The sequence below is a fragment of the Coregonus clupeaformis genome, chromosome 28, assembly GCF_020615455.1.
Source record: "Coregonus clupeaformis isolate EN_2021a chromosome 28, ASM2061545v1, whole genome shotgun sequence".
Classification (NCBI taxonomy): Eukaryota; Metazoa; Chordata; class Actinopteri; order Salmoniformes; family Salmonidae; genus Coregonus; species Coregonus clupeaformis.
Genome location: NC_059219.1, coordinates 1,077,340 through 1,138,743, shown reverse-complemented (window position 1 = coordinate 1,138,743; position 61,404 = coordinate 1,077,340). Strand labels below are relative to the sequence as shown.

Sequence of the window (61,404 nt, the reverse complement as noted above, 5' to 3'; positions counted from 1 at the left end):
CACACACACACAAAAATCCCCTCTCTTAGGCTGAACATTTGAAGACAGAGAACCCGACTCAGAGCCAATGCAACAGTGACAGTAGCCTGCAGGGGACCTCGCCCAACTCATCAGGACCAATCAGAAGATCAGAACTACTAGATTGAACCTACTTCATTTATTGCATAAAATGTCTGCACACAATGTTTCGGGGCTCTCTTCAGATAATAATAATAATAATAATAATAATAATAATAATAATATGCCATTTAGCAGACGCTTTTATCCAAAGCGACTTACAGTCATGCGTGCATACATTTTTGTGTATGGGTGGTCCCGGGGATCGAACCCACTACCTTGGCGTTACAAGCACCATGCTCTACCAGCTGAGCTACAGAAAGTGGATACTCATGGATGCGCATTGCAATTGTAAAATGTCAACACAATTGGAGACACCACGTCATTTTTGGAGACATGTTATTGACAGTAAACTATTGTAGATGCGACTGCTAACTAACTAAAACATTTTAGCTGGCTAGCTAATCATCTTAGCTAAATGTGGGGCAAACAATTCAGTTATTTACCGTTAATTTGAGGGATTGGGGTGAAAGAAATCGAGTTACATAGTGATACTTTACGATATACTGTATTGACAATATCGCAATATTTTAGCGCTAGTTGGCTGTACCTGCACCAAAACACCATTATTGTTCCTTCATAGCTTGTTCTCAATCTTTTCACATTGGGAGCCAATTTGTTTTCAGCACTTTTATTTCCATGACTGATCAAAACTCGTTCTCATGGCTTTCTGATCCCTCTGCAACAGACATATGGTGCGCAATAAAATCACAGTATCGAATCGCAATACGTATAGAATCATGAGACTCGCAATGCTGATGCATATATCTTATCGTGAGGTTCCTGGCAATTCCCAGCCCAAGTTCATTTGCCACAACAAATCTCTTCGCTAGCAAACGCGATGTCTTCTCCAAAACGGCAATGTGTCTCCAGCAATGTTTACTTTTTTGACGTTCTATGGCATCTCCACTTTCCAAGCATATATGACCACATGTAATATTTTGGTAAGTGATGCAAATAGTGAACTATGTAGGGCCAGGATGTAAAATATATGTAGCTGCAGCAATTTCTCTTATCTGATATGGTAAGTAATGGGGCTTAATTTATAGCTCCCTAAGAGTTTGACGAACGGGTCCGTGAACGCGATTCCAGATATATTTACCTCTGAATAAACTGCCTTTATTACACCATATCCACATCCAGTAAACTTGTGATTATCAACACTAACCTCATCGTTGTGGCGGCGGACAGCTAGCCTGTATCCCTCGTCATCCAGTTGAGTGAGTGGCAATGTCTTTTTTCGTTCGTACCAATTTTTTGGAAAATCCTCGGGTGTAGGACTTTCCGCCTTTAGTAGAAACCTGTTGAATTATTAAATTTGGTCTGGGAGGTCCTAATTGTTTCGTTGCCAATTTATCTTCATTTGTTCGCCGACAAAAAGGAACTTCTTTCAAACAATCCACTCTTTTCTCAGTTACGTTCATGGTTACGTAACGTATGACGAAAGCGCGTAAGTGCAAGCCCACAGACACCCATTGAGATTGTATTGAAGGCTCTGAAATTTGAAAAAAATAGATTTTACATGGGAGTCTATGACAGAAGTTCTGGGCGATTTTCAATCTGACTGAAATCGCCCCAAAAGGGGGTGGAGCCATTTGAAGCACGACTTTAGCCTGATTCGACATTTAGTGGCAGTGTGGCACTGTGGCAGATCAGACGTATAGATTACAACACTGATAACTACTGTTGCCGTGATATAATTGATTAGAAAAAAAATCCCTTCCTTTTCCCGTTTGGCAGTGCGTCGCCCATATCGCCCTATTGAACAGGCCGTCCCTGCTAGTACTTGTGGTGATTACAACATCCTGTGCTGTAACTCAAGGTAAGATAGTCACTGTTATAACTGCAATGAAATATGTAGATAGTGAAACTTATTTTGTTTTGCGGTTTTGTGTTTGCTCACTACTATTTAAACTTTTGCTAGAGTGCACAATTTGCACCTGTTTGTTTTTCCAAGTCGAATGAAATGTAAGCTGAAAAATGCAGATAGTGTTTACTGCTTGAAAATAAAGCGTCCAACATTGAAAAGAACAAGAAATCATTCCATTACAGAACACAACATGTTGTTGTTTCCTGTTTCAGGATCAGGATTCGCTCAGCGGGCGTTTCAACCAGCAGCAGTATTTTTGTTGGCCTGCTGACAGACGTCCACCTGTGGGACTACATGCTGTATCCCTGTGAGATCCAGAGGTGCACCAACCAGATGAACTTCACCCCCAGAGACATGATCAACTGGAAGGCCTTGGACTTCCAGACTACAGGCAGAACAGGCAGTCAGACTGTAAACATTATCACTCAAACAAATAATAATCAAGTATCTATTATGCTATCTGGTAACTTTCCATAATTGTGTAAATTGAAAAGGCCATATCACTAGATGTACTTCAGTTGTGCTGACAGTATACCATAAGAAAATGACAATGTAAATAAATGGTGAGCTTACAATACGTACTGTGTCAGTTGCATGATTTAGCTGTCAGTGCATGGTTCTATCATGGCAGGATAAATATAACCTTGTTACGGATGTCAGGGCTGCACTAAGGTGTGAAATTAAACATTAGTGCAAAAGCAGGATGTAAGCCAGTGTGTTTCACAGTGTTACTGGTGTTGTTACAACTTAATACCGTCCTGAAGATATGCACTAATATCTCATTTTGTAGATCAGCGTTCACCCATGCCCTACACACACACACACACACACACAAACTGCTGCACCCTGCAGCAAAAAATAACAATCTAAAATTAACACCAGCAATCTGATAATATGAGAATAACATGTGCACACACACACACACACACACACACACACACACACACACACACACACACACACACACACACACATGCGATATGGTAATATTTACATTTACATTTTAGTCATTTAGCAGACGCTCTTATCCAGAGCGACTTACAGGAGCAATTAGGGTTAAGTGCCTTGCTCAAGGGCACATTTACGTCATTTAGCAGACGCTCTTAAACAGAGCGACTCACAAATTGGTGCATTCACCCTATAGGCAGTGGGATAACCACTTTACAAATTTTTTTTTTTGGGGGGGTAGAAGGATTACTTTATCCTATCCCAGGTATTCCTTAAAGAGGTGGGGTTTCAAATGTCTCCGGAAGGTGGTGAGTGACTCCGCTGTCCTGGCGTCGTGAGGGAGCTTGTTCCACCATTGGGGTGCCAGAGCAGCGAACAGTTTTGACTGGGCTGAGCGGGAACTATGCTTCCGCAGAGGAAGGGGAGCCAGCAGGCCAGAGGTGGATGAACGCAATGCCCTCGTTTGGGTGTAGGGACTGATCAAAGCCCGAAGGTACAGAGGTGCCGTTCCCCTCACTGCTCCATAGGCAAGCACCATGGTCTTGTAGCGGATGCGAGCTTCAACTGGAAGCCAGTGGAGTGTGTGGAGGAGGGGGGTGACGTGAGAAAACTTGGGAAGGTTGAACACCAGACGGGCTGCGGCATTCTGGATGAGTTGTAGGGGTTTAATGGCACAGGCAGGGAGGCCAGCCAACAGCGAGTTGCAGTAGTCCAGACGGGGAGATGACAAGTGCCTGGATTAGGACCTGTGCCGCTTCCTGTGTAAGGCAGGGTCGTACTCTCCGAATGTTGTAGAGCATGAACCTGCAGGAGCGGGTCACCGCCTTGATGTTAGCGGAGAACGACAGGGTGTTGTCCAGGGTCACGCCAAGGCTCTTCGCACTCTGGGAGGAGGACACAACGGAGTTGTCAACCGTGATGGCGAGATCATGGAACGGGCAGTCCTTCCCCGGGAGGAAGAGCAGCTCCGTCTTGCCAGGGTTCAGCTTTAGGTGGTGATCCGTCATCCATACTGATATGTCTGCCAGACATGCAGAGATGCGATTCGCCACCTGGTTATCAGAAGGGGGAAAGGAGAAGATTAGTTGTGTATCGTCAGCGTAGCAATGATAGGAGAGGCCATGTGAGGATATGACAGAGCCAAGTGACTTGGTGTATAGGGAGAAAAGGAGAGGGCCTAGAACTGAGCCCTGGGGGACACCAGTGGTGAGAGCACGTGGTGCGGAGACAGCTTCTCGCCACGCCACTTGGTAGGAGCGACCGGTCAGGTAGGACGCAATCCAGGAGTGAGCCGCGCCGGAGATGCCCAGCTCGGAGAGGGTGGAGAGGAGGATCTGATGGTTCACAGTATCAAAGGCAGCAGACAGGTCTAGAAGGACAAGAGCAGAGGAGAGAGAGTTAGCTTTAGCAGTGCGGAGAGCCTAAAACAAGAAACATTGAGAGTAATGTGAAAACTGTGGCCCAAAGCAGAATGTTTTACAGGAAGCATCCTATTATCCAGCATCTAACAGCATCTGCAATCTCAAATAACGTATTTGTGTGTGTGTGTGTGTGTGTGTGTGTGTGTGTGTGTATGTGTGTGTGTGTGTGTGTGTGTGTATGTGCGTGTGTGTGGATAGGATTGGTTTTCAACATCTGGGACCATACTAAGATAATGTTTGTTGCCAAACATTCTTATCTGAGAAGAAGCCATGTAAACCGTAGCTATAACTAATCGTTTGTTAGGAAGGTATCGTATCTGAAGATTATGCCTTTGTTAAATGTTTTTCATGACGAAATGGAATGTTGGTTATGTTAGTATCAAAAGGCAATATTTAGTATAAGGTAACATATACAGTGGGGAAAAAAAGTATTTAGTCAGCCACCAATTGTGCAAGTTCTCCCACTTAAAAAGACGAGAGAGGCCTGTAATTTTCATCATAGGTACACGTCAACTATGACAGACATATTGAGAAGAAAATTCCAGAAAATCACATTGTAGGATTTTTAATGAATTTATTTGCAAATTATGGTGGAAAATAAGTATTTGGTCAATAACAAAAGTTTCTCAATACTTTGTTATATACCCTTTGTTGGCAATGACACAGGTCAAACGTTTTCTGTAAGTCTTCACAGGGTTTTCACACACTGTTGCTGGTATTTTGGCCCATTCCTCCATGCAGATCTCCTCTAGAGCAGTGATGTTTTGGGGCTGTCGCTGGGCAACACGGACTTTCAACTCCCCTCTAAAGATTTTCTATGGGGTTGAGATCTGGAGACTGGCTAGGCCACTCCAGGACCTTGAAATGCTTCTTACGAAGCCACTCCTTCGTTGCCCGGGCGGTGTGTTTGGGATCATTGTCATGCTGAAAGACCCAGCCACATTTAATCTTCAATGCCCTTGCTGATGGAAGGAGGTTTTCACTCAAAATCTCACGATACATGGCCCCATTCATTCTTTCCTTTACACGGATCAGTCGTCCTGGTCCCTTTGCAGAAAAACAGCCCCAAAGCATGATGTTTCCACCCCCATGCTTCACAGTAGGTATGGTGTTCTTTGGATGCAACTCAGCATTCTTTGTCCTCCAAACACGACGAGTTGAGTTTTTACCATAAAGTTTCATCTGACCATATGACATTCTCCCAATCCTCTTCTGGATCATCCAAATGCACTCTAGCAAACTTCAGATGGGCCTGGACATGTACTGGCTTAAGCAGGGGGACACGTCTGGCACTGCAGGATTTGGGTCCCTGGTGGCGTAGTGTGTTACTGATGGTAGGCTTTGTTACTTTGGTCCCAGCTCTCTGCAGGTCATTCACTAGGTCCCCCCGTGTGGTTCTGGGATTTTTGCTCACCGTTCTTGTGATCATTTTGACCCCACGGGGTGAGATCTTGCGTGGTGCCCCAGATCGAGGGGAGATTATCAGTGGTCTTGTATGTCTTCCATTTCCTAATAATTGCTCCCACAGTTGATTTCTTTAAACCAAGCTGCTTACCTATTGCAGATTCAGTCTTCCCAGCCTGGTGCAGGTCTACAATTTTGTTTCTGGTGTCCTTTGACAGCTCTTTGGTCTTGGCCATAGTGGAGTTTGGAGTGTGACTGTTTGAGGTTGTGGACAGGTGTCTTTTATACTGATATCAAGTTCAAACAGGTGCCATTAATACAGGTAACGAGTGGAGGACAGAGGAGCCTCTTAAAGAAGAAGTTACAGGTCTGTGAGAGCCAGAAATCTTGCTTGTTTGTAGGTGACCAAATACTTATTTTCCACCATAATTTGCAAATAAATTAATTTAAAATCCTACAATGTAATTTTCTGGATTTTTTTTCCTCAATTTGTCTGTCATAGTTGACGTGTACCTATGATGAAAATTACAGGCCTCTCTCATCTTTTTAAGTGGGAGAACTTGCACAATTGGTGGCTGACTAAATACTTTTTTTCCCCACTGTAATAGACAGGAAGTGTATTGTAAACTGGCCAGCAGAGGGAGCCCATCTTGTTGCATTGGTTATAAATAGGGGTACACGAAGAAGATAGGACAGAGCAGACATTAGAATTGGACGACACTGCTCTCCGGACCACGCGTGTCTGTAAACTCATGCTGAAGCTTGTGGTCTGAATAAACCTTATGATCAATGTTCAGTATGAGCCGACTCCTTTTGTTGACAGCAATAATTGCCACCATTCATCATATACGACAGAATGGCGAGCTTGCCAGGAGGGATGATGCAATCCTTCTTTGCTGCATTTGGAGTCATCAAGCTAACTCAAGCTGACTTTGGTCTGGAGTCATGACCCGACTAGACACAGCTAAGTTGTTGGTTTTGTTACTGCTTATGTACACTGGAGGAATGTACCCTTACGACCGTGTTTCGGGTGGCGTTATGGCTGTTAACTGGGAGTCTGAACGAAAATATTTTAAATTTGGTTGATGGGTAACGGGAATAATAGCATGTTTAGGACAATGGATTGGTAGAGAATAAAGGTTGGAAGATATCTGCATAGTTAGGGCACCGTGAATACGGAAAAGACCTCGAAACGGGGCGACTCGTAATAATTCTTATTATTATTATTGAGTGGGCTACAAATCCTGGACTTAGTTAGGTTGGGTCAGGTTGATTCCTTAAGCGGGAATTATGAAGTGAATGGTTGTATTTATGTTATACTCCTCCTCTGGCCGACGGGAAATTGGTTGGGGATAACCGCTTGATATGAGATTCATCTTTCAAGGCAACAAAAAGTTAGACGGGGAGATAATTGTGATGATGATGATTTGGCCACGGTGCGGGGTGTTCATTTGTATAGCTAGTAGGCTGCAGTTAGCTGGAGGTTGGTGTTAATGCTGGATTGTTTCAGCCACGTGGTGCCTCGTGGTTAAATGCTTGATTGTATGGTTCGGGCCACGTGGTACATCGTGGCTAAATGCTAATGCTAATGCTTAAGGCTAAAGGCTAATTTTTGTAAGGCTAAAGTGTGAATCATGCTACATCATGGTGGCTGAGGTGGATGCTAGTGCTAATTGTGTTTAGTGTCACGGTGTACCTTAGGCTAAGCTAAATGCTAAGGTTGAATGCTAATTGTGTTGCATGCTACATGCTAACGGATATCCTTAGAGATTCCATTGCGATGGATTAAAGTCTCTTAAACTTGTCACTGTCTGTAAGTCAGGTTGTATGTTTTGTGAGCGCTGTTAAATGTTGTTTGACTAGGAGGGAGCGAAAGGTACAGCTGGACTGGTATCCGTTTCGTGGAGGTGAAAATGTGGTTTTGATTGGATGTGCGCATGCGTGTGATTTTACAGGGCGAGAGTTACGACATGCGGTCGTGCTGAGTCGACGGAACAAAATGGTGGCGTAAGGTCATATGATTGTTTGGGGTTTCTTTTAGGGGTTTAAGAGCTATCGAGAAGAGAGGTGAACACGACTCTTTTAAAATCGTTAAAGTAACTGTTATGTGAACGTTAAACTATTTGGCGAGATGTAGTACATTTATAGATCAAATATATGTTGACGGAGTATAATTAATTAAAATAAGACGATTAAAATTAAATGAATGTGACACTCTGGCTCCACGGACCTTGATATTTGAGCCAGGGTTGTTTAGTTTTATTGTTTGGGTGTATTTCTATGTTGGGGATTTCTGGTTGTGCATTTTCTATGTTTGGTTAATTGTTCTTGATTAGTCGTATGACTCCCAATCGGAGGTAACGAGTGTCAGCTGTCGGCTCGTTATCTCTGATTGGGAGCCATATTTATACTGTGTGAGTTCACTTTGTGTTGTGGGTTATTGTTTCTTTGTTGCTGTTAGTAGTATTCAGTATAGAACTTCACGGATCGTCATTTGTTGTTTTCTTCGTGGTTGCTTTAAGTTAATAAAGTCATCATGTTCACTGCGCAACGCTGCGCATTGGTCTCCTCCTTCAGACGATCGTGACAGAATAACCCACCAAAAAGGACCAAGCAGCGCGTCCAGGAGCAAGGGGTCTGGACACAGGAGTTATGGATGCCTCCTAAGGACTTTTGGACATGGGAGGAGATTCGGGCTGGAAAGGGTCCTTGGGCACAACCGGAGGAACATCATCGCCCTCGTGAAGAGCTGGAGGCAGCTGCAGCCGAGAGGAGGTGGTCTGAGGAGGGAATATCACCGCCCTCGTGAAGAGCTGGAGGCAGCTGCAGCCGAGAGGAGGTGGTATGAAGAGGAAGCGCGGAGTCGAGGCTGGAAGCCCGTGGTTACTCCCCAAAAAATTTTTGGGGGGCACATGGCTTGGCGCCTGGGCAGCAGGAGGCTGCCACAGGGAGAAAAGGAGAAGGCTATCGGATTACGGGGAGCCATTGGCGAGTAGAGGGAGGGAAGTTGTTGTGGCACGGCATGAGAGACTGAAGTGTGTTCCCAGTCTGGTCCGGTCCGTTCTTGATCCCCAGTTAAGGCCAGTGGTGGGTGTTCCCGGTGCAGTCCGGCCTGTTCCTACTCCACGCACCAGGTCCACGATGTCGCGTCGCCAGCCGGCCTGAACTGGCCGTCTGCCCAACGGCGCCTGAACTGCCCGTCTGCCCAACGCCGTCTGAACTGCCCGTCTGCCCAACGCCCGTCTGAACTGCCCGTCTGCCCAACGGCGTCTGAACTGCCCGGCTGCCCAACGCCGTCTGAACTGCCCGTCTGCCCAACGCCGTCTGAACTGCCCGTCTGCCCTTACGCCGTCTGAACTGTCCGTCTGCCCAACGCCCGTCTGAACTGCCCGTCTGTACTGAGCCTGCAAAGCCGCCCGTCTGCCATGAGCCTTCAGAGCCGTCCGCCAGACCGGAGCCGCTAGAGCTCTCCGCCAGACAGGATCAGCCAGAGCCTTCCGCCAGACAGGATCAGCCAGAGCCTTCCGCCAGACAGGATCAGCCAGAGCCTTCCGCCAGACAGGAGCAGCCAGAGCCTTCCGCCAGACAGGAGCAGCCAGAGCCTTCCGCCAGACAGGAGCAGCCAGAGCCTTCCGTCGGGACCGGATCAGCCAGAGCCTTCCGCCAGCCAGGAGCAGCCAGACCCGTCAGCCAGCCATGAGCAGCCAGATCCGTCAGCCAGCTATGAGCAGCCAGATCCGTCAGCCAGCCATGAGCAGCCAGATCCGTCAGCCAGCCATGAGCAGCCAGATCCGTCAGCCAGCCGCGAGCAGCCAGATCCGTCAGCCAGCCACGAGCAACCAGATCCGTCAGCCAGCCATGAGCAGCCAGACCCGTCAGCCAGCCATGAGCAGCCAGATCCGTCAGCCAGCCGCGAGCAGCCAGATCCGTCAGCCAGCCACGAGCAGCCAGATCCGTCAGCCCGCCAGGATCCGCCAGATCCGTCAGCCAGCCAGGATCCGCCAGAGCCGTCCTGCCAGGATCCGCCAGAGCCGTCCAGCCAGGATCCGCCAGAGCTGTCCAGCCAGGATCCGCCAGAACCGTCTAGCCAGGATCCGCCAGAGCCGTCCAGCCAGGATCCGCCAGAGCCGTCCAGCAAGGATCCGCCAGAGCCGTCCAGCCAGGATCCGCCAGAGCCGTCCAGCCAGGATCCGCCAGAGCCGTCCAGCCAGGATCCGCCAGAGCCGTCCAGCCAGGATCCGCCAGAGCCGTCCAGCCTGGATCCGCCAGAGCCGTCCCGCCAGGATCCGCCAGAGCCGTCCCGCCAGGATCCGCCAGAGCCGTCCCGCCAGGATCCGCCAGAGCCAGCCAGCCAGGATCCGCCATCTAGTTCGGTACTGCCCCGTAGTCCGGTGCCGCCCCTTAATCCAGTGGGGTTTAGTTGGGGGGTGGTCATGAGGAAGGGAATACGGAAGCGGATAGTGACTAAGGTGGGGTGGGGACCACGACCTGGGCCAGAGCCGCCACCAGGGACAGACGCCCACCCAGACCCTCCCGAGACTGTATGCTGGTGCGCCCGGAGGTCGCACCTTTAGGGGGGGGTAATGTGACACTCTGGCTCCACGGACCTTGATATTTGAGCCAGGGTTGTTTAGTTTTATTGTTTGGGTGTATTTCTATGTTGGGGATTTCTGGTTGTGCATTTTCTATGTTTGGTTAATTGTTCTTGATTAGTCGTATGACTCCCAATCGGAGGTAACGAGTGTCAGCTGTCGGCTCGTTATCTCTGATTGGGCCATATTTATACTGTGTGAGTTCACTTTGTGTTGTGGGTTATTGTTTCTTTGTTGCTGTTAGTAGTATTCAGTATAGAACTTCACGGATCGTCATTTGTTGTTTTCTTCGTGGTTGCTTTAAGTTAATAAAGTCATCATGTTCACTGCACTAGCGCTGCGCATTGGTCTCCTCCTTCAGACGATCGTGACAATGAAATGGTTTGGAGCGATCTATGTAGTAAATGTATGGGGATGCGTTTAATTTTAAAATGATATTTGCGCATGCGTGGAATTCTGTAAAACAACACATTGGTTAAACTGCAGGGGAGACAGAGGAACACAGACGACGGAACAAATACGCATAAAGAGATTTTAACACGATGATTCTAGTTTAAACTGCGATTGGTTAAAGATGAAACTTGTTTTGTAGCCTATTGAATTTATAAATTAAATATAGGATAATGGATTATAATAGATTGAATTAAATAATTAAATGACGGATTAAAAGCAAAATGTTTTTGGGCGATCTATAATTAGTCCTGAGTTTAGTCTTAGAGTGAATAATGTAGAACGAATGAATTTTGAATGGTTGGAAATACTCAGTGATGGCATGAACTACTAAAAGCTGTTCTTGTGTCTTTGTCCCTTGTCATGAGAGACAGGAGAGAGGGGGAGCGAGGAGATACAGGAAGTGATCACGTCACGTGGCAGAGGATCAAGTCAAAAAGGTTTTGGTACTGATTATGGTTACAAAATCTTTCCCTAACAGGATATGTGATGTTAGGACGATTTTACATAGACTTGGCAAATACTATTTCATTAAAAATTGCATTTTGGAGGCTATGTGCATCACTGGGGTTTAATTACAGATGTGTTGGGAATCCAGGATGGATTGAGGAGTCTTCTGTAAATTTATGATAATTAGAGCTAATAGAGCAAGGGGGTTATGGGAATTGGAGTATTGAAGGGTTGTAAGGTTAGAAGGCTTTGTTTATGGGTATTTTAGTCTGAAGATGACTAACTTGCATTTACTTGCATTTGATGGGTTGTGGTAATATACTCAACACTAATGGATAAATTGGTGACATAGGAATAAAATTGGGTTTAATTATTCAGGATGGTTAATGGATTTGTTTAGGTTATATTAAGAATTACAGGGGGAAGCCTATATAACTTATATAGTCTAAAATAGGATAGTTCACAATAAAGGAATTTAAAAGGGGCTTGATATAGGGGAAAATTGATTAAAATAGTCATTTTTTAATCAAAGTAATCAAAGTAGGGTTAGAGTAGTGTTAGGAGAGACTAATGGCAGAAGTTAGTACACCTTTCTCACATACGGATTCAGCAGAAAGACATCATCCAGCAGGGTGATTATGGCATCAGAGATGAAGACGAATACGAGCAGAAACAACGATGAAGATGAATTCAGAAGACGGAAGGAAAACCGGGATGTCTGGGAACTTAAGGAGATGAGGAGGATGAAGAGGAGAGTGATTGATGAGAGGCCATGGGTGGAGGTGACTCTGTGATCAGAAGGAAGTGGCAAGAGAGGAAAGAAGGATACTGGAGACTTGATCTCTGATGAAAGTTGAACGAAGAAGGAGACAAGAGATTCGAGTTCTGATGAAGAAAGTGATGAAGATTTGGAGATGAAAGGTGTTGTATGTTCAAGAGGATTTTATCCTACAATGACTGGCAGAGAAGAAATAGGAGATATAGACCGAGGCGTATCAGGCCTGGAGGAAGAGACGACTTTGGGAGAGGTAAGGGAGCTAGAGGAACAGCTCGAGACGCTGAAGATACAGAAGAGACAAGGAGAAAACCTGCGGAGAACATTTTTTAATCCCAAGAATTGGAGGAGAAGAAGAATACATTGAGGCAAAGATGCTGAAGAAAAGTAAGAAGATGATGGAAGACGATATTTCGAGGACAGAACTTGAAATATAAGCTTTTGAAGAATCCTGATATGTCAACAACAAAGAACAGGACGAAGAAACTCTGAGAAGTCAATCATACAACTGGTGGAGAAGAGAAGCTTGTGTGATGAAGAATCAGGGTGAACCAAATCAACAATCACTGTTACAGCTTCAACGGAACAATATCAAAGGCAATTATACCAGCCAAGGGGGGACCAGATGCTCCATATCGACCGCCAGTTTCTGGACAGACACAGAATTGGAGAGGGAGAAGAACAAAGAAGAAGGAGGAATATTTCAGCTACACTTTCAGCAACTTTCAGAAGACTGGTATAATTATGGACAGATTGGGTACTTTACCTGTTCATGCAACAAGTTAGGAGGAAGAACAGAGAACCTTTTTAAGGAAGATACAGGGGCAATTCAAGATCACCTGTTAGTGTCTAGAATATCCGGAAGGGGGGTATCAGCTGAGAGCATCGATTAGAGAAGAAGAGAAAATAGCCAACAATTGAAGTAAAAACAACTGACCATTAGAAGTGATAGTGAATAGGGGAAAACTTATCTGGGTTTAGGCCTAAAGAGGTTAAACATATCACTAATTGATAACGAATTAGGATAGGGATTTGAGGTAGTAAAACAGTTAATCAAAATAGACATACTAATATTAGAAGATACTGTTATTGCAGTGTTGGGAAGAGAATTGAATTGTACAATAAGATGTACACTAGACTGTCTAAGACAATCTGTCTGAAAAGTTAAAAGGGGTGATTATTATTCTGGGTTACATTCTTACATTAAGGGATTTCAGGCTAGGCTAGGCTAAAAGGGGGTTAGTCGTTTTGCCAAGTCTGTGTGTAATGAGTCAGAAGCAGGTGGGGAACTTTCCCAATCACATATTCTAAAAATTTGGTGGTAAGAGATTTTGTCAATAAATCAGGGGAAAAGGTTTTAAATGTTATGAGAGAAAAGATTAGATTAAAATAAGTTAGGAGAACTAGGGGTGAAGGAACTCTGAGACAGTAAGCTAAGTTTCAAAGTTAGTAGTAAGACAGAGAGAGAACAGTGAGGAAGGACATTTTAAAGTTTAGTGGGAAGATATGGTAGGAGTTTAAATCGATTAGGAGCAGATGCATTGAGAAAGTATGTGTTGCTGAATGATTTGAGGGTGATTGAGTATCTATATTTACAGTTTCCAGCAGGGAGATCAAGGTCATTATAGGTGTACTTTGTGTAATCAAAAGTTTGAAAGTCAGGGATTTAGAGATAGGACTGAGATTTGGGGAAAAAGTGACACTAGTGGTGATGGATGGAAGTACAAGGAAAGAGTTCAAAGTTTTAGGGGAAAACTGGGGGGAAACTAGGAGTAAATAAGGACATTAACACTTCAGTCTATTAGAACAACAGAGAGAAGCAATTTAACTCTTTCAACATTGATAGGTATTAAAGTCATAAATATATCGCATTTGATTATAAGGGAACCAATACAGCACCAATTTTAGGGGGAAAACACTTATTAGGGTTTAGGATGGGGACGTTTCTCTCATATGGAGAGATAATTATGGAGAATAAGTGTTGTTATTAGGACCAGGAGTAAAAGGAGGTATAGTTTAGAAGAGGGTTAGGAGTGACTGTTCACTTATTTTGCGTAAGGTTACAGATAAAGATCAGGGAGAATATGTGTACTTATCTAGTGAAAGCATAGAAATTTGTTCCGGTTAAGAATTATTGGTTAAAGGGCTATGTAATTTGTAAGGTGATGCTTATAATGGAAGATTTGAAGTCTGTAAAACTTTCCACAGTCACAGAGGGAGTTAAGGATAAGTTTATTACAGTAGTCACTCCAACAGGGAATAATCGAATAGGATGTTGGTAGTTTCCCACTAGAGGGAATTAAGGGTTTTAATTCATCAACTAAATCAACAACGTTAATGGTAACTTTGGGAAGGGATTAATGATATGATGGTAATAGCAAATGTAGGAAGGATGACAACAACTTTTCTGAAATTAAAGGAGGCAGCAAGAGAGACTCAGGGGTTTAGGTTACTACGAATAGGGTTAAAAAGTAGAGCAGATAGTAGTAGAGAGCAATATAGATTAATCTGAAATGGAGAAGAGAGATTCATCATGGAAGCTGCAGGATGGGGTCTTTTGATTTTGATGACAGAGGGGGCATCTGATCAGTGCTGCTCGTTCCTCTGTTGTGAAAATTAGAGATAGATTAACTCATTCGGTAAGAATCAGTGAGGAATCTTGAGGGTTGATGTCTGTTGGGGATGCCAGCCCAAGACGTGTTAGACGGTCGCGCGGCCTCTGGCAGGTGTGGGTCAGGGTTATGCTTTGTCATGACTGTGGTATCGGCAACAGTCATTGACCGATAAAATAATGTCATTGTCAGAACAGTGGTTTAAGCCTAGGGTTTAGGTGTTCTTGGGTAAATGGATTACCCTATGGGAATTGTTAGATGGAAAGTAAAGTCAGGTAACAGTGGAAACCTGAAGTATTCAGGTGAACCAGTGAAGATAAAAGTTGTTGTTGTTCTAATAAAACATATGAGGTAAGGGGTATGTTTATGGGAATATCAGAGTGTGATGAGTATAGGATAACCGTGGATAAGTATGACCGTAAGGGTAGTAATGACAAATAATAGGTTACTTTTTATATATCAGGTAGTAAGAAGAGCAGGACTTTGATGGTTAAAAGATTAGCTTTTGACTGACAATGTGACTATGGGAATTTTAGAGATATTTGGTGGGTTTGTGATGATAGAGTATATTCTTACCCTATGGGGGATAGGATGTTGTTACAGGTCAACGTTTAAGCTTCCATATGAGGTTTTTACCATTAAAAGAGGAGTGGTACCAACACAGAAATCTGAAGCTAGGGTTGAAAATGGGGTGAAAAGAGACATGGCTACATGTCATAGTCTTCAAGCCTATCATTGAAGGGTAAGTCTAAGGGAGAAGGGGGACTTCATTCATGGTATGGTGTAACATTTGGGAAGATAATATTGATAAATATTAGTTATACTTTGAGTCCAGATAGTTCAGATAATATCACTGGGGTTATAGATGCATTATAAGGGATGTGTTTGGGAGATCTGAGAGGATGCAAGATCAATTAGGCCAGTAGGGGCAGTGATGGGTCAGATTTTAGTTTCAGCTTTGATAACACTGTGTGATGTTTGTAATTTGTTACTGACCTTTGAGAAAGCTATGATATTGAGATAGGTTGGAGAGTGATTCCTGGAGACAACACTCAGATGCCGGTGTTGACTGTTTCTGATCTGGATAAAGATGGATGGACTACTGATGGATAAATATCATTTTTTTATGAGTTGATTATTTTTTTTTTCAATAGTAGGGTGATGTTGGTATGATTTATGAATCAAGGGGGGATAGGTTAATGTGATTCATACATCATTTATAGGTCATTTTTATATTCTTAAATTGATGTTGAGGTTTAATTTGAAAATGTTGTTTTGCAAAAGATACTGTTTGGTCGTTTATTTTCTTGTCATTCCAGAAGCATTTGGGAGAACATGTGGAGATTGGAATACTCAAACAAAGACAATATGAAGGGAGAATATGACTGGAGGAGATGAAACAAGGAGGGTGTGGCTGATTCCATCATCAACAAGTCCATTGGAAGAGGACACTACAGGGAGATGAAGTGTAGTGGACTACATTCCAGTGTTGGCAATGAAATATAGACATATTTGATGTGTAATACATAATTGTGTCATATTCTTAGGTATTGATTTTAGTAGAATGATGTTTGATGTTATTGAATGCAGATGAGGATCTTAGATGCTTTTGTTTATTTCGGTGAATGTTTAGGGACAGAGAAGGTCTAGGAAGGGAGAGATTCATTGTACGGTCCTATGGGTTGACCAGCCGTACAATGAATGTTTATGGATAGGATTTTGTTTGCAGGGCTTACATGTGTATTTAATTACATCATAGTTTCAAATGCATTTACATGGTTAATGAGGTTATCTGGAGTACCGACGGTGGTTGCCTGGGGCAGAGGGACCGTGAGAGAATTTTACTGTCTTGATTGATATGGATGGATGGCTGCTGGACAGTTTTTCGCTCTTACACTCCATAGAGATTTCTTCATATGTCATAGTAATGTATTTACACTCCATAGAGATTTCTTCATATGTCATAGTAATGTATTTACACTCCATAGAGATTTCTTCATATGTCATAGTAATGTATTCACACTTCATAAACAGGTATTTCATAGGAAGGTATTTACACTCTAGAGGAGAATGTGTTTGGTTTAATGTTAAAGATACTCAAGGAGATAAATGGTTAATAGTCATAATCTTATTCTGTTTGTTTTCGAGGCGTTTATTTCGTCTCGAAAGGGGGGAATATCGTATCTGAAGATTATGCCTTTGTTAAATGTTTTTCATGACGAAATGGAATGTTGGTTATGTTAGTATCAAAAGGCAATATTTAGTATAAGGTAACATATAATAGACAGGAAGTGTATTGTAAACTGGCCAGCAGAGGGAGCCCATCTTGTTGCATTGGTTATAAATAGGGGTACACGAAGAAGATAGGACAGAGCAGACATTAGAATTGGACGACACTGCTCTCCGGACCACGCGTGTCTGTAAACTCATGCTGAAGCTTGTGGTCTGAATAAACCTTATGATCAATGTTCAGTATGAGCCGACTCCTTTTGTTGACAGCAATAATTGCCACCATTCATCATATACGACAAAGGTTTAACAGTAGAAAAACAACAACCACAGGTCATATCCCAATACTCACCTTTTATTCCCAGATGTTGATACAGAAACACCACTGAGGATTCAAATACTACACACAAAGTTTAGAGAACATTCATCCCTCATCATTTTCTTATCAAATCCTAAACTGTGTTTTCTGCCTATTTAATCGATTAAACTGCAGTTATTCATGTTCTGTGGCAGTATTTGGCTTGATGTGAATTCATTCCACAGACAAACTAAATCTCGGCAATCCCCTGCAGCACTGGCCAGACGAAAGTAATTGTGAGTACCTCAGGCCACCGGAGTCTGTCTGGCTGGAGTGAAGATGGTACGTGTAGGGACTGCACTCCCTGCGCAGGCTTTTTGCTCCACCCCCTCCCCCATACGAACAGAAGGCCAGCCCTCATGGCCCATGAACACAACGACCGTAGGAGTACCATCGAGAGCATACTGTCATCACAGCCTGGCACGGCAACTTCACCGCCACGGACCACAAGGCTCTTCAGAGGTTGATACGTGCAGCCGAACACACCATTGGGTGCACACTGCCTGCCCTACAGGATACCTACAACACCAGGTGTCACAGGAAGGCCAAGAAGATCATCAGGGACCCCAGCCACCCAAGCCATGCCCTGTTCTCCCCGCTTCAATCACTCAGACGCAGGCAGTACAGGAGCATCATGGCAAAAACTGAAAGACTGGCCAATAGTTTCTACCCTCAGACAATCAGGCTGCTGAATAAACACAACTAGTCAGCTATCTGCTCCCCTCCTCCCCCCTGATACTCCCCCTATGGGCATCCCCCGCTACTCCTCCCCATGGACATCCCCCCCCCCCCAACATACATTTTACTCTGCCCCCACCCCAATGACATTCATCACTGTTGCAGATTATTACTTTTAAAAAATTGTTTTATTAAAATGTTTCTTGTTTTTATTTCACTCAATGGTCATGCTGCTGCTCCCCCTATGGTCATTCCACCCCACCCCCTCAACAGTCTTTACTTTGCTTCCACCACAATGGACATTTATTTATTCCTCACTGCCACAGTTGTTATTATGTATGTTGTGCTTTTTCTATTTCTATTGTTGTTTTTTATTACTATTTTCGTTATTTTATTTCACTTAATCCTGCATGTTGGAGCTTGAAGCCTAAGATTTTCACTGTACTCTGCAATCACACCTGCAACCCTGTACATGTGACTATTAAACACTGAATCTCTGAATCTGAATCTGAGCTCAGGAAGTACAACATCGACATTGCAGCGCTCAGTGAAAACTGCTCACATGGATAAGACTCTCACAGAGGTTGGTGAGTGCTATACTTTCTTCTTGAAGGGTATTCTGGAAGATGTTCGCTGTGAAAAACCTCACTCCTCCAGCGCATCACTGAATCCCCTGTTGCACTGGACGCAGACAATGAAGCAAAGAAGGCCCTCTATAAAGCTCTCGACACTGCCATTCAAAACACACCACACACAGACAACTACTCCTCATGGGAGACTTCAATGCCAGGGTGGGTTCCGAACACCAGATCTGGGACTAAATCAAATCCAATCAAAGTTTATTGGTCGCGTACACAGTTTAGAAGATGTTAGCGGGTGCAGCGAAATGCTTCTGTTACTAGGTCCTAACAGTGCAGCAAAAATGTCAAATAAGTACACAAATAATAATCAAAAACAAGAAACAAGAAATCACGAACTAGGCCGGCATGGGGTGGGTAAGATGAACAGCAACGGGCTGAGGCTACTCTCCCTATGCTCCGAAAACCACCTGGTGATCACCAACACCATGTTCCAGTTGAAGGACAAATACAAGACCACTTGGCAACACCCTTGCTCCAAACACTGGCACCACCTAGATTACATCATCGTCCGTTAGTGCGACCAAAAAGAGGTGCTAGTGACCCGAGCCATGCGTGGGGCGGAATGCTGGACTGATCACTGTATGATCAAATCCAAGCTCCGCATTGAGATCCGTCCACGCCATCCAAGTAAGGCCCTAAATAAGAGACTCAACTGTAATGCGAATGAACATCTTGAAAACAGCGGAAGCGCTATGGGTGAGTAAAGGCACTATTTGTCAATTAACTTGTAATTAAACACTAGCAAATATTGAATGTTGTTAGTTATTATATTTTATTGTATTGCTCAATTTACTTTTTTCATATTTAGCACAGAAACTAGCTAGCTATGTTAGCTAACTAGAAACTTAAGCAGCCACGTCTCACTAGCTAGCTAGCTAGCTTAGCTGGCTAATGTTAGCTAACCTAGATAGGCAAACTGTTATCTAATGTCGTTTATTTTGTTGTATATCAGGATTTAAATGGACCTACTCATATGTAATGCTGCTGATCGATAGATGGAGAAATTCTAAAGACAAATTTGAGAGCCCTGTGATCAAGAAGAGAGAGGCCTGGGAAATTGTAGCTTGAATGCTGCAAGAGAAAAGTTATACTGTGACCTGGGAGACATGCAATGCGAAGTGGAGGAGTCTGAAGCACAGGTGTGTGTTGCTATGTATCAACCTCTCTTTGACTTTCTCCTCTTTCTTTCCTTTGTCCTCTTTCTTTTATATTGCTCACTTGTTCTCTCACTATTTCAGTTACTTACACACACACGGAAAGAAAGAGAGCAGCAGCTGCTTAGTGTCATGTAACTATTGTTAATGTTAATTCATGATGCTAAATTGTGTGTCACACAGGTACAAGGCCATCCTTGATGGTCATCAGAAGACGGGGCAGGGGAGAAGGAAGTGGGAGTTCTACTCCATCATGGAGAAGGTCCTCACTGGTGATCCTGCGGTGACCCCCGCAGTCATTATGTTATTTTTTCCCACACTGCATCCCACACCAACATCACTACATAAACACAACATAAAGCACACAATACTAATTACACTGTCACTCAACCCAGCACCTCCGCAGACACCCTACACACAGCACGCTACAGTAACACTGATACCCTCTCACCCTCTCCCTCTACTACAACACCTTATAACCCTCATGCCAACACCACTCCCCGCACTCAACCCAAAAAGAAGACCAAAGGAGATGCCTGAGGCAAAACTGGACAATATCATCGCACTTCAGAAACATACACTTCAAGCACAGAGTGAGAGGAACAATATTCTTAAACAGTTTACAGCTGCACTCCGGAATTTCAAAGAACAGTAGCCTAAATCTATTTATTTATTTATTGTTTAATTGTACACTAATAATGAATTCTCCTGAGATTTTCCTTGACTGTATGTTTAACTGAAATTGTTTTGGAACATGTTTTATTCAAATAGAAACTTAAATAACACAAATGCAAATATGTTTCTAATATATTCCAATAATAATTTATTGATTAAATGTGGTTATGTACTATACTGTTTTTGGTAGGTGGACGTCAGTGATGGGTGGGTGAATGTGTGTGGTTGGGTATATATGTGTGTGTGATTGTAGATGTGTGTTGTAGCTTAGCGCAGCCTCATCAGGTTGTCCCTCTTCAGTATTGCTGCCTGTCGAACAGCTGCCCTTTGGGGGTCTGGGGCATGGTCAGGGACGGGGTCAATGGGGGGCCTCCACTGGTACTTCCTCCGTTATCTCTGCATGGATCAGGACCATGTTGTGAGAACACATGCACTGGCAATCACATGGTACTTTGTTTAGAAGGCACATGTCCAAGTGTAGCAGTCTCCTCCACTTGAGTATCCCAAACGCCCTATCAATGTGTCCGCGTGTTGAACTGTGGACCTGGTTGCAATGCTTTTGTTCATCTTCAGGGTGGCCGTTGTTTCTGAATGGGACAATTAAATCCCCGAGCAGATGGTATTGTGTTGGTCTCCAGGTGGGCCTTGATGTCGCTGGTCCTGTACACTCTGGCATTGTGCACAGAACCAGCATTCGCTGTGTAGATGTTTGTAAACATGAGCTGGCTGTTGCACACTGCCTGGAGTTGGAAGCTGGTATGGCTCTTTCTGTTTCTGTAGGCATCCCTGTTGTTAGAGGGTCCCCTGATGGTAATGTGGGTGCCATCTATACACCCAATCACCCTAGGGAACCTCGTCTTTCTCTCGAACGTGGCCTCTACCACTGGCAGCTGCTCTACAGAAGGCCACTTCACATATTCAGGCACCAGCTGGGTGAGGCCCGTGACCACTTGAATGAAGTGGTGATGCAATGTTCCTTTGCTGAGGTTGAACTGGTCCACCACTCCCCTGAAACATTCCTGGTTGGCCATCAGCCACAGGGAGGCCAACACCCTATTTTCAATGGGTCCACCTCTATGAGACACTAGAGGAGCCAGGTCCTCATACAGAATCTGGAACAAAGCAAAATAAGAATCTGATAGATCTGTCTTTCAGCTGAGAAAACTCAACAATCTTGAGTAATCTGTTATTCATTGGTGTTGTTGATTACTGCACAATTGCAATGCAAAATCTGCCAGTAGATGGAGACAGTAGCCTATTGATAGGCAGCTTACAAAGGTTTACAGTGCAGAGTATCTTTAATAGTAGGATATAACATATGAGGATGGTGTTACTAAATTAATTAATGATTGGTAAAACTTTTTACATCTGGACAGTGAAACATCATGTATTGGCCTATGTTTCGATATGGAAATATACATTTTTTTCCCTTCATTTAATTCAGTAGCATAAAAGGCAATTCTACTGACCAAACAACGCAAATGGACACTGCAAAGCTGTGGTTGGCTAGCTAGCTAGATCATGGAGGCTGGGCTTGTTTGTATTATTTAAGAGGAGTACGCACATATCATAAATAATACATCTGATACAAAATATAATATCGGAATGTATTGCAAATTATCTGGAAGGTCTCCTGACCAATCCGAAAGTGAGACCGAAAGGAGTGGTCACTGTATGTCGGGATCACCTCCTCCACATAATTCAGTATTCTACCGGACTCATCTTCAATCCCATAAATAGCAACTGCTAGTAGGGGAAATAGTGCTTCAATAGGATTGAGAACAAAATCGAAAAAATCTTTCACAATTGTTACAGCTGCAGCAAGCACAGCTGCTCTTCTTGCCACATCCATTTCAGCTTGCCAAGACTAACAGAAATGGAACGTTAAAAACGTTCAACAAATTCTGTTGAAAACAAACATAGTTCGCTGCGAGCGTTCGCAAACCAAATCCTTGTTGAACACACCTATGGTCTTCTCCTACCTCTCTGTCGGCCTCCAAGTCAATACCCAGAAGACATAAATAATTGCTCAACTCTCATCTGCATCCCCCAGTGTTCCCCTCAAAGTGGTACCCCATTTCATCTACCTCCATTCTATGTGCTCCGTTGGCAACAAAATCCACACTCTATTTAGAATCCAGGGCTAACCTGGGAGGACAGAGTACCCAACATCGAGATCCTCGCCAACACCAAGTAGTCCTGCATTGAGGCAAGCATGGTTAAATGACACCTTTACTGGCTCGGCCACGTGATCCACATGCCTGATCACCACCTCCCCCGCTGAGTTCTCTACCGCCAACTCAACACAGCCAAATGCTCCACTGGAGGACCTGCTGAAGCGCTGCGACATAAATCCCTCCAGCCTGGAAACCCTAGCACTGGTCAGTACACCTGTACCAGAGGCGTTCAGCACCTGGAAGACTTTATCTTACAAAGGAGATGAAAGAGACACACCCAGAGACACCAATACGCAGCCGGGATAATGCAATTCGACGGCCAACACAGCTGCACCAGTGTTGCTCTCTCATCGGCCTCCACAAGCCAGATGAAGTGGCACGAGCTCCAAAAGATCTAACCCACCCATCCCCAAGGGGAGCATCGTCATCATCGTCTTCGATGGACAACCAAGATGGTGTTTGTGTGTGTTTGTTTATGTGCGTGATACTAATAAAAAAATCAACAACGTATGTTTTATAGTGTCAAGTATGGTTTAAATGCCAGGATGTTATACTCCTTTCGGCTCTTCATCTAGTAGAATTCGATGCACACTTTTCCACAATGTATTTGAAGAGGTGGGCTGTGATTTATAGGCCCTAGTTCTCTTCAAGTAGCCAAACAACTGTGTTGCGGTTGTAGCATACTGCATGCTTTTTACTAAACGGTACTTGCTAAATAGTATGCCACGATGAGTACATAGTATGCAATTTAAGTATGTAGTACGCTAGTATCTGTATTTGGATACGGCAACTCTCAGGAAACAGAAAAGCTCATCCGAGGATAGCTGTCCAGTTCCTCTGCAGTCAGTGAAACAGGATCAGAGACATGACACCCAATACCTATATAGTGCACTACTTTCACTGCACCAAATACCCTAGTTTCACTCCTAATAATAACTAAAGTATTTTATCTCTGAACACTCCCCCCTCCCATACACCCAATTGGCCGGGGTCAAAAGTAGTGCACTAATAATGGAATAGGGTCCCATTTGGGATGCAGACACAGTATGCCATTCACTTCATCCAGGGAGAACCTGTGTCTGTTATCCATCTACAGAGATGTTGCCTAACAGGAAACAATATATCCCCAAGAGCAGGATGAAGTGTATCCTAGACACTGAAGCCAGTTTAGCATTTTTCGCCCTAGTGTTTAAAGTTAGGATTTGGGAAGGGTAAACTCATCCTAGATATGCACCGGTTTTATGGTAAGTAGAAGATTAATAGCATACAGGGCAAGCCATGCGACAAAAAAAAGGTAATTGATGGAGTTAATAATGAACTTAGAGGACTCATCATGGATAAAACCTGTTTTTGTATGGACATTGCCATTGGGGGCTTCCACCACCAATATTAGCTTTATGCTTTTTCAAATACAAAAGCAGAAGAAAATTGACTACTTTAAAATGGAGATGGCCTCAATGGCACTTCCCTTGTTCTCATAGACGCCATACTGAAATATACAAAGATGGGTCCTCTAACTAACTCTATGGACCAGACTTGAATGTAACTCTTTCAACTAGCTGCCTTGAACGCAGCTCCTCTATTAACTCAACGTGCACCAGCTGCTACTCATTGCCAATCAGCCGCCACACCTGTCCTCACTCTCCTTCATTACCACTGCCACCACTACTTATATCTGACCAAACTAACATTATTTCTCTCTATTTTGCAGTGCATGACACTGCTATAGAAACAGTTAATTGATTAAGAGAAAAAAAATGTGTCCTTACCCAATGGAGAAATTCCTACTAGTACTTGTGGTGATTACAACATGCTGTGCTGTACTTCAAGGTAAAATAGTCACTGTGTTAACGGTAATGAAAGTAAATAACCAACTTATTTTGTCATGTTGGGGATTTTGTTTGGTCAGTATTTAAACCCTTGCTAGAGTGAGCTTTGTACCCGTTTTTCTAAGTGGGTTGAAATGTAAATATTTAAGACTACATGGACTAAAGGTGAAATTAATAAAGCAGTTTTGATCAGGTAACTTTTTCACTACGTTCTGTCTGCAGACCTCTCAGGTAAGATGTTTACCTTTCCAAAAGAGACCAACACTGCTCAGGTGAGCCTAATGACCTCTCGAGAGACGTTCACTGCCATCACCGTTTGCCTCCGGTAAACACTGACATCTCACACACTGAACTGAAGTTCTTATTTTTATTGACTAATGTTTAACTCATTAAAACAAATGGATGGTATGTGAACTTTTTGCTAATTGTTTATCCATGAACCTTTAACAGTTTCTCCCTGTCTCTCCAGGTTCTTCACGGACCTCAGAAGGAACCACATCCTGTTCTCTCTTGCCACACCTACTAAAGGTGACGCTTTTGTCCTCTTCAAGAGGACGGCGGCAGGCGAACTTGAACAACGTTCCAAGCACGGCGTAGCAATCTTTGATGGCCAGGACTACACCCTCAACACCTGGCACTCTATCTGTGCCACCTGGGCCTCTGAGACAGGCCTTGGACAGCTGTGGCTGGATGGCAAACCCAGCACCAGGAAATTCCTCCAATCTGAAGCCATCAAAGGAAAAACCATCATCCTTGGACAGGTAGGATTATTACAAAACCATGGCTGTTTTAAATTAAACCCTATTTCCCATACAGTGTTACTTTCGGCCACATACAGTAGTGCTCTAGTGAAATAAAGCATGTAACACTGAACAGAACAAGTGAGCATTCGATTACTGAACAAATGTTTCCTGTTTCAGGAGCTGTTTAAGTTTGGCAGGTTTTTTGCCAGGCAGCAGTCGTTCGTTGGCATGCTGACTGATGTCCACATGTGGGACAACCTGCAGTCTCCCTATGACATCCAGAGGTACACTAACCAGACAAATTTCACCCCTGGAAACGTTCTCAGCTGGAGGGCCCTGAACTACCAGATTTCAGGTCAAGTACTGCTGGAGAACAAGCAGTCCAACTAACCATTCAAACGTTTAATAAACCAAATCAACTTTCTATCATGCTGTCTGGTAATTCACAATTACAATGCCATACTGGTCTTTCCGGACTGGTCTAATCTGTTGTGTGGACAACATATCATAAGGAACTGACTTTCACCCTACAGTAGACTAAAATTAACACCAGCAATTGGATGAGCGTAACACATCCACCAGCAATATGTTCGAGTAATATACAAACTCTTGCCCAAAGCAGAACATTAAACCAGAGGCCTCGTATTATCCAGCATTATTTACAAACTATGGGCAATTTTAGGTGGGTAGTGTTGGTTTTCAACATTTGAGATCATACTAAGATAATTGGTGTCTTCACGCAGCTACATTACGTCCCCATAATGCAACACTCTTTGAAAGGCGGTGGCCGAAGCAATGCGTTCACGCAGGCTGTTTACCATTAGGGTTCCTGTCTGCTTAATGGGGTGGCTCTCCCATAGACCCCAATGTGATAGCAGCTGGGTCTGGTCTACTTAGTTAATTTCAATTGAACCAGCGCGTGGGATGTCTCGATTTCTCTGACGTTGACAACCATGGTCGTAACTGCCTTTCAAAGTGTTACATTATGGATAAAAATCTTCAGACTTGCGCCTACATGTCGACTTGTGTGAACTTCACAAAAACCATGTGATGAAAGATCATGCAGTTAGTCTCCTTCAAGTCGCTGCAGTTGCTTTTCAGCAACATGGAGCCATCTGCATTGTGGGAGGCAATATTTGTCAACCAATTTAGTTTGGGAATGTGACTAACAGGAACTGACTGTCGCGATTCTAAAGCTACAGGGAATACAAATTAGTGATTTGAGACTTCTTTAGCTGCTTTTAAATTGTACATACGGTGTCAGTAATGTTTAACATTTAACTTCTAGAAACAATAGTGATGTTGACACTGCCATGTTCTGAGCCTTGCGGTTGGAAAACCATTATGGTGTCTGACTTGTCTGTTGCAGATGCACCTCCCTCGACTTTACTCGCTGACTTCCGTCTACTTCGTTAACCTTACTGTTGGAACACAAATGTAACCCCACTTACTGCATTGCCAAAGAGGGCTTTTATCAAATTCAGACCAATGTTACGCACCCAGAGAATTAATGGATTACAAATCAACCCAGTTTATGGAAACTGTGTCCTGTGCAAACAATGGCACCATCGCGGACACTATCCTGGAAGAAACTGCAGCTAAACTCTTTTTTTTTGTTTGTTTTTTGTGGGGGACATCCAGCAAACATTCTCATTGGACATGTCAAGGTTGAGCACGCAAATGCAGAAGGTAAGCAAGTTGATTTATTAGCTAGATTTTATAAAATAAATTGATATATTGTGTGTAGACTGAACATTTATTTCATTAGCCAAGTATCAGTTCATAGTCAGCATGTTGCCTTAATACAACGTACATATTATTACATACCTATCTGAAAGCCGTAATGGATTGGTTGTAGTTGCACTTTCAAATACAATAAATGTTTTGTACCAAATTTGTTTGTCCAAAACAAATTACCTATAATTACTTTGTTTGCTGTTACACCTGCCAATACACTCTAGTGATGCGTTCTACTTCATCAATGTAAAAACTGATGACAATTAAGAATGACGGGACCGTCATTTGCAGTTCTATAAAATCATTTTTTTCTGGTGCTCCTAAATTGCTGAGGAGAAACACTTTCAGGAAAAAATAATACCGCTGTCCATGTTTACCAAAAAGATCTATCTGGGGATAATGTCCATCTCCTCTGCAGTCAGTGAAGGAGGATAAGCGCTCCAGTATGCCTTCAGGACATAAAATCGTTTGTCTGTTTGCCAAAACCAGGGAAAACCTGTCTGTTCCCCATCCTAAAGATGTTGCCTAACAGTAAACAATATATATATCGGGAGTAGGATGAAGTGTATCCTAGACACTGATCTGAAGTCAGTTTTTTTCGCCTTTCTAGGGAGTTTTTCCTAGCCACCGTGCTTCTACACCTGCATTACTAGCTGTTTGGGGTTTTAGGCTGGGTTTCTGTACAGCACTTCGAGATATTAGCTGATGTAAGAAGGGCTATATAAAATAAAATTGATTGATTGATTGATTTTTCATTTGCTGCCCTAATAGTTAAAGATAGCATTTGTGAAGGGTAGATATGTACCTGTGGGCAAGATACAGTGACCCTGTGGAGTTTTAAAATATACACTGCTCAAAAAAATAACACATCCTAGATCTGAATGAATGAAATAATCTTATTAAATACTTTTTTCTTTACATAGTTGAATGTGCTGACAACAAAATCACACAAATTATCAATGGAAATCAAATTTATCAACCCATGGAGGTCTGGATTTGGAGTCACACTCAAAATTAAAGTGGAAAACCACACTACAGGCTGATCCAACTTTTTGATGTAATGTCCTTAAAACAAGTCAAAATGAGGCTCAGTAGTGTGTGTGTGTGTGTGTGGCCTCCACGTGCCTTTATGACCTCCCTACAATGCCTGGGCATGCTCCTGATGAGGTGGCGGATGGTCTCCTGAGGGATCTCCTCCCAGACCTGGACTAAAGCATCCGCCAACTCCTGGACAGTCTGTGGTGCAACGTGGCGTTGGTGGATGGAGTGAGACATGATGTCCCAGATGTGCTCAATTGGATTCAGGTCTGGGGAACGGGCGGGCCAGTCCATCGCATCAATGCCTTCCTCTTGCAGGAACTGCTGACACTCCAGCCACATGAGGTCTAGCATTGTCTTGCACTAGGAGGAACCCAGGGCCAACCGCACCAGCATATGGTCTCACAAGGGGTCTGAGGATCTCATCTCGGTACCTAATGGCAGTCAGGCTACCTCTGGCGAGCACATGGAGGGCTGTGCGGCCCCCCAAAGAAATGCCACCCCACACCATGACTGACCCACCGCCAAACCGGTCATGCTGGAGGATGTTGCAGGCAGCAGAACGTTCTCCACGGCGTCTCCAGACTCTGTCACGTCTGTCATGTGCTCAGTGTGAACATGCTTTCATCTGTGAAGAACACAGGGCGCCAGTGGCGAATTTGCCAATCTTGGTGTTCTCTGGCAAATGCCGAACGTCCTGCACGGTGTTGGGCTGTAAGCACAACCCCCACCTGTGGACGTCGGGCCCTCATACCAACCTCATGGAGTCTGTTTCTGACCGTTTGAGCAGACACATGCACATTTGTGGCCTGCTGGAGGTCATTTTGCAGGGCTCTGGCAGTGCTCCTCCTTGCACAAAGGCGGCGGTAGCGGTCCTGCTGCTGGGTTGTTGCCCTCCTACGGCCTCCTCCATGTCTCCTGATGTACTGGCCTGTCTCCTGGTAGCGCCTCCATGCTCTGGACACTACGCTGACAGACACCGCAAACCTTCTTGCCACAGCTCGCATTGATGTGCCATCCTGGATGAGCTGCACTACCTGAGCCACTTGTGTGGGTTGTAGACTCCGTCTCATGCTACCACTAGAGTGAAAGCACCGCCAGCATTCAAAAGTGACCAAAACATCAGCCAGGAAGCATAGGAACTGAGAAGTGGTCTGTGGTCACCACCTGCAGAACCACTCCTTTATTGGGGGTGTCTTGCTAATTGCCCATAATTTCCACCTGTTGTCTATTCCATTTGCACAACAGCATGTGAAATGTATTGTCAATCAGTGTTGCTTCCTAAGTGGACAGTTTGATTTCACAGAAGTGTGATTGACTTCGAGTTACATTGTGTTGTTTAAGTGTTCCCTTTATTTTTTTGAACAGTGTATATTTGCATAGCATCTTACTCATTTAGCAGAAGCTCTTGTTAAGACTTACTTACGTGCATTCAACTAAGGTATGTAAAAACAACCATTTATCACAGGAGTTATTTTCAGAGGTGGCTGCTTTTTGTCTCCTGCCACCCCTCTCTCCCAGCCCTGGCGTATACGGGTGATGCTGCGGTCCACACTGGGTGATGAGCAGCAGCACCACAGAGGGAAGGACCAGACACTGCATGTAGCCCGGTGGGGTGTACCACTTGTAGGTGGAGGAACGCAGGAACTTGTTCCAGCCATACAGTAAGCCATGGGCTGTATACAACCGCAGAGTCAGATGGCCCAGCTTGGACTGGTGGGGGAGAGCACATGTCAAATCATGACGTATTGATTTAACAACCATTTTTACAGCTCTGATAGTTGAAGCAATGTTATCTACAGCGCCATGACTCAGCAGGAAATTCTCAGAGAAACACGTTCTCAGAAGTGAATGAGTGCTAACAGAGGGGGTTAGATCATGACATACATATAGGCAAGCACACAAACACACGTTCCTTGTACCTGTACGAAGCTGAACTCCCTCCAGCTGAGCGCTGCTCCTACAGATGGCAGGGAGGTGATCACCAGCAGGACGTAGAGACAGAAGCCCATGATCCCCAGGACAAAGGAGTCTGTGCCCCAGGCCTCTGTGTGGTTGAACTCAAATGGAGTGGTCTTATTGGCCTTCGTCTGAGAGAGACAGCGAGAGGATAGTAAAAACTAGAGATCCATTAGATACAGTATTATCTTAAACCCTGTCACAGGAACACACATACTCGTCCCCAGTTCTCCTACCTCATTGACGACCTGTGAGATAAGTGTTTATTTATTTCACCTTTATTTAACCAGGTAAGCCAGTTGAAAACAAGTTCTTATTTAAAACTGTGACCTGGCCAAGATAAAGCAAAGAAGTGCGATTAAAAACAACAACTCAGAGTTACATATGGAATAAACAAAACGTACAGTCAATAACACAATAGAAAATCTATATACAGTGTGTGCAAATGGAGGTAAGGCAATAAATAGGCCATAGTGCAAAAATAATTACAAATTAGTACTAACACTGGAGTGATAGATGTGCAGAAGATGATGTGCAAATAGAGATACTGGGGTGCAAATGAGCAAAATAAATAATGTAAATAACAATATGGGGATGAGGTAGATGGGTGGGCTAATTAAAGATGGGCTGTGTACAGGTGCAGTGATCGGTAAGCTGCTCTGACAACTGATGTTTAAAGTTAGTGAGGGAGATAAGGGTCTCCAGCTTCAGAGATTTTTGCAGTTCGTTCCAGTCATTTGCAGCAGAGAACTGGAAGGAATGGCGGCCAAAGGAGGTGTTGGCTTTGGGGATGACCAGTGAGATATACCTGCTGGAACGCATACTACGGGTGGGTGTTGCTATGGTGACCAATGATCTAAGATAAGGCGGGGATTTGCCTATAAGTTATTTATAGATGACCTGGAGCCAGTGGGTTTGGCGACGAATATGTAGTGAGGGCCAGCCAACGAGAGCGTACAGGTCACAATGGTGGGTAGTATATGGGGCTTTGGTGACAAAACGGATGGCTCTGTGATAGACTACATCCAAATTGCTGAGTAGAGTGTTGGAAGCTATTTTGTAAATGACATCGCCGAAGTCAAGGATCGGTAGGATAGTCAGTTTTACGAGGGCATGTTTAGCAGCATGAGTGAATGAGGCTTTGTTGCAAAATAGGAAGCAGATTCTAGATTTAACTTTGGATTGGAGATGCTTAATGTGAGTCTGGAAGGAGAGTTTACGGTCTAACCAGACACCTAGGTATTTGTAGATGTCCACATATTCTAAGTCAGACCCGCCGAGAGTAGTGATTCTAGTCGAGCGGGCGGGTGCAAGCAGCATTCGATTGAAGAGCATGCATTTAGTTTTACTAGCGTATAAGAGCAGTTGGAGGCCACAGAAGGAGTGTTGTATGGCATTGAAGCTCGTTTGGAGGGTTGATAACACAGTGTCCAATGAAGGGCCAGATGTATACAAAATGGTGTCGTCTGCGTAGAGGTGGATCTGAGCGTCACCAGCAGCAAGAGCGACATCATTGATATACACAGAGAATAGAGTCGGCCCAAGAATTGAACCCTGTGGCACCCCCATAGAGACTGCCAGAGGTCCAGACAACAGGCCCTCCGATTTGACACATTGAACTCTATCTGAGAAGTAGTTGGTGAACCAGGTGAGGCAGTCATTTGAGAAACCAAGGCTATTTAGTCTGCCAATAAGAATGTGGTGATTGACAGAGTCAAAAGCCTTGGCCAGGTCGATGAAGACGGCTGCACAGTACTGTCTTTTATCGATCGTGGTTATTATATCGTTTAGGACCTTGAGCGTGGTTGAGGTGCACCCATGACCAGCTCGGAAACCAGATTGCATGGCGGAGAAGGTACGGTGGGATTAGAAATGGTTGGTGATCTGTTTAACTTGGCTTTCAAATACTTTCGAAAGGCAGGGCAGGATGGATATAGGTCTGTAACAGTTTGGATCTAGAGTGTCACCCCCTTTGAAGAGGGGGATGACCGTGGCAGCTTTCCAATCTCTGGGGATCTCAGACGATACGAAAGAGAGATTGAACAGGCTAGTAATAGGGGTTGCGACAATTTTGGCGGCTAATTTTAGAAAGAAAGGGTCCAGATTGTCTAGCCCAGCTGATTTGTAGGGGTCCAGATTTAGCAGCTCTTTCAGGACATCAGCTATCTGAATTTGGGTGAAGGAGAAGCGGCGGGGGGGGCGGAGGGTGCAGAGCTGGTGGCCAGGGTAGGGGTAGCCAGGTGGAAAGCATGGCCAGCTGTAGCAAAATGCTTGTTGAAATTCTCGATTATCGTAGATTTATCGGTGGTGACAGTGTTTCCTAGCCTCAGTGCAGTGGGTAGCTGGGAGGAGGTGGTCTTATTCTCCATGGACTTGTGTCCCAAAACGTTTTGGAATTAGTGCTACAGCATGCACATTTCTGTTTGAAAAAGCTAGCCTTTGCTTTCCTAACTGAGTGTGTATATTGGTTCCTGATTTCCCTGAAAAGTTGCATATCGCGGGGGCTGTTCGATGCTAATGCAGTACGCCACAGGATGTTTTTGTGCTGGTCAAGGGCAGTCAAGTCTGTTCTTAGTTCTGAATTTTTTGAATGGGGCATGCTTATTTAAGATGGAGAGGAAAGCACTTTTGAAGAACATCCAGGCATCCTCGACTGACGGAATGAGGTCAATATCCATCCAGGATACCCGGGCCAGGTCAATTAGAAAGGCCTGCTCGCTGAAGTGTTTTAGGGAGCGTTTGACAGTGATGAGGGGTGGTCGTTTGACCGCGGACCCATTACGGACGCAGGCAATGAGGCAGTGATCGCTGAGATCCTGGTTGAAGACAGCGGAGGTGTATTTAGAGGGTAAATTAGTCAGGATGATATCTATGAGGGTGCCCATGTTTACAGATCTAGGGTTGTACCTGGTAGGTTCCTTGATAATTTGTGTGAGATTGAGGGCATCTAGTTTAGATTGTAGGACGGCCGGGCTGTTAAGCATATCCCAGTTTAGGTCACCAAGCAGTACGAACTGAGTATAGATGGGGGGCAAGCAATTCACATATGGTTTCCAGGGCACAACTGGGGGCTGAGGGGGGTCTGTAGCAAGCGGCAACAGTGAGAGACTAATTTCTGGAAAGGTGGATTTTTATAAGTAGAAGCTCAAACTGTTTGTGCACAAACCTGGATAGTATGATAGAGCAGTAGATTGCAACTCCGCCCCCTTTAGCAGTTCTATCTAGACGGAAAATGTTGTAGTTCGGAATGGACATTTCTGAATTTTTGGTGGCCTTCCTAAACCAAGATTCAGACACTGCTAGAACATCAGGGTTGGCAGAGTGTGCTAACGCAGTGAATAACTCAAACTTGGGGAGGAGACTTCTGATGTTAACATGCAAGAAACCAAGGCTTTTACGGTTACAGAAGTCAACAAATGATAGCGCCTGGGGGGTAGGAGTGATACTAGGGGCTACAGGGCCTGAGTTAACCTCTACATCACCAGAGGAACAGAGGAGGAATAGAATAAGGATATGGCTAAAGGCTTTAAGAACTGGTCTTCTAGTGCGTTGGGTACAGAGAAAAGGGGCAGATTTCCAGGTGTTGTAGAATAGATTCAGGGCATTATGTACAGACAAGGATATGGAAGGATATGAGTACAGTGGAGGTACACCTAAGCATTGGGTAACTATGAAAGAGAGAGCATCACTGGAGGTACCGATTGAGCTGGTCTCCGCGTGTATGGGGGGTGGGACAAAGGAGCTCTCTGAGGCTGGTTGAGCTGAACTTGGGGCTCTACAGTGAAATTGTATAATAAGAACTAACCCAAACAGCAATAGGCTAGGCATATTGACATGGGAGAGAGGCATAATGCAATCACAAGTGTTATTCGAGAGGGCTAAGACAACAACTGGTAATGGCGATGAAAGTTTGGGCTGAGGCTAAACAGATAAACAGGATGGGGTACTGTGTAAAGGAACAGTCCAGCAGGCATTAGCTGTGTAGCTGAGTGATCATAAGGTCCAGTGAACAGCACTATGTAAGTCCGGGAGCAGATCGTAGGCTGCTAAAGCACAGGCGAGCAGGAGGCACGGCTGTTGATTGCGCGTTCTAGCGGGCCGGGGCTAGCAGATGGATCTTCGTGGTCGTCGCAACGGGAAGCCTATTGAAACCACATCAGACGATTACGTCTGCAGACCAGTCGTGATGGATCGGCGGGGCTCCGTGTCGACACTAGGAGGTCCCGTCCGGTTGACAGAGAGGTAGATAGCTGGGAGATGGGCCTGGCTCGAGGCTAGCTCAAGGCTACCTGGAACATCGGGAAGTGGTGCTTAGCCAACAACAGCCATTCGGTTGCAGCTAGCTAGTTGCGATGGTCCGGTGATAAGGTCCAGTGATTCAGTGATTCCGGCAGAAAATCTGATATGCTCTGGGTCGATAGCACGCTGTGCAGACTGGCCGATAATTGTCCAGGCTAGAGCTGGCTGGTAGGTAGTGCAGGCCAAGGACAGTGGTGAAGACCGCTAACGGTGGCTAATAGCAAGTAGCTACAGTAGCTACATTGGGTGAGGCGGGTAGCAGGAAAGTGTGTGTTGTACGGAGCAGCATATGGGTATGATCAGCGTATAGAGCACGTGCATAACGACGAACCCCAGTGCCAGAAGACCCAGCTGTTTCCTGCACAGCATCCAGCCAATCAGGGAAGCGCCTGATGTTAAACATACATAAACACTTATAATCTACATAAATACATACACAACATTGTATGAACATACATGTATGCAAACACACAGAGGTCTGACCTGTACTTGGTGCCTCTGTAGAGCTGCAGGAAGGAAGCCAGGACACCAGGCAGGTAACAGAGAGACAGCATGATCAGAGACATGATGGGACACACCTGGAGAGAACACACACACACACCTTGAACACCGACAGAGGTTACAAACACACACACACACAGAGAGCCTGTGGGCCAGTACCTCGTCTTTCTCTCGAACGTGGCCTCTACCACTGGCAACTGCTCTACAGAAGGCCACTTCACATATTCAGGCACCATCTGGGTGAGGCCTGTGAACACTTGAATGAAGTGGTGATGCAATGTTCCTTTGCTGAGGTTGAACTAGTCCACCACACCCCTGAAACTTTCCTGGTTGGCCATCAGCCACAGGGAGGCCAACACCCTATTTTCAATGGGTCCACCTCTATGAGACACTAGAGGAGCCAGGTCCTCACACAGTATCTGGAACAAAGCAAAATACGAATCTGATAGATCTGTCTTTCAGCTGAGAAAACTCAACAATCTTGAGTAATCTGTTATTCATTGGTGTTGTTGATTTACTGCAAATTGCAATGCAAAATCTGCCAGTAGATGGAGACAGTAGCCTATTGATAGGCAGCTTACAAAGTTTTACAGTGCAGAGTCTCTTTAATAGTAGGATATAACATATGAGGATGGTGTTACTAAATAAATTAATGATTGGTAAATTATTGGTAAATCATTACTTTTTACATCTGGACAGTGAAACATCATGTATTGGCCTATGTTTTGATATGGAAATATACTTTTTTTTCCTTTCTTGTAATTCAGTTGCATAAGAGGCAATTCTACTGACCAAACAACGCAAATGGAGACTGCAAAGCTGTTGTTGGCAAGCTAGCTAGATCATTGAGGCTGGGCTTGTTTGTATTATTAAAAAGGAGTACACACATATCATAAATAATACATCTGATACAAAATATAATATGCAAATGTATTGCAAATTACCTGGAAGGTCTCCTGACCCATCCGAAAGTGAGATCGAAAGGAGTGGTCACTTTATGTCGGGATCACCTCCTCCACATAATTCAGTATTCTACCGGACTCATCTTCAATCCCATATATAGCAACTGCTAGTAGGGGAAACAGTGCTTCAATAGGATCGGGAACAAAATCTAAAAAATCTTCCACAATTGCTGCAGCAAGCACAGCTGCTCTTCCTGCCACATCCATTTCAGTTTGCCAAGACTAACAGAAATAGAACGTTAAAAACGTTCAACAAACTCGGTTGAAAACAAACATAGTTCGCAGCGAATGTTCGCAAACAAAATCCTTGTTGAACACACCTATGGTCTCCTCCTACCTCTCTGTTGGCCTCCAAGTCAATACCCAAAAGACATAAATAATTGCTCAACTCTCATCTGCATTCTCCAGTGTTCCCCTCAAAGTGGTACCCCATTTCATCTACCTCGGTGCTGCCCTCTCCCCTATGTGCTCCCTTGGCAACAAAATCCACACTCTATTTAGAATCCAGGGCTAACCTGGGAGGACAGAGTACCCAACATCGAGATCCTCGCCAACACCAAGTAGTCCTGCATTGAGGCAAGCATGGTTAAATGACACCTTTACTGGCTCGGCCACGTGATCCACATGCCTGATCACGCCTCCCCCGCTGAGTTCTCTACCGCCAACTCAACACAGCCAAACACTCCGCTGGAGGACCTGCTGAAGCGCTGCGACATAAATCCCTCCAGCCTGGAAACCCTAGCACTGGTCAGTACACCTGGCAGTACACCTGTGCCAGAGGGGTTCAGCACCTGGAAGATACTAACTTACAAAGGAGATGCAAGAGACACACCCAGAGGACTCATCATGGATGTAACCCGGTTCTGTATGGATATTGCCATTTGGGGCTTCCACCACCAATATTAGCTTTAAGCTTTTTTCAAATACAAAAGCAGAAGGAAATTGACTACTTTAAAATGGAGATGGCCTCAATGGCACTTCCCTTGTTCTCATAGACACCATACTGAAATATACAAAGATGGGTCCTCTAACTAACTCTATGGACCAGACTTGAATGTAACTCTTTCAACTAGCTGCCTTGAACGCAGCTCCTCTATTAACTCAACGTGCACCAGCTGCTACTCATTGCCAATCAGCCTCCACACCTGTCCTCACTCTCCTTAATCACCACTGCCACCACTACTTATATCTGACCAAACTAACATTATTTCTCTCTATTCTGCAGTGCATGATGCTGTAACAGAAACAGTTAATTGATTGGAGAAAAAAATTAAATGTATCCTTACCAATGGAGAAATTCCTATTAGTACTTGTGGTGATTACAACATGCTGTGCTGTACCTCAAGGTAAGCTAGTCACTGTGTTAACGGTAATGAAAGTAAATAACCATCTTATTTCGTTTGGTCAGTATTTGAACTCTCGCCAGAGTGTGAACTTTGTAGCAGTTTTTTTAAGTGGGTTGAAATGTAAATATTTAAGACTACATGGACTAAAGGTGAAATTAATAAAGCTGTTTTGATCAGGTAACTTTCACTACATTCTGTCTGCAGAACTCAGGTAAGATGTTGACCTTTCCACAAGAGACCAACACAGCTCACGTGAGACTAATGACCTCTCGAGAGAAGTTCACTGCCATGACCGTTTGTCTCCGGTAAACACTGACATCTCACACCCTGAAACTGAAGTTTTTTTATTGACTAATGGATGGTATGTGAATATTTTGCTAACTGTATGATATCATGAACCTTAACAGTTTCTCCCTGTCTCTCCAGGTTCTTCACTGAAATTAGCCCATCCAACTACCTCATCCCTATATTGTTATTTATTTTGCTCTTTTGCACCCCAGTATCTCTATTTGCACATAATCTCTTGCACATCTAGCATTCCAGTGTTAATACTATTGTAATTATTCTGCACTATAGCCTATTTATTGCCTTACCTCCATAACTTGCTACATTTGCACACACTGTATATATATTTTCTGTTGTATTTTTGACTTTATGTTTTTTACCCCATATGTAACTCTGTGTTGTTTTTATTGCACTGCTTTGCTTTATCTTGGCCAGGTCGCAGTTGTAAATGAGAACCTGTTCTCAACTGGCTTACCTGGTTAAATAAAGGTGAAATAAAAATAAAAGACCTCAGAAGGAACCATATCCTGTTCTTTCTTGCCACACCTACTAAAGATGACGCTGTTGTCATCAAGAGGACTGCGGCAGGCGAACTGGAACAACGTTCCAAGCACCGCATAGCAATCTTTGATGGTCAGGACTACACCCTCAACACCTGGCACTCTACCTGGGCCTCTGAGACAGGCCTTGGACAGCTGTGGCTGGATGGCAAACCCAGCACCAGGAAATTCCTCCAATCTGAAGCCATCAAAGGAAAAACCATCATCCTTGGACAGGTAGGATTATTACAAAACCATGGCTGTTTTAAATGAAACCCTATTCCGCATACAGTGTTACTTTGGCCACATACGGTAGTGCTCTAGTGAAATAAAGCATTTAACACTGAACAGAACAAGCAAGCATTCTATTACTGAACAAATGTTTACTGTTTCAGGAGCAGGTTAAGTTTGGCAGGTTTTTTGCCCGGCAGCAGTCGTTCGTTGGCATGCTGACTGATGTCCACATGTGGGACAACCTGCTGTCTCCCTATGACATCCAGAGGTACACTAACCAGACAAATTTCACCCCTGGAAACGTTCTCAGCTGGGGGGCCCTGGACTTCCAGACTTCAGATCGAGTACTGCTGGGGAACAAGCAGTCCGACTGTAACATTCAAACTTTTAATAAACCAAATAAATTAAGCCAAATCAATTTTCTATCATGCTGTCTGGTAATTCACAATTGCAATGCCATATTGGTCTTTCCGGACTGGTCTTATCTGTTGTGTGGACAACATATAAGGAACTGACATTCTCCCTACAGTAGACTGCAATTGGATGAGCGTAACACATCCACCAGCAATATTTTCGAGTAATATACAAACTCTTGCCCAAAGCAGAACATTAAACCAGAGGCATCGTATTATCCAGCATCTACAGCATTATTGACAAACTATCTGCAATTTTAGGTGGGTAGGGTTGGTTTTCAACATTTGAGATCCTACTAAGATAATTGGCGTGTTGGCGCAGCTAAATTACGTCCCCATAACGCAACACGCTTTGAAAGGCGGTGGCCAAAGAAATGAGTTCACGCAGGCTGTTTACCATTAGGGTTCCTGTCTGCTTAATGGGGTGGCTCTCCCATAGACCCCAATGTGATAGCAGCTGGGTCTGGTCTACTTAATTTACTTCAATTGAACCAGCAGGTGGGATGTCTCGATTCCTCTTCGGTCTCTGGCGGTGAAAACGATGGTCGTCACAGCCTTTCAAAGTGTTACATTATGGATAAAAATCTTTAGACTTGTCGACTTGCGTGAACCTTACAAAAACCATGTGATGAAAGGTCATGCAGTTAGTCTCCTTCAAGCCGCTGCAGTTGCTTTTCAGCAACATGGAGCCATCTGCATTGTGGGAGGCACTATTTGTCAACCAACCAATTAGGAGTTTTCTGGTTTGAGAATGCGACTGTGACAAACAGGAACCAACTTTGTCGCGATTCTAAAGCTACAGGGAATACAAATTAGTAATATTTGAGACTTTAACTGATTTTATTTGTACAACACGGTTTCAGTGAAGTTCACTTAACCATTTAAAAATGTTTAGAAACAATAGTGATGTTGACACTGACATGTTGATCTGAGCCTTGCGGTTGGAAAACCATTATGGTGTCTGACTTGTCTGTTGCAGATGCACCTCCCTCGACTTTACTCGCTGACTTCCGTCTACTTCGTTAACCTTACTGTTGGAACACAGAAATGTAACCCCACTTACTGCATTGCCAAAGAGGGCCTTTATCAAATTCAGACCAATGTTACGCACCCAGAAAAAGAATGGATTACAAATCAACCCGGTTTATGGAAACGAGGTGTCCTGTGCAAACAATGGCACCATCGCGGACACTATCCTGGAAGAAACTGCTGCTGAACTGTACGCCTCACCTTACATCTTTATGATTGACGTTGAAACAAATGTTGAAGGAATGCGAAGTTGTTTATGCCCGTTTTCTTATTTTTTTGTGGGGGATGTCCATCAAACATTCTCGTTGGACATGTCGAGGTTGAGCACGCAAATGCAGAAGGTAAGCAAGTTGATTTATTAGCTGGATTCTAGATAAATTGATTATTGTGAGGAGACTGAACATTTTATTTCATTATCCAAGTAACAGTTCATAGTCAGCATGTTGCCTTAATACAACGTAAATATTATTGCATAACTATCTGAAAGCCGTAATGGATAAGGTTGTAGTTGCACTTTTAAATACAATACATGTTTTGGATCTGTTTGTCCAAAACGAATCACCTATAATTACTTTGTTTGCTGTTACACTTGCCAATACAATTATTAAAAGTTGCTTTTATTCTAATGTCTTGCCCACTCTAGTGATGCATTCTACTTCATCAATGTAACAACTGATGACAATTAAGAACGATGGGACCATCATTTGCAGTTTTATAAAAATCATTTCTTCTGGTGCTCCTTAATTTTGAAGTTAGGAGCAGTTCATTTAGAGTCCTGCGTGAGAGCAGACCGATCAATAACAAAACAAAAAATCATCACAGGAGTTATTTTCAGAGGTGGCTGCTTTTTGTCTCCTGCCACCCCCCTCTCCCAGCCCTGGCGTATACGGGTGATGCTGTGGTCCACACTGGGTGATGAGCAGCAGCACCACAGAGGGAAGGACCAGACACTGCATGTAGCCTGGTGGGGTGTACCACTTGTAGGTGGAGGAACGCAGGAACTTGTTCCAGCCGTACAGGAAGCCTTGGGCTGTATACAACCGCAGAGTCAGATGGCCCAGCTTGGACTGGTGGGGGAGAGCGCACACACCATAAGTGTCTTCAGTGATCAAATTATGACGTATTGATTTAACACCATTTTTACAGCTCTGATAGTTGAAGCAATGTTATATACAGCGCCATGACTCGGCAGGAAATTCTCAGAGAAACACATTCTCAGAAGTGATAAGAGTGGGTTAGATTATGACGTACATATACGCAAGCACACAAACACACGTTCCTTGTACCTGTACGAAGCTGAACGCCCTCCAGCTGAGCGCTGCTCCTACAGATGGCAGGGAGGTGATCACCAGCAGGACGTAGAGACAGAAGCCCATGATCCCCAGGACAAAGGAGTCTGTGCCCCAGGCCTCTGTGTTGTCGAACTCAAATGGAGTGGTCTTATTGGCCTTCGTCTGAGAGAGGCTGGTAAAAACTAGAGATACAGTATCTTTATCTTTATCCCTGTCACAGGAACACACATAATCGTCCCCAGTTCTCCTACCTCGTTCGCGACCTGTGAGATAAGTGTGTGTTGTATGGAGCAGCGTATGGGTATGATCAGTATATAGAGCACGTGCATAATGGCGAACAGGGAGGGATCGAGGATGTCCCGCCTTGGGACCCAGCACCGTTCCTCCAGACCGTACCCCTCCCACTCCACGAGATACTGAAGGCCCCCAACGCCTCGAATCCAGGATGGAATGGACCGAGTACGCCGGGGCCCCCTCAATGTCCAGAGGAGGTGGAGGCACCTCGCGCACCTCAGACTCCTGGAGCGGACCAGCTACCACCGGCCTGAGGAGAGACGCATGAAATTAGGGGTTAATACTGTAATCAGAGGGGAGTAACAACCTGTATGTCACCTCATTAATTCTCCTCAGGACGGCCCACAAACGGCGGGCTCAGCTTCCGGCAGGGCAGGTGGAGATTCCGGGTCGAGAGCCAGACCCAATCCCCCGGTACGAACACCGGGGCCTCCCTGCGGTGGCAGTCAGTGTTGGCCTTCTGACGACGCACGGCGCGCTGGAGGCGAACGTGGGCAGCGTCCCAAGTCTCCGCCGCGCGTCAAAACCAGTCATCCACCGCAGGAGCCTCGGTCTGGCTCTGGTGCCACAGTGCCAGAACCGGTTGGTAACCTAAAACACATTGGAAGGGTGTTAGGTTAGTGGAGGAGTGGCGGAGAGAGTTCTGGCACCGTGGCACCAGAGCCAGACCGAGGCTCCTGCGGTGGATGACTGGTTTTGGTGCGCGGAGGAGACTTGGGACGCTGCCCACGTTCGCCTCCAGCAACCACTCCCCCGGCCGGTCCTGACAGTAGGTCCGCAGGAACCTACCCACATCCTGATTCCACCTGCCCATTACTCTCGGGGTGAAATCCAGAGGTCAGGCTGACCGAGACCCCCAGACGTTCCATGAACGCCTTCACAACTCTAGACGTGAACTGGGGACCCCGGTCAGACATTATATCCTCTGGTACCCCGTAGTGCCGGAAGACGTGAGTAAACAGAGCCTCCACAGTCTGTAGGGCCGTGGGGAGACCGGGCAGAGGAAGGAGGCGGCAGGACTTTGAAAAGCGGTCCACAACGACCAGGATAGTGGTGTTACCTTGTGAGGGGGGAAGATCAGTGAGGAAATCAATACTTAAGTGAGACCATGGTCGTTGTGGAACTGGTAAAGGTTGTAGCTTACTCGCTGGGAGATGCCTAGGTGCCTTACTCTGGGCGCACACTGAGCAGGAGGACACATACACCCTCACGTCCTTAGCCAAGGTAGGCCACCAGTACTTCTCGGTCAGGCAGCGCATTGTACGACCTATACCTGGATGACCAGAGGAGGGTGACGTGTGTGCCCAGTAGATGAAATGATCACGGATAAGCGCAGGCACGTACTGCAGCCCAGCTGGACACTGCAGTGGAGATGAATCTGTGCATAATGCCTGCGCTATATCCGCATCCATCGCCCATACTACAGGTGCCACAATGCATGAGGCCTGGAGTATGGGGGTGTTGTCTCTGGGCCTCTCCTCTGTTTCATACAGCCGAGACAGTGTGTCTGCCTTCACGTTCTTTGTACCCGGAATGTATGAGCGTGTGAAATCAAACCAGGTGAAGAAGAGGGCCCACCTGGCCTGGCGAGGATTTAGCCTCCTCGCTGCCCGAATGTACTCCAGGTTACGGTGGTCTGTCCAGACGAGGAAAGGGTGTTTCGCCCCTTCGAGCCAATGTCTCCACACCGTCAAAGCTCGGACAACAGCCAGCAGCTCCCGATCACCAACGCCGTAGTTCTGCTCCGCCGAGCTGAGCTTCTTAGAAAAGAAGGCACAGGGGCGGAGCTTGGGTGGCGTGCCCGAACGTTGGGATAGTACAGCGCCTATCCCTACCTCGGACGCATCCACCTCCACTACAAACGGTAGTGATGGATCTGGGTGAGCCAGTACTGGGGCTGAGGTGAACAGATCCCGCAATCTATTGAAGGTCAAATCTGCCTCAGCAGACCAGCGGAGCCGGGACGGCCCACCCTTCAACAAGGAGGTAATTGGAGCTGCGACTGTGGTGAATTATTATTAATGAACTGTAGAGTTTAATGGACTATGAGGTAGAACTGGGTTGATCAAGAGCATAGAGTTAGATTTCTTTGTTACTGGGCCAGGAATTGAATTGGGTCATTTCACTGTGTGTGTGGGGTAAAGGGGGAATCTGACCTAGGGTCAAATTGCTCCACTCTGACTTAAATCCATGGCTGTCTTATCTGATCAGAGACTGAAACCAGCTTCTGGCATTTTGTGTCTCTCTCTTCAAACACCGTGAAGGGAGCGGCACCAGGGTTGAATGGAGTTTGGGCTAGACCTTTGTCTCCTTGGTATCTTCTTGATTACAGCATGATGGGGTGGGGTTTGTGTATGTTTCAAGGATTTAGGGCCCTGTCATGTTTAAACTAAACATGAGTGTTTGTGCAAGACAGGGGGGTGATTGGTTGGAGTACTATGTGCATAATAAAAGTCGAGTTTAGCCGCCCTCAGAGACAAAGGAAGTGGGCGTGGAGTGGAAAAGAGCGGGAAACTGTAGGAGGGATTTTAAGTGAAGAGAGAAACGGAAGGGGGTGTGTATATATAGAGGGAGAGCAAGAGAGAGGCGGGGCTACTCTGCAGACCGGCCTGACCTTGTTGAAACTCTAATAGTCATTTTTGTTGCAACCAAAACTCTGAAAATAGTTTGATTTCTTATAAAGTACAGTGATTGATTTTCCACAACATAATTGGCGACCACGAAGGGACTGGTTATAAGAGATCTTTGAGCGCTTTACCATCGGAGGAGGTTTTTACAAAACACACACACACACTGGCCACTGTTGAACAAAGATAATCGGCGTTCTTACTTGAGCTGTGTGTTTCGATCAAGCTGAATCTGAGGGTGGGGTACGGAAAGGTTCTCTCCTGCTAAATTTGGTCCTTAATTTCTGAAGGAGCAGAGTTTTGGTTGGAATGAGAACTAAGCATGCATGATATGTTATTGTAAAAATCCTAAGGATACCGCTTTGGGGAGCTAAAATTAGCACCCCAGAGGGCTGCTCGGGGGTAGTTGGCTAGCCAAAAGTCCACTACGGATACCGCTCTAACGTGTTGATCATTGTTGGAGGCTGCTCGGGTAGGTGACGCATCAGCCTGGGTGAGGTGATGCACAAATTAGACAGCTAATTGGGTAGAAAAGTAGGTCATCCAAGTAGGTGACACCATAAATTGGAAGTCGCGCCGTTCATCTCAAGTAGGTAATTAGAGTAGGTCTGCTCATCTTGTACGGGGGAATGGTTTGTTTGAGCGGCTGTGGTTTATTCAATTGTGATTAAGTTGTCATTTGGTCAGCTTCGTTCAATCGTCTGACACATTTGTTCGTCCTGCTGGTCATTCTGTCTGACTCATTTAAGCACGAGTGGCTGCTTATCTGTGTGGGTGATCGGACAATAAAAATAAATCCTGTAAATAATAGCCTTTTCTTTGTGGAGAAAGTGAAAGGAAAGGAACTATATTTTAGGTCGTTTTGAGGCTTCTCACATAACTGGGAGAAGAAGAAAAGGAGGTGTGTGTCTTTTCCCGGAGGGGTATGAGAAATCCTGTTGGAGGAACAGGTCACGTGTACGGGGGTGATCATATGACGTCGACACATTGAATTTCGGTCAAGCTTTTAGGGGGTAATTAATGTTGGGAAATGTAGGAGTAATATAGGATTATGGTAAAATTAACCATAGTGGAATGTCAAAGAATATTGATTGTACGTTGGTAAATAGCGGTGTGTGTATGTGATATGGTAAAATTAACTTGCGGGAATAAAGAATCATTAGAAATACGAATGCAGTGGTTGGTATGAATAATATTAAAATATGATGAACGTTATGTGCGGATAAGTGATTATTAGAGTGGGTAAAAGTGAAATAATATATGAGTGCTGGCTTGTGCGCCCAAATACGTAGACGTACGTGGGGGGTGGGAGACAGTACATAGGGCATGTGATAGAAAAGGTTAAGCATTATAATAACTATCATTTCGGGAGCAGAGGTGATATAGTAAAGGAATTGTAGTAAATTAGGGGGAGAAAATACTAATCCATTTGATTAAATTCGTTAGAGCTGTTACCAAATTAATGAATGTAGAGTTGACTCGTTGACTGCTAAATTATAAGTATGGTATGTGCAAGAAATACAGACCATTTTAATTAGGATAAAGGAGGATTTATTTGTCATTTCAATAAAGCATAGTCCTGCATTACTGACAAATCTAGGTTTTCTGGTTATAGTGGAAGACTGGGATTTAGGAGGTTGCGTGTTTTCGAGGGAACGACTAACTTATTCCATAGGAATAGGAGGGGAAGGGAAATAAAGTTATGTTCTGTGGCGCCGAATGAGTTTATAATTTTAAAACTATTGAGGGTAGTTGTAATTTGGAATATTGAATTGAATATGGGTGTGAATTAAATGTAGGCTTGTCAACGATAGCAAGTATGTGTTTTATTAATTTGAGCATAATCAGAAAGGACAGTTATAGAAATTGAATAGCGGACTGGCAATTGCGATAGAGCTGAGGCCGTGATTTGAATTGATAGCAAAGGAAAGCAATTTAATAGGGAAGTTAGAATTTCAACTGTGAATTGTTTGGGTAGACAGAGGAAAGTAATGTATTTTAGTAATACGAATGCAAATATACTAGTAGTTATTGGGGGTTTGGGAATAGACTTTACTAATGCCATGTTTTAGTTCACGGGTAAAAGAGAGACAGACTAGCGAGTACGAATCGAGCTGTAAGGGAGATTAATAATAGAAATCTAGATAGGAGGATTTAGGATAGGGATTAGCAGTCCAGATATAAACAAGGAAAAGGGAGAGTTGAAAGCCAAGGTTTGGGAATAAATGCCGAGACGAAGATTAGAAAGAGAGCCACGGGAAAACAGATACTCTATTTTCCCCGTATCTGAACTTTTGTATGTTAGTACAACGGGAGAGTTTTTGAAAAGTAGAGTAACGAGGATATTGATCGGGGAAAGAAGGGTGTGGTCTAGCGACCTAGAACGAATAGGGTACTGGGAAAATACCTAGGGACAGGAAAAGTCTCCAGGGCTATTTTATAGGTTTGGGATAAGATAAGGGAACAAAGGAAAATAAGAGTATAGTTCGAAAGCACAGGGGAGTGAGTGTCTTGTTTTAATGGGAGATGAGACAAGTGAACAAAGGATAAGAAGAATATTAAAAGAAAGGCAAGGGATAATCTAATTTTTTGGAGAGAGAGAGAGAGAGAGAGAGAGAGAGAGAGAGATCTTGAAAATATTATGTGAGGAAGGAAAGAGTTGGAGGGACAGCATAGCCAAGGCTAAAAGGATAATAATGGAGAGGGAGAGTGAACCAAAAAAGGCTGGTTTAACTACATCACCACCATACACAGAATGGGGACAGTATTCTCAGGTCACAGGTTTAGTCTCAATAACAGGGAATGTAGAGATAGAAGAAGAAAAAAGGAAGCAGCAGGTTTCCACACCAAGGAGAGGAGAACAATCACATTTAGATATAAACTGTTATAAAAGACTGAGGGGGATGTTAACGGAGTGGGAAAATTATGGGATAGATTAACAATAGTATGATGGGCAAAGAGATGGGGGGAATACAAGTGATGAGGAAGGTGAAGAATTTAGACAGTATGCTGACTCTGATCAAGGACAGAGTGAGACAGAGGGACTAACGTCATCACGCATGGAATTCTGCGACCATATTATCCACGCAATGGAGAAATAAAGGAGGGATGAACGGAAATTGGCGAAGCAGTGGAGAGAGATTCTGAGAAAACTGGGACAGTTGCAGCTGGAAGAGCTGACAAGAAAGGACAAAAAGAAAACACAAGCTACACCTGTTCTCCAAGGAGGTCAACAGATACAGCCTCAGCAGAAAGGCCAAAGAGCTCCTGCCTTACCAGTAGTGAATGTATACACACAACAATCCCCTGGAGAGTGGCAAAACAAGAATAATGAAAATGGACCCAAGAATCAATGGTACCAACCACACCATCAAACACACCAGAATGGTGGACTAAGAAGACCAGGTGTCTGCTGGGGGTGCAATCAATCAGGACATATGAGAAGGGATTGTCCTACCAAGCCATAGGTGCCTAGGCAACCACAACAGGGTAATTGGCAAGAAAATGGGCCCAGCTCAGCTGGAGGGGGGCAGTCTCAGACACAGGCTCCACAGGGCCCAGTGAACCTGTGGGGAGGACCAAATCAGGGTAGCTGGAGAAGCATTTATTTTGGACTAGGGGACAGGACTAACTTTTTGTGGGTTCTGGATTGATTACACAACAATTTATATTTTTACTAAAATCAACGCAGCAGGTTGAAATGATTAAAATACTGGAAAGTGGTTATGGGTTTTATGTTATACAGTGGGGAGAACAAGTATTTGATACACTGCCGATTTTGCAGGTTTTCCTACTTACAAAGCATGTAGAGGTCTGTAATTTTTATCATAGGTACACTTCAACTGTGAGAGACGGAATCTAAAACAAAAATCCAGAAAATCACATTGTATGATTTTTTAGTAATTCATTTGCATTTTATTGCATGACATAAATATTTGATCACCTACCAACCAGTAAGAATTCCGGCTCTCACAGACCTGTTAGTTTTTCTTTAAGAAGCCCTCCTGTTCTCCACTCATTACCTGTATTAACTGCACCTGTTTGAACTCGTTACCTGTATAAAAGACACCTGTCCACACACTCAATCAAACAGACTCCAACCTCTCCACAATGGCCAAGACCAGAGAGCTGTGTAAGGACATCAGGGATCAAATTGTAGACCTGCACAAGGCTGGGATGGGCTACAGGACAATAGGCAAGCAGCTTGGTGAGGAGGCAACAACTGTTGGCGCAATTATTAGAAAATGGAAGAAGTTCAAGATGACGGTCAATCACCCTCGGTCTGGGGCTCCATGCAAGATCTCACCTCGTGGGGCATCAATGATCATGAGGAAGGTGAGGGATCAGCCCAGAACTACACGGCAGGACCTGGTCAATGACCTGAAGAGAGCTGGGACCACAGTCTCAAAGAACCATTAGTAACACACTACGCCGTCATGGATTAAAATCCTGCAGCGCACGCAAGGTCCCCCTGCTCAAGCCAGCGCATGTCCAGGCCCGTCTGAAGTTTGCCAATGACCATCTGGATGATCCAGAGGAGGAATGGGAGAAGGTCATGTGGTCTGATGAGACAAAAATTTAGCTTTTTGGTCTAAACTCCACTCGCCGTGTTTGGAGGAAGAAGAAGGATGAGTACAACCCCAAGAACACCATCCCAACCGTGAAGCATGGAGGTGGAAACATCATTCTTTGGGGATGCTTTTCTGCAAAGGGGACAGGACGACTGCACCGTATTGAGGGGAGGATGGATGGGGCCATGTATCGCAAGATCTTGGCCAACAACCTCCTTCCCTCAGTAAGAGCATTGAAGACGGGTCGTGGCTGGGTCTTCCAGCATGACAACGACCCAAAACACACAGCCAGGGCAACTAAGGAGTGGCTCCGTAAGAAGCATCTCAAGGTCCTGGAGTGGCCTAGCCAGTCTCCAGACCTGAACCCAATAGAAAATCTTTGGAGGGAGCTGAAAGTCCGTATTGCCCAGCGACAGCCCCGAAACCTGAAGGATCTGGAGAAGGTCTGTATGGAGGAGTGGGCCAAAATCCCTGCTGCAGTGTGTGCAAATCTGGTCAAGACCTACAGGAAACATATATGATCTCTGTAATTGCAAACAAAGGTTTCTGTACCAAATATTAAGTTCTGCTTTTCTGATGTATCAAATACTTATGTCATGCAATAAAATGCAAATGAATTACTTAAAAATCATACAATGTGATTTTCTGGATTTTTTGTTTTAGATTCCGTCTCTCACAGTTGAAGTGTACCTATGATAAACATTACAGACCTCTACATGCTTTGTAAGTAGGAAAACCTGCAAAATCGGCAGTGTATCAAATACTTGTTCTCCCCACTGTAGGTGTATATTCTACTTAATGAAACATGATCATGTCTGATGTGTCTTGATTGGGAGTCTTTTTTCTGGGATTGATGGAAATCCCCTACAGTATGAATGATAAGGGAGATGTAGGAGACCCACGTCTCAAACAACATTTTAATAGATACTTGGGATCAAATATCACTGATTCCTTACACTGAGAAATTGACTGTATGTGTGACAGGGAAAAGTATTACATTCAGTGGGGTTAAAGAATCCTTCCGAGGGTCAAAGATAATGGATTCTGAAAGGTGAAATGTAAATTGACAGTATGTATGGGTGACAGCGTGAATGAGGGTTACAGATAGTCAAATGGTGTATCATGCTGCATTTAAACAATCACTGGAGGGGTTGAATTTGTGTGTTGTGGATTGTAGTAAAGTGTTATGGGCGTCGAATGACGAGGACACTAATGGGCGAAACCATCATCACATTAGTAAACTATTTTGGTAGAAGGGGGGCCACAGGGCATGTGGAAAAGTACAACCAACGAGGCAAGAGATAGCATATTTGAGTTTTCGACGTCACGAAGCATGTTGGGCGTGATCGAGTGGTAGCAGTGCGACTAGGGAAAAGCCTAGGGGTTTAAATCTTACGGGATTTTATTTCGTTTTATGTGCACTGGATTGTGGAATTCACCGGGGAAGGAAGCAGTCACAAGTGATGTTCTTGGGGGTTTTCTGAGTGGGGGGATCAGGAGATGTGGCAATAGTGAGGTGTGAGTGAGAATTTTGAATTTAAATTGTTTGGACTGATTAAGAGGTATCAAAATGGAAATTAACTAAATGTGTACTTTTTCTTCCAGGAAAAAGTGGGGAGTGATTTTCTCTTTTCTTTGAAATATTTTCAGAGACTATAAATAAGGCCTGGCCATTTTTTATTTGTTTATTGTTTTACTATATGGTGTTCAAATAACCACAAACAACCCACGTAGTATGAAATGTTAGCTGTATAGGATTTTTATTTGTATTTTAGGTTTTTTCACGGGATGGAAGTTAAATATCTTAAAGGGGCAAACATGTAATTTGGGCTTTTATTTACTGAGGGATAAGTAAATCCGTGTGATTTATTTTGAAAAGAGCTGTACTAAAGACTTACCGTACACTTGGGATACAACATTTAAGAAATGTTTTGACGGTTGTTAATGAGTGGTATACTATTGATGGAACAATTCATTGAATGATTTCAATGACCTCTGCAATCTGTCCTGGCTTTATAGTGTGACTTGATCACCTGCACTGTAAATCCTAGAGGCATGCTGAATTGGGGGTTAGATATAATAAGGATAATTGTGAAGAAGTTTATAATTTGGCAAAAATCCTATATATCATTCCAAACAGGACAAGGATGAAGTGAGAGAGTTAGTCTTGAAGGAGAGATATCCTTGAATAATGTTATGGAATGCAATTGGGTTAAGATATCATCAAGGGTTGTCATTTTAAGTTCAGTTATTATTTTGCACCAACGGAAACACCTACACACCTACCCTGGCACTCACGCGACCACCCCGTAAGAACCCTCTGTGGCCATGAGAACTTGGGGTTGTGAAGGGTTAACCACGGGATACCCAAGACTACAGGGTAAGCAGGAGACTCAATAATCATAAAGTTGATCTGCTCAACATGCGTCTCCTGCGTAATTATGGTGACTGAACCCATAACCTCCTTAACCAACCCGGACCCTAATGGTCGACTATCAAGTGCTCTGATGGGGAGTGGAATGGATAGGGGAACCAATGAAATGCTGTGACGGCGTGCAAATGCCCTGTCCATGAAGTTCCCAGCTGTGCCTGAATCGACTAGCGCCTTACACTGGGAACCTACCAAGTGATCGGGGAAGGAGATAGGTAAAGTACAATGCGCCGCAAAGGGCTCTGAACACGTTTGAGTGTTCATTACCTGGGGTGATGCGTGAGTACCCTGCATACCGCCTCCAGACCCAAAATAACGTTGACGGCGACGTGAAGTGGATTGTCCCTTCGTGCCACCAGAGTGGCACTGTCGCTGTCCTCCTGTGCTCTCTCGACCGGTGGCTCCTCCCAGCTCCATCACCTCGGGGTCAGAATCGTCCGGAGTGAGAACAGGCAGACCCCTACAAGGACATCCTCTGGCTGCCAGCAGATTGTCCAGCCGGATGGCCATGTCTACCAGTTGGGAGAATGATAGCATGGCATCCCGGCAGGCTAGCTCCCGTCGGACGTCCTCTCTTAAGTGGCACCGGAAATGGTCGATTAGGGCCCGCTCGTTCCACCCAGACCCCGCTGCCAGCGTCCGGAACTCCAGTGCGTAGTCCTGTGCGGTCCTCGTCCCCTGCCTTAAATGGACCAGTCGTTCGCCCGCCTCTCGACCCTCAGGTGGGTGATCAAAAACTGCCCGAAAGAGGCGAGCAAACTCCCCGTAGACCTCCAGCACGGAACCTCCCTCGTTCCACACCACTTTGGCCCACTCCAGGGCTTTCCCACAAAGGCAGGAAACGAGGACAGATACCTTCTCCCACTCCAGGGGTGTCGGTCTGATGCTGGAGAAGTATAACTCCAGCTGGAGTAAAAATCCCTTACATAGCGCCGTCGTCCCATCAAACGCCGGTGGCCGGGATATCTGGATCCGTTCAGGGGCTGGGGTGTAGGTAGCTGGATCCGGTTGACCAGCTGGTCTCGAGATCGGGTCCTCCTCTCTCCAGGCGTTGAACTGCCTGATGGACCCGATCCATCGCTTCTCCCAAGCAGGCTAGCGTCGATGAATGCTCCTGAACCCTTGCTACAACTCCAGGCATGCGGTCTTCTCCTGCTGGCTCCATATCGGGTGAGTGATTCTGTGACGAGGTGAAATTAAGGAGTCAGGCACAGGAGGTAAAATACCGAAGTCCAGAGTTTAATGCGTTCACATATATCAAATGCCCCAAACATCAAAAGGAACAAGCTCAAGGGAAAACATCCACCTTGGTATAAATACAATGTTGAGTAGCTCAACTGAGCTAACATGCTCTCACAATAAACAATCACTCACAAAGACAAGGGGAACAGAGGGAACACTTATACACATACTAATTAGGGGAATGAGCACCAGGTGTGTGTGATTGACAAGACATGACAAGTGGAGTAATGAGAATGAGATCGGCAGTAGCTAGTACTCCGATGACGACGAACGCCGAAGCCTGCCCGAACAAGGAGGAGGGGCAGCCTCGGTCGACATCGTGACAGGGTCAAACATTTCGGGTAGCCTACCACAAGCTTCCCGCAATAAGTTGGGTGAATTTTGGCCCATTCCTCCTGACAGAGCTGGTGTAACTGAGTCAGGTTTGTAGGCCTTCTTGCTCGCACACGCTTTTTCAGTTCTGCCCACAAATGTTCTATAGCATTGAGGTCAGGGCTTTGTGATGGCCAATACCTTGACCTTAACTTTGTTGTCCTTAAGCCATTTTGCCACAACTTTGGAAGTATGCTTGGGGTCATTGTCCATTTGGAAGACCCATTTGTGACCAAGCTTTAACTTCCTGACTGATGTCTTGTGATGTTGCTTCAATTTATCCACATACTTTTCCTTTCTCATGATGCCATCTATTTTGTGAAGTGCACCAGTTCCTCCTGCAGCAAAGCACCCCCACAGCATGATGCTGCCACCCCCGTGCTTCATGGTTGGGATGGTGTTCTTCGGCTTGCCAGCATCCCCCTTTTTCCTCCAAACATAACGATGGTCATTATAGCCAAACAGTTCTATTTTTGTTTCATCAGACCAGAGGACATTTCTCCAAAAAGTATGATCTTTGTCCCCATTTGCAGTTGCAAACCGTGGTCTGGCTTTTTTACGGCGGTTTTGGAGCAGTGGCTTCTTCCTTGCTGAGCGGCCTTTCAGATTGTGTCGATATAGGACTTGTTTTACTGTGGATATAGATACTTGTGTACCTGTTTCCTCCAGCATCTTCACAAGGTCCTTTGCTGTTGTTCTGGGATTGATTTGCACTTTTCGCCCCAAAGTAGGTTAATCTCTAGGAAACAGAACACGTCTCCTTCCTGAGCGGTATGACGGCTGTGTGGTCCCATGGTGTTTATACTTGCGTACTATTGTTTGTACAGATGAACGTGGTACCTTCAGGCGTTTGGAAATTGCTCCCAATGATGAACCAGACTTGTGGAGGTCTACAATAATTTTTCTGAGGTCTTGGCTGATTTCTTTTGATTTTCCCATGATGTCAAGCAAAGAGGCACTGAGTTTGAAGGTAGGCCTTGAAATACATCCATAGGTACACCTCCAATTGACTCAAATGATGTCTATTAGCCTAAGAAGCTTCTAAAGTCATGACATCATTTTCTGGAATTTTCCAAGCTGTTTAAAGGCACAGTCAACTTAGTGTATGTAAACTTCTGACCCACTGGAATTGTGATACAGTGAATTATAAGTGAAATAATCTGTCTGTAAACAATTGTTGGAAAAATTACGTGTCATGCACAAAACTATAGTTTGTTAACAATACATTTGTGGAGTGGTTGAAAAACAAGTTTTAATGACTCCAACCTAAGTGTATGTAAACTACCGACTTCAACTGTATATCAGCAAATATACACCTGACGTATACATGTATACGGTACAAAGACAGTGTATTAGTTAAATGTGCACACATATTACACTCATACAGCACTGTCCCCATGTAGACCTGACATACTGTATATAAACACATATCAGAGAGAGAAAGCAGTTTGACAGACACAGTACATGACCAAAAGTATGTGGACACCTGCTTGTCGAACATCTCATTCCAAAATCATGGGCATTAATATGGAGTTGGTCCCCCCTTTTGCTGATATAACAGCGTCCACTCTTCTGGGAAGTTGGAACATATTGCTGCGGGGACTTCCATTTAGCCACAAGAGCATTAGTGAGGTCGGGCACTGATGTTGGGCGATTAGGCCTGGCTCACAGTCGGCGTTCCAATTAATCCCAAAGGTGATCGATGGGGTTGAGGTCAGGGCTCTGTGCAGGCCAGTCAAGGTCAGGGCTCTGTGCAGGCCAGTCAAGTTCTTCCACACCGATCTCGACAAACTATTTCTGTATGGACCTCGCTTTGTGCACGGGGGCAGGTAGCGTTCTCCTGGCATCCGTCAAACCCAGATTTGTCCGTCGGACTGCCAGATGGTGAAGCGTGATTCATCATTCCAGAGAACATGTTTCCACTGCTCTAGAGTCCAATGGAGGCGAGCTTTACACCACTCCAGCCGACGCTTGGCATTGCACATGGTGATCTTAGTCTTATGTGCGGCTGCTTGGCCATGGAAACCCATTTCATGAAGCTCCTGACGAACAGTTCTTGTGCTGACAATGCTTCCAGAGGCAGTTTGGAACTCGGTAGTGAGTGTTGCAACCGAGGACAGATTATTTTTACACGCTACGCGCTTCAGCACTCGGCGGTCCCGTTCTGTGTGCTTGTGTAGCCTACCACTTTGCGGCTGAGCCGTTGTTGCTCTTAGTTGTTTCTACTTCACAATAGCAGCACTAACAGTTGACCGGGGCAACTCTAGCAGGGTAGAAATTCGACGAACTGACTTGTTGGAAAGGTGGCATCCAATGACGGTGCCACGTTGAAAGTCACTGAGCTCTTCAGTAAGGCCGTTCTACTGGTAATGTTTGTCTATGGCAGAAATGTTACAAACTGACTTGTTGGAAAGGTGGCATCCTATGAAGGTGCCACGTTGGCCAATCTACTGCCAATGTTTGTCTATGGCGATTGCAAGGCTGTGTGCTCAATTTTATACACCTGTCAGCAACGGGTGTGGCTGAAATAGCTGAATCCACTAATTTGAAGGGATGTCCATATACTTTTGTATATATAGTGTATTAGGGGGGAGGATTAAGCATAGTTTCACTAGATGTTCTGTGTAAGTGGACCGGGCAGTGAGCCGTGTCTCTGTACATTACCAGTAAAGGAATAGTATGAGGACGAGGGACCAAGGATCTCTATCTGAATATAATTGTGACACAAGCAGAGCACCCCTGCGGATTTAATCAAACTGCAAGGCAGGGAATGCACATACGCATCCACGCACGCACACACACACACACCTCTTTCTCACACACACACACACACTCCCTCACTCTCTCTTTCTCTGTCGCGCACACACACACATTAACACACACACACAAACAAACACTACTGCAGTACTCTATTTTGTTGAAAAACAGGTAGTTGTGAGGGAAGAGCAGTGTATGTGTTCAAAGAGCCTGTGAGGCAGATTCAGGTTTGCTCTCCAGAGGGTTGAGGTGTTTGTGTTTCTCTCTGAAGCTGAGGCATGAATGCTAGTGCCTCACAGTGCGTGTGTGTGTGTGTGTGTGTTTGTATACTATAACAATGCTGTCCTTGTTTTACCAGGAAATTGAAATTCAATAAAACATCTAAGTAAAACAAACAAAATGCCTCCACACTGGCCCCACAATGCACAGAATATGCCCTGATATTTTCTCAATTATTTTTTATCTTTATTGTCAGGAGTTTGTGTGTGTACCTGTTTCCCGGCCCGTGGTCCATTCTGCAGAGCCCAGGCAGACAGGGTGTTTAAGCTTTTAACCACCTCAGCTCCAGGGACCAGACTGCTCAGGTACATACAGTGGGGAGAACAAGTATTTGATACACTGCTGATTTTGCAGGTTTTCCTACTTACAAAGCATGTAGAGGTCTGTAATTTTTATCATAGGTACACTTCAACTGTGAGAGACGGAATCTAAAACAAAAATCCAGAAAATCACATTGTATGATTATTAAGTAATTCATTTGCATTTTATTGCATGACATAAGTATTTGATCACCTACCAATCAGTAAGAATTCCGGCTCTCACAGACCTGTTCGTTTTTCTTTAAGAAGCCTTTCTGTTCTCCACTCATTACCTGTATTAACTGCACCTGTTTGAACTCGTTACCTGTATAAAAGACACCTGTCCACACACTCAATCAAACAGACTCCAACCTCTCCACAATGGCCAAGACCAGAGAGCTGTGTAAGGACATCAGGGATCAAATTGTAGACCTGCACAAGGCTGGGATGGGCTACAGGACAATAGGCAAGCAGCTTGGTGAGAAGGCAACAACTGTTGGCGCAATTATTAGAAAATGGAAGAAGTTCAAGATGACGGTCAATCACCCTCAGTCTGGGGCTCCATGCAAGATCTCACCTCGTGGGGCATCAATGATCATGAGGAAGGTGAGGGATCAGCCCAGAACTACACGGCAGGACCTGGTCAATGACCTGAAGAGAGCTGGGACCACAGTCTCAAAGAAAACCATTAGTAACACACTACGCCGTCATGGATTAGAATCCTGCAGCGCACGCAATGTCCCCCTGCTCAAGCCAGCGCATGTCCAGGCCCGTCTGAAGTTTGCCAATGACCATCTGGATGATCCAGAGGAGGAATGGGAGAAGGTCATGTGGTCTGATGAGACAAAAATTGAGCTTTTTGGTCTAAACTCCACTTGCCGTGTTTGGAGGAAGAAGAAGGATGAGTACAACCCCAAGAACACCATCCCAACCGTGAAGCGTTCTTTGGGGATGCTTTTCTGCAAAGGGGACAGGACGACTGCACCGTATTGAGGGGAGGATGGATGGGGCCATGTATCGCGAGATCTTGGCCAACAACCACCTTCCCTCAGTAAGAGCATTGAAGATGGGTCGTGGCTGGGTCTTCCAGCATGACAACGACCCGAAACACACAGCCAGGGCAACTAAGGACTGGCTCCGTAAGAAGCATCTCAAGGTCCTGGAGTGGCCTAGCCAGTCTCCAGACCTGAACCCAATAGAACATCTTTGGAGGGAGCTGAAAGTCTGTATTGCCCAGCAACAGCCCCGAAACCTGAAGGATCTGGAGAAGGTCTGTATGGAGGAGTGGGCCAAAATCCCTGCTGCAGTGTGTGCAAACCTGGTCAAGACCTACAGGAAACGTATGATCTCTGTAATTGCAAACAAAGGTTTCTGTACCAAATATTAAGTTCTGCTTTTCTGATGTATCAAATACTTATGTCATGCAATAAAATGCAAATTAATTACTTAAAAATCATACAATTTGATTTTCTGGATTTTTGTTTTAGATTCCGTCTCTCACAGTTGAAGTGTACCTATGATAAAAATTACAGACCTCTACATGCTTTGTAAGTAGGAAAACCTGCAAAATCGGCAGTGTATCAAATACTTGTTCTCCCCATTGTATAACTACAAAATTAATGTACATCAACATACATATACCGTAGATACACATCAACATATAAAACATTCCTAATTAACAAAAAAACACACAATAACATATACTTGTTAGATTAATTTGTATTTTAAGAATAATGACTAAAGGATTTCACCCCAAATACAGTATAAATGTGTGAACGGTGTTAGAGTTATAATGTAGTGGCAACCCACTAACAGAGGGGGGCGGGACTAAACATTCCAGGGTGAAGGGGACTGAGAAAACGGGTAAAAAAAAGCCTCCTAAAGGTGGGCGGAGCAAAGTGCCTTTGTGTGTCAAGGGGTATAAAACAGGAGTGTATGGGTTTTGGCGCCAGAGCTCTCCATGAATAAAAATACAGATAATTCTTGCTGGTTGTGGACCTTGAATCATTTATGATTAAAACCAGGGCCTTACAACCCCTGGTAATGATTCAAGCTTAGGTTGAATTAGAGATAGAAATTCTCATGACAATACTGTGTAGCTCTCACCTTTGCAGGTACTCTACATTGGCCTCTGGGTACTGATTCTTCCTCAGGTTGTTACTGAGGTCCACCAACACCTGCAATTCAACATGGCATCAAATACACTGGTTCATACAATATATTGGCCAAATACACTGGAATATACATTCTGTTGGCTAAATACCCTGGGGCATAGAATATATTGGCTAAATACACTGGGACATAATTACATTGGCTAAATACGCATATTATATTGGCCATATTTACAGTTACATGCTGATAAAACAGACATTCATACATATAGCAGAAGTAATAAAACATATATGCTACCTTCCCCTTTAGCTGATTGGCCAGTGGTACCAGGAAGTCATAGTGTTCTCTCTGGACAGCGATGAAGATCAGACGGGCTGACTGGGCAACTGCAGCATTGGCCAGGACCTGCATATACATTATTAACATATTGATACACACAAACACACATACAGTTTATGTACTACTTCAAACATAAACAAATATTTGTACATACACATTATGCACCATATTAACACATAACCACATGTAACATATCAACACATAACACCAGATCTAGTATAAAGGTTGTTGTACCTGTGCTCCGTGGGGCAGGAGGCTGCAGCTTTTGGGCCCTGTACCCCGCCTGCAGCAGAATCAAGCCCAGAGAGCACCCCAGGTCACCTGTCCCAAACACACACACCCTCTCACACTCTGGGGGGGGCAGGGACACACTCCCCCATCGGAGACAAGGACACACACTCACTTTTCTCCTCTTTCTTCATGTCAATCTTCTGATCACCTGTCATGTCCGTAGATAGGTACACTATGCAGTCAGTCCTTGCTGGATTGTAAACTAAACACGGCTCTCCTGATAGAGTTGATTGTTAAAAAATAGAGACACACACTAAAGAGGCAAACACTTTCTTCTCTTCAGCAAGGTGTTGTTTCCAAAGTCTGTTCCTGAGGTGAAGCTGCTATTTCTGGTGAGTTATTTTCTGCTTCAGACCTGAGCTGCTGTAGCAACGTGTGCACTTACTGACTATCATGACTTTACTTTTTTGCCCTGTCCTGCCCTTTAATGCACTAAACAGCCATGTGTTCAGTTGAAGTCATGTTCAGTTGAAGGCTGAAGGGCATCAGATTAGTGATATAAAGTGACCTACTGTATCAAATTCCAATTGTTTTCACCGGAACCATAAGCACATCTTTCAAATAAAACACGTAATATGTAAGACTGGCTGCCAATTGGAGAACTATTGTCAATGAATGTCTCATTTGTTTATCTGGTCATTATTGCTTACTATCACACTATCATTATCTGTTATCATGTGTGTTTAGTTTAATAACACTGGAATCAATTGAAATGTCATTCTAGCTATCAGCAGAGACATAAATACAGTATGTTTGGTAAGCAAGTGTATCATGAAGAGAGCACTTGAGGGACTTTTATTTTTAAACCCTTATTTTACCAGGTAAATTGACTAAGAACCCATTCTCATTTACAGCAACGACCTGGGGAATAGTTACAAGTTACAATGAGCCAATTGGAAGCTGGGGATGATTAGGTGGCCGTTTTGGGAATTTAGCCAGGACACCAGGGTTAACAACCCTACTCTTATGAAAAGTGCCATGGGATCTTTAGTGACCACATAGAGTCAGGACACCTGTTTAACAACCCATCCGAAAGACAGCATACACAGGGAAATGTCCCCAATCACTGTTTCTGTATGATAAGTTGGATTAAGGAATAAAGACAGACACCAATGTTCAGTTCAATAGCCTTGTTAAGCCTTGTACAAATCCCTACGCCTGGAGTCTGGGGAACAGTCCAACTAGTCGATTACCTATCAACTAGACTCCGTAACATCATCCTTTTCAATAGAAAGTGCAAACATAACGGCATAACATTGCGTTCTTAACAGTCAAGTCATAACAATTGAAAAGCATGACATTTTCTTTTTACTTCAGCTGTCATCTTCCTTTTTTAATTTTTTTTTTTTTTTTTTTTTAATTTTTTGAAATATTTTTTTAAATTAACAGACAACAAGTTAAGTCTCTTGCTTACAGAGTAAGCCTGTCCGGTGGCTTGCACAGCCGACCCACCCGTGAGTAAGTATTGGCTCTGACAGGGGTAGGATTAGGGCCACGAGCTGGAGAGTTTGGTGGGGTAGAAGCTTCACCTTCAGTTGGCTCATGTCTCAATTCTGCACCCCTTACCCTTAGGCCTGGACTGTGATCCAGCTCATCTAAGTGAGTGTATGGCATGTTCTGGTTTGTCTGCTCTGCTACGCGCAGATCCACCCGATTGACGACGATAGAGGGAGCCACCAACATCCACCAGGTAAGAACGTGGTGCAACTCTCTGTAGGCATGTGCCCAGCCTCCAAAGTCCTGTGTGGTCTCCCGGCAGCGGTTTCATCCTTATAGTTTCACCCACCTCCAGCTCTGGTAGGTCTCGAGCAGTCCGGTCGTAGAAGCACTTAGCGAGCTGCTTTCTGTGACGCAGTTTGTCCGTGACGCCAACCATGACGCAGGGCTCAAGTAGCTTGTTAGCTACGGGGATAGTAGTCTTCAGACGTCTGGACAGAAGGCGTTGTGCTGGGCTGCTGTCCATGTTTTCGGTGGGTGTGTTCCTCCACTGTAAGATCGCTTTCCATGGGTCGTTGCTGTCGCGCAAGGCCCTGCTTAACAGGTTTTTTGCAATCTTGACAGCTGATTCTGCCTTGCCATTTGCTTTTGGGTGTCTTGGAGAGGAGGTCACGTGGTCAAACTCCCATTCTGAGGCGAAACGCTTGAACTGTGCAGTGAATTGTGGGCCATTGTCCGTGATTACCTTGTCAGGCTGACCTTGCCTTGCAAACTGCGCCTTGCAGCGCTTTATGACCGTCTCTGCGGACAAGTCAGGGAGCAGTTCAATTTCCCAAAAGTCAGAGTAATGATCAACGAGGAGAAGATAGTCCTTTTGTCTGTGGCTGAATAAGTCCATGCTGATGATTTGCCAGGCCCTTGTGGGCAGTTCGTGTGACATCATGGTTTCCTTTTGCTGCTCATGAGCGTACTCGTTGCATGTGGTACAGTTGCTGACAAAGTCTTTAATTTCTGCTTGCATGTTTGGCCAGTATAATGTTTCACGAGCCTGACGGTAGCATGCGTCACCTCCAACGTGACTGGAGTGTATGCGGGTAAGCATCTCTGGACGTAGTGATTTGGGAATAATGACCTTCTGACCTCTGAACAAGACGCCATTTTGCACACTGATCTCATCTCGAAAGGTCCAGTATTCTCTCACTGTGAAAGGTGTCTCCTCTTTCAGATATGGCCAACCTCAGAGCCATGGACTTCAGTGACTGTAGGTGTTCGTCCTTGTCAGTATGTTGCCTGATCTGGGCTAGGCGGTGATCTGTCACGTTTAAGTAGTCTGCCTGATTGATCTGTTGAACATCTTGTTGTTCCTGCTGTGCTGAACAGATGGCCTGCCGCTGATAGGCAGTGCCTCTACCTGTACATTGTGCTGTTGCCCTGCTCAGTGTGTCGCTGATGTACATCTCAGGTCCTGGCTTGTAAATGACCTTCAGGCTGTAGTTTTGCAGAGTCAGGAGCATACTTTGAAGCCTCTTGGGCGCGTTGAGGAGAGGTTTACTGAATATGGCAATGAGTGGTTTGTGGTCAGTTTCAGCGGTGACC

The 61,404-nt window shown here is 44.6% G+C and overlaps 1 protein-coding gene, 1 long non-coding RNA gene and 1 pseudogene across 2 annotated transcripts; 2 read left to right on the top strand and 1 right to left on the bottom strand.

Moving 5' to 3' along the window:
- The first annotated feature begins 24,261 nt into the window (after positions 1-24,261).
- Positions 24,262-25,547, top strand: LOC121570668 (C-reactive protein). Its single transcript, XM_041882142.1, has 4 exons — positions 24,262-24,381; positions 24,603-24,705; positions 24,850-25,141; positions 25,301-25,547. Exons 1-4 carry the CDS (start codon positions 24,309-24,311, stop codon positions 25,511-25,513), a joined length of 681 nt encoding a protein of 226 aa, XP_041738076.1. The 5' UTR covers positions 24,262-24,308; the 3' UTR covers positions 25,514-25,547.
- Positions 25,548-29,330: 3,783 nt separating this feature from the next.
- On the bottom strand, positions 29,331-58,526 carry LOC121570305 (annotated as a pseudogene).
- On the top strand, positions 36,854-37,882 carry LOC121570669. Its single transcript, XR_006001500.1, has 3 exons — positions 36,854-36,965; positions 37,170-37,176; positions 37,806-37,882. It is a non-coding gene; the product is annotated as an uncharacterized LOC121570669 (long non-coding RNA).
- Positions 58,527-61,404: the final 2,878 nt, after the last annotated feature.

Excerpts from the sequence above, each read along its gene's own strand:
- LOC121570668 (XM_041882142.1), top strand. The coding sequence starts at position 24,309 with ATGTGTCCTTACCCAATGGAGAAATTCCTACTAGTACTTGTGGTGATT. Across the intron at positions 24,382-24,602 it reads ATGCTGTGCTGTACTTCAAG|ACCTCTCAGGTAAGATGTTT; the intron begins GTAAAATAGTCA and ends TTCTGTCTGCAG. Across the intron at positions 24,706-24,849 it reads GCCATCACCGTTTGCCTCCG|GTTCTTCACGGACCTCAGAA; the intron begins GTAAACACTGAC and ends CTGTCTCTCCAG.